The 72,089-nt window shown below is 43.6% G+C and overlaps 1 long non-coding RNA gene across 6 annotated transcripts; it reads left to right on the top strand.

The window, feature by feature from the left end:
- The first annotated feature begins 11,714 nt into the window (after positions 1 to 11,714).
- On the top strand, positions 11,715 to 56,029 carry LOC119247316 (uncharacterized). 6 transcript variants are annotated; one of them, XR_008552136.1, is made up of 7 exons: positions 11,715 to 11,818; positions 13,597 to 13,702; positions 15,447 to 15,573; positions 32,316 to 32,468; positions 35,443 to 35,535; positions 54,915 to 55,196; positions 55,591 to 56,029. It is a non-coding gene; the product is annotated as an uncharacterized LOC119247316 (long non-coding RNA). The 6 variants fall into 6 exon arrangements; XR_008552134.1 differs by having other exon boundaries at positions 55,578 to 56,029; XR_005125708.2 differs by adding an exon at positions 17,821 to 18,061 and having other exon boundaries at positions 54,915 to 56,029.
- The last annotated feature ends 16,060 nt before the right edge of the window (positions 56,030 to 72,089 follow it).

Below are 72,089 nucleotides of genomic sequence, written 5' to 3'. Positions count from 1 at the left end.
TGGATTGACTGAAATCCACTGCTGAGGGGAGCAGCAGGCAAGACAGGAGAGGTCTGCCGCACCATGTGGGTAGCTCCCTGGCCGGGGATCGAACTCATGCTGCAGACAGAGGCTGTGGATTGCTTCAGAGTGCGGTGCTTAACCCCTTGTGCCACCAGAGAGGCCCGAACATCTTATTTTATGAGAACTTTGGTAGGCGATGACTATTCTGTGTGGTATTGATTTTGACATAAAAACTTGCTTTATCATGCATATCTGGAAATTTTACAAAAATCTTCTCACCTATATTAATCAATGAAATCATTTCATTATTCAACAAATATTTACTAAGCACCAAGTACATGACCCTCTTTGTTTGAGGTACAGGAGACACCGCACTAAGATACCAGACCTCAAGCCCTGGCTGCGTGGAGGGCATATTTCTTGCAAGGAGAAGGCGAGAGATCAGCAATACATATGAGTCAACAGTGGAATATGCAAAAAGAAGATAAGAACTGTGATGGAAAATAAAGCAGGAATGGGGGTTGGCGAGTGCTGGGATTTATGGCACATGGAGGTGCACTCTTGAACAGTGACCGATGGCATGCAATGAGTGAGAGGAGTGGTGTCACCGACGGGAAACCAGCGTATGTTCAGAAACCGATGACCCTGCCTGGAGAGACACCTAAGAAGCAGGTTGCATGCGAGATCTTGGCCGTGCAAGCACTTTCGCGATGGCTCATCACAGTAGCTACAGATGTAAGCTAAGGATGCTCATCGCTTCTCTAAGGATGCAAGTGCCCCTAAACTTTTCCACTAGTGATGTAGGAGGGCCAAGAGGTGCCCGCAGTGAGGAGGGGTGTGACACTCACGCGAGACTGTGCCTGGTGTGGAGAATAGCCCATGTGATGTGCATGGAAGGGGAGAGAAAAGGCTCTTCACTCTCATTTTTTGATTCAGCTGGCCTTTGACCTCTCTGAGCACTGCTGCAGGAAGACATCAGCTTGATGGGCCGTGGAAGACAGGAGGTGGGCGTGGTGCCTGGACAGGGAGGCTGGTGCCGGTAGCCAGACAGGAGCACAGTGTAGATCATCAGATTGTTTGAAGTCTGGGACACTCACTAGGCTGTGCTTTTCTAAAAAAGCAAGAACACTGATGAGAAAGTCATGAGCCCCAGAATCCTCACCCACTAATCCAGGTGTTTGTGTGGACTCCAGGCACTATTGAGGATCTCTCTGTGTGTGTCTTTCTCTTTCTTTGTATCTCTGTGTCTGTCTGTCTGTCTCTCTTTCTGCATGCTGCATGATCATGTTCACCCCCAGTGTCAGAGGACAGTAGGTTACTCAGATCTCAAATCGGAGCCACACGCTTGCCATCTTATCTGAACTCCACAATGATGAGCTCAGCTCACGGGAAGCTCTGGCTGCAGCAATGCCTTGGCAACTCCTGTAATTGTCCCCTCTGCAAGCATGAGGGGTGGTGGCCTGGTCAGGGTCTGAGCCATCCTGACTGCTCACCCTTTCCTGCTAAGAAACATGGTGAAGAGGGAGACCTACCTTGAACAGGGAGACCTGTCTTACAAGAGGTCACTAGTGGCAGGCAGGATGCTTTGGAGTGAAGCAGAAGTGGGTTGAATCCCATCTAGTCTGTGAGTTACTCAACCTGAATCTCCTTTTCCGTATAATAGGAACAGTAGGACCGTCTTGTGGGAGGGTGATGTATATATATTATCACGTGTAGTCTAAAGTAGTGACACACAAGTATTGCAAAGCCTTTAAGAGTATTAATAACAATGGCACTATTGTTATTAAGTGTTGCAGTATTAACCAAGGGAGACACTCAGACACTCAGAGTGGACCAAAGGTCCACTCCTTGGACCCCTGTGGCACCCACAGACTTGGTTTGAAGGCACCACGTCATAGCTGTGGTGATACTTGCTATGCCACGGTGACACCAAGGGTGGTGGGCGCCGAACTAGATTTAGACTCACGAAGTCTGAATTGAAGAGCCAGCCAGCTCCACACAGACTAATTTTGTAACCCTGAGCAAGGAAGCTGTGTCTTCAAATTTTGATATTATAAATTCATACATGCAAATAAAAATGTAGAAGATAGTCATAAAGTAGAAAGAGCCATCATCAAATACCTTCTCCTTCTGCCCGGACCATCACCAACACCTCTGGAGACTTCCATGGAGCTTCCTCCAACCCATGTCCCTCTCTCTGTGCTCCGTGCCTTACCCCACCCCTATTACCACCTGGGTTTTAAGTTCCTCATTCCCTGCAAGCAAGCATTTTCATTTCTCAGTCTTCAATTCGGTTTGCTAGACCGAAGGAACCCTATAGGTGGGCATGCAGAGCTGATGCCCACTCTTACCACCGCCTTGTTTTAAAACTGCAACCATACGGAGTGGCAGCCTGGTGATTAGATGCTTACTTGCTGCATTTTTGTAGCAAGACGCCCCAATTTCAACAGTCAAGTGCATTTTATTTTCCTAGTCTGTGCTCACTGTCAGGGTGGCGGTTTCATCTAAATTTCATCTAATCTGTTCCGCACTGAGAAACCAGACAAGTCAGACTCCTTAAATTATGTCTAGAGTGAACTTGCTCTCAGTTCAGCTGAGAATGTCCCGGTCAGGGTGTCCCACTTTGGAGCTGAGAGCTTGAAATGTGTCTTTCTGCCTTTAAAGGTATTCGCTTGCCTGTTTCAGAGGGTTTATTTATTCCTCCAATTTGACTGTGTCCTGAGGAGCAGTGCTTCCCGATGCTGAATCACTCTTACATTTTTACTCATCTGCTGATGCAACAAACATTCATTGTATGCTAAATTTATTCTAGTTGGAAAAAGTTCTGAAGCACAATGTTTTTTTCTCCAAGGAGCTCAAAGGATGTTTTATTATCCAGCATGCTGGAAATCCTGGGGTCCTCTGGCCATTGCTACTTCCTTCCTGCTCCCATCAACCCATCTTGTCCAGCCACTCCAGCTTCCGGGGACCTCTCAAGCCATCCCCTTCATACTACATCTCTGGCAATCACTCCTGCCTACCTCGTCTGCTGCCTGGGCTTCTGGAATAGTTTCCTAAGTGATCTACTCGAGCCCCCTCTTGCCTCCATCTGAGCTGTTCTCCAACAGCCAGAGTGAACTTTCTTAATACAGGAATCAGCGCATGCTCCTGCTTAAACCTTCAAGGGCTTCCTAACGTCTTCGACACCAAATCCTAATATCTGCACCCTGGCCTTTGCGACCGTGCATGGACAACCTCTGCAGATCTCTCCACCTGTCCCTCCTGCCTCTCTCCCCTGATTGTTCACAGTGGCCATTTTCTTGGGCTTCTTTTCAGAATCTCTCTTTGCCTTTGGTTTTTATCATGCTAGTGGTTGTCAAGACCTCAAAACCTTCTGCTCATTCCTTTCTCAGGTCCTTAGCACATGCTGTCCACTCTACTCCCATATACTGTCTGCCCAATTCACCCATATCACTCAGAGCTCAGTTTCATTGTAATGTCTTCAGAGAAGTCTTCTCTGATCTTCCAGTATTAAAAATTTCTTCTCCTGTATTACTCTCTTCTTCCCTTCATAGAACTTGCCACAGTTTGTAGATCAAACATCTACAAAACATTTGTTTGTGTTTTTCGCCATACTCCAAGCTCCCAGAAGGCAGGGTGAGAGCTTCCCTGTCATATTTTGTCATGATGTGTGGCACATAGTAGGTCTGAATATGTGTAAGTAGAATGAATGGATAAAAGGGATGAGAACTGCCCTGGGGAACATATATCTAGGTTAGAAGAGACAAGGAATGCTAGTACATAAGTATTTGTACCAGCCTTGAATTTTGAACTCAAGACTGATAATTGTTGCTTCTGTTTCTTCTCATTGATGGTCTCTAGGTTTGTAGGTTGGTATCATCACTAGTTTTGGAGAATTCTCAGTCATCATTTCAATATTTTTTTGAATTTAATTCAAATGGAAATTGAATTTTTATTTTTTTTTTTTTTTTAGGCAAAGCATTTTATTATTCAGGTTTTTTTTTTTCTACCATTGTTCATTTTATTTATTTTTTTTTTATTTTTTTTTTTAAATATTAAATTTTATTTTTCTATTCCCCCATACAATTGCAAACGCCCCATTCTGACCCCAATCCTTCCCCTCCCGCCCCCCACCCCCCAAAAAGTGTCTCTGGTTCATAGTTTTTTGTTGATTTTGATTTTCACTTTCTTATATTCATTTTCCTGGTCCCTTATTTAAGTTTTCTAGATTCCTGCTATGAGTGAGACCATCCGGTATTTTTCTTTTTCTTTTTGGCTTATTTCGCTGAGCATGATCCCTTCCAGCGCCATCCATGTTGCTGCAAATTGCATGTGTTTATCTTTTTTGAATGCTGAGTAATATTCCATGGTATATATGTACCACATCTTCTTGATCCAGTCATCTATTTTGGGGCATTTGGGTTGTTTCCAAAGCTTAGCTATTGTAAACAGTGCTGCAATAAACATAGGGGTGCAGGTGCTCTTTGGAATTGATGTTTCTGTGTCCTTTGGGTAAATACCTAGGAGTGGAATTGCTGGATCATATGGAAGCTCTATGTTTAGTAGGTCCAGAAATCTCCACACAGCTCTCCATAGTGGTTGGACCAGTTTGCACTCCCACCAACAGTGCACAAGAGTTCCTTTTTCTCCACATCCTCGCCAACATTTGTTGTTGCTAGTTTTTTTAATATGTGCCATTCTCACTGGTGTGAGATGGTATCTCATGGTAGTTTTGATTTGCATTTCCCTGATGACAAGTGATGTTGAACATTTTTTCATATGTCTGTTGGCCATTTGCATTTCCTCTTCAGAGAAGTTTCTTTTTAGCTCTTCTGCCCATTTTTTGACTGGATTATTTTCTTTGTTGTTGCTGAGTCTCATCAGCTCTTTGCAGATTTTAGTGATCAGTCCTTTATCATTAGTGTTGGGTGCAAAATGTTCTCCCAGTTGGTGGGGTTTCTCTTTGTTTTTGTTATTGTCTCTTTTGCTGTGCAGAAGCTCTTTAATTTGATGTAGTCCCAGCTGTTTATCTTTCTCTTCACTATCACTGCTTTGGGTGATGTGTCTGTAAAGATGTCTTTGATGTGCAAATCCCGTAGTGTTTCGCCTATATTTCCTTCTATGTATTTTATGGTTTCAGGTCTTATGTCTAGTTCTTTAATCCATTTTGAGTTGATTTTTGTGTATGGTGTGAGGTAGTGGTCAAGCTTCATTCTTTTGCATGTAGCGACCCAGTTTTCCCAGCACCATTTATTGAACAAACTTTCTTTGCTCCAATGCATAGTCTTTGCTCCTTTGTCAAAGATTAGTTGACCATAAATCTGTGGGTTTATTTCTGGATTTTCTATTCGATTCCATTGGTCTGTATGTCTGTTCTTGTGCCAATACCATGCAGTTTTGATGATTATGGCTTTGTAGTATAGTTTGAAGTCTGGGAGTGTGATGCCTCCATTTCCTTCTTTTTTTTTCAGTAGAGCTTTGGCTATTCGGGGTTTTTGGTGATTCCATATGAATTTCATCAATAATTGTTCTATTTCTTTGAAGAATGCCATTGAGATTTTGATTGGAATAGCATTGAATCTGTATATTGCTTTTGGTAGGATGGCCATTTTAATAATGTTTATTCTTCCAATCCATGAGCAGGGGATGTCTTTCCATTTCTTTGTGTCTTCTTCTATTTCTTTTAACAGTGTTTTATAGTTTTCTTTGTATAGGTCCTTTACCTCTTTTGTTAGATTTATTCCCAAATATTTGATTTTTTTTGTTTCGATAATAAAAGGGGTGGTTTTTTTGATTTCTTCTTCTTCAGATTTATTGTTTGTGTATAGGAAGGCTACTGACTTTTGCGTGTTGATTTTGTATCCTGCCACTTTACTGAATTGATTGATGAGTTGAATTAGTTTTTCTGTGGAGATTTTGGGGTTCTCTATGTATATTATCATATCATCTGCAAATAGTGATAGTTTGACTTCTTCTTTTCCTATTTGGATTCCTTGGATGTCTTTCTCTTGTCTTATTGCTCTGGCTAGGACTTCCAGTATTATATTGAAAAGCAATGGTGAGAGTGGACATCCTTGTCTTGTTCCAGATCTTAATGGAATTGCTTTCAGCTTTTCACCATTGAGAATGATACTGGCTGTTGGCTTGTCATAGATGGCCTTTATGATGTTGAGGTATGTTCCTTGTATCCCAAGAATTTCAAGGGCTTTTATCATGAATGGGTGTTGCACTTTGTCGAAAGCTTTCTCAGCATCTATTGATATTATCATATGGTTTTTATATTTCTTTTTGTTGATGTGTTGGATAACGTTGATTGATTTTCGGATGTTAAACCATCCTTGTGCCCTGGAATGAATCCAACTTGGTCGTGGTGAATTATCTTATGGATACATTGTTGGATTCTGATAGCTAAAATTTTATTGAGGATTTTTGCATCAGTGTTCATTAGGGAGATTGGCCTATAGTTTTCCTTTTTTGTGTTGTCCTTATTCGGTTTTGGTATTAGTGTAATATTGGCTTCATAGAACGTGTTTGGTATTGTCCCTTCCTTCTCAATTTTTGGAAGAGTTTGTGAAGGATAGGCACTAATTCGTCTCTGAATGTTTGGTAGAATTCATTTGTAAATCCATCAGGTCCTGGGCTTTTGTTTTTGGGGAGGTTTTTAATTACCATTTCAATTTCGCTGCTTGTAATTGGTCTGTTTAGGTGTTCTATTTCTTCTTTATCTAGCTTTGGGTGATTGTAGAGTTGTAGGAATTTGTCCATCTCCTCTAGATTGTTGAACTTGTTTCCATATAACTGTTCATAGTAGTTACTGATTATTCTTTTGATTTCTGCTGTGTCCGTTGTGATTTCTCCTCTTTCATTTATGATTCTGTGTATTTGTGCTTTCTCCCTTTTTTCCTTTGTGAGCCTGGCTAGGGGTTTGTCTATTTTATTTATTTTTTCAAAGAACCAGCTCTTGGTTTCATTGATCTTTTGGATTGTTTTTTTAGTTTCAATTTCATTTATTTCTGCTTTGGTTTTTATTATTTCTTTTCTTCTACTGGTTCTGGGGTTTTTTTGTTGTTCTTTTTCTAGATCTTTGAGCTTCGAGATTAGGTTGTTTCTTTGAGTTCTTTCTTGTTTTTTGATGTGAGCTTCTATTGCTATATATTTTCCTCTTATTACTGCTTTTGCTGCATCCCATACATTTAGGATATTGGTGTCCTCCTTGTCATTCAATTCAAAGAATTTTTTAATTTCTTCTTTGATCTCCTCGTTAGTCCAGTGGTCTTCCAGTAGTGTGGCTTTTAATCTCCATGAGGTAGGATAGTTCCTTGCCTTCTTTTTATGATTTATTTCTAGTTTGATGCCTTCGTGGTCAGAAAAGATGGTTGGTATGATTTCAATCTTGGTGTATCTGTTGATGTTTGTCTTGTGCCCCAGGATGTGATCGATCCTGGAGAATGATCCGTGTGCGCTTGAGAAAAATGTGTACTCCGTTTTTTTTGGGTTTAGTGTTCTATAGATGTCTGTTAAGCCCAAATGCTCTAGGTCCTTATTTAGAGCTTTAGTTTCTTTACTTATTTTTTGTCTTGTTGATCTATCCATTGTTGATAGTGGTGTGTTGAAGTCTCCCACTACATATGTGTTTTCTCTGATGTCTGTTTTCAGAGAGGACAACAGTTGTCTGATATATTTTGGTGCTCTTTTGTTTGGTGAGTATATGTTAATGAGTGTTATTTCTTCTTGAAGTATTGTCCCCTTAATCATAATGTAGTGACCATTGGGGTCTCTTTTTATTTTTTTGAGTTTGAAGTCTGTTTTATCTGATATAAGTATAGCTGTTCCTGCTTTCTTTTTTGGCCCATTTGCTTGTAGGATTGTTTTCCATCCTTTGACTTTGAGCCTATTTTTATCTTTTGTAGCTAAATGTGTTTCCTGGAGACAGCAAAAGGTTGGGTTTTGTTTCTTAATCCAGGCTGCCACTCTGTGTCTTTTTATTGAAGAGTTTAGTCCATTTACATTTAGAGTTAATATTGATATGTTAGCATCTGTATTTGCCATTATGTTTGTCTTTCCTTTGATTTTATTTATTTATTCTTTTAATAACTTTTTTTTTTTTTTGGTCTTCTTTCGTTGTTATTCGTCCCTCTGAGGTTCTGGCTTTAGGATTCCTTGTAGTATTTTTTGGAGTGGGGGTTTAGTCGCAATGAAATTCCGGAGTTTCTCTTTGTCTGGGAAGGTCCATATTCTTTCTTCATGGAGGAAAGAGAGCTTTGCGGGATAGAGTATTCTTGGTTGGCATCTGTTTTCTTGGAGTCTGTTGACTATGTCCCTCCACTCTCTCCTTGCCCGTAGTGTTTCTTCAGAGAAGTCTGATGTCAGCCTGATTGGTTTTCCTTTGAATGTTATCTGTTTCTTCCCTCTTGTCAGCTTCATTATTTTTTCCTTGTCCTGGATTCTTGGGAGCTTTACTATTATGTGTCTTGCTGTGTTTTTCCTTTCGTCGTGGAAGTTTGGTGTTCTTCTTGCTTCTTGTATATCAATTTTCAGCTCCTTCTTCTCATTTGGGAAGTTCTCTTCAATTATATCCATGAATATTTTCTCTGTTCCTACATCTCTCTCCTCTCCTTCTGGAATTCCTATAACTCTTATATTTCCTTTCCTCATGGAGTCAGATAGTTCCCGAAGTCTTTCTTCATTCTTTTTCCTTCGTACTTCTCTTTCCTTTTCTGTTTTGGTTCTTTTTATTTCTGTGTCTTCAAGATTACTTATTCGTTCTTCCATTTCATCTATTCTGCTTTCATTGCTTTTCCCAGAGTTCTTTAGTTCCTCCATTAATTCTTTGATCTCCTGCATTTCTCTTACTTCCCTCTTTAGGGACTCAATTTCCTTCTTCTGATCTATCACTTTTTTAATCATGGCAATTTTAAATTCTCTTTCTGGAAGGCTCAGAAGTTCTTCCAAGTTGCTGTCGTTGCAATCTGGGGAGTGGTTTTCTTTTTGTGGTGTGCTTCTTTCCTGAGGAGTTGTTAGGTTGCGTGTGGTTCTTCTACTCCCTACTGTCTGTTTTCTAATTTGTCGTATGCGTTGGGACACTGTGTTGCTCGGACTGACTGACATCTTGGGTGAACTTCTCCGCTCCCCTCTGGCTCTTCCAGGAGCCATCTCTGTCTTCTGGGGGAGCTTTCTGCTGGTTTTAGGCAGTTTTTACTGAAGAAATGTCCCTGTTCTCAAATGGCGAAGCGGGATGCAGTCCCTGCGCCTCCGGTTTCAGGCACACTCTTCTGCGCACCCGGTCTGCCCCGGACGTGGGTGCCTGCTCCCTCTGTGGGCTCAGACTGCTGGTCGGAAGGGGCCTGGCGTGGAATAACTTCCCGGCTGGCCACTGGGTCCTACAGAAGCCTTCTGCCCTTTTCAAGCAGTCTTAAGAAATTTCCTGTTTTATGGGGTGTTAGTGACTTTTTTTCCTGGTCGCTAGGTGGCGCCAGAGATCTCTCCTATTGTCCTTGGGGGGCTGTTTTTCGCCTCCCCCCACCCCGTGGGACAGAGAACAGAGCGGGAATGGTAGGGTACACCTCAACAGCTTTGGGGTGCTGTGTCTGCCTTGTGCCCCACCGTCGTGGAGAACCCACGACCCGAATTTTCGTGCCCCGGGTCTCAGTTCAAAGCCCTCAGTTCCAGGACATGGGCTGTAGCCCAGTTCAGTGGCGCGGGAATGGCGCCTTTTGCACTGCTCCCGTGCCTGGGCGCCTGGTTCCTGCTCACTCAGGGAGGGACCTTCACCTCAGTGAGGACCTCCGTGCGTCTCCCCGCAAGCCTAGGTCGTCTCCCCGCAAGCCTAGGTCGCAGGCGCGGGGACCTGGGCAGCCGCGATCCAGGTCTGCATTTGCTTTTCAAGCTCCCCGAGCGCGCCGCGTTTCCGCGCCAGCTTACCGGCAGCCCGGGCTGTGTGCGGGTCTCCCGGGGTCTTTGTTCTTCTCTAATGGCGCCCGGAGCCGTTCGCTCACCGCCGCGGCGGATCCTGCAGGGTTCGCCTCAGCTCCCGTTCACGGGGTGTGGTGGCTGCAATAGTTCCTTTCCACTCACAGTCCCGCTTGCTGCGTCGTTTGTTCTTGTGGGCCGTTTTGGTTTGTTGTTTCCTCCTCTCTGCCGGTCGGAGAGTGCCGCCTCTGTGGGCGGGGGAGGGGAGCAGGGTTCTGAGCTTCCCTCCCTTCTAGTCCTCTTTTATGGCCACTTTCTTCTTCGGGCAGTTCGCTGGCGTCACCAGTTTATCTTCCGTGTCCCACTTCTCACTGGGACCTGCCGCTTTTCCTCCCTATTCACTTTTTTTAATGGGAGATCTTACTCGCAGCGTCTCCTAGCCGCCATGTTGCTCCGCCCCTGGAAATTGAATTTTTATTTGAAATATGTTAAGTATTTCTTTTGCCATACTCTCTTTCTTCTTATAGGTTTTCAATCAAGTGTATGCCATGCTTTGGATGATGCCCCACAGTCCTTAGAGGCTCTGTTCTGTTACTTTTTTTCCATTCTTATTTTCCCTTCTTCATACTTCATTTTGCATTGTTTCTACTGACTTATCTTCAAGTTCATTGATTCTTTTCTTAACAGTGTCAAATCTATGGATGCATCCAGAGTCTGGGTCACAACACTGGGGGCACAGTGTCAGAGAGGGCACCCCAGGGGGACCCCCAGTGTTCAGCAGCCTCTGATGCTCCTTCACCACCACCCACACTCAGTGGGAGGAGATGATGCTAGCAGTGAACACCAGAGGCAGGGATCTTGAACCATCTTATAATTCTGCTTACTGCAGGTAGCTACAGTGGATGACACTTGAACTTAATTCCAAAGGACAAATGGAAAGGGCTGACCTAGTGGTGGGGAAAGAATGCAAGACAGAATAACAGTCCCTGCAAGAAAGAGAGGGCATTGAAGAGAGGCAATAGAGATCCAGATGTTATATCCAAACTCATCAATTTGCATTTATTCAATATGTGCAGGTTTTCATCTATCAATTATTCTTCAGTAAAGCTTTAAAAAAACCCCACAAAACCCAGATGCTGACTTCCTTTACTTTAATGTGGCCTCCTGAGGTTTTGATTGAAGAAATGTCCTCAGGAGCTCACTATGAGGGGACAGAGGGTTAGCCAGCAAGAATTAAAAGTAAAGCACTCTCTCCATCAACCAAGAGGATCTTAGGTTATTAGTTTCGAATGTCAGGGTGTCCAGGTCACCTGAGGGGATGTTCCGGGTCAGCTCTTGCCTTGTGTTTGTGGTAGCTGGGCTTGTGGGCTGACGAAGATGGTTGTTTCTTCCAGAAATGTTGTCACCTGGGCTCCAATAAAGTAAGGATTTAATGAACATCATTTCACAGGAGTGCTCTGTCTCTTCAATGAAATCTTGTTAAGCAAACCTTTCCCTTATTTATTTTTCTCCAAACCAAAAAGTTCAAACCAAACCAAAATTCTTACACCTCCATTTTTTAATCTGGGGAAAGAAGTTGGGATAATTATAGATTGTTTCCCTTTGGCGATTATATAAATGTCATTCTCTGCTTGGACTGTCATTTTACTGGACATTTTTATCGAAGATGTTTACATTTCTGCAACACATTTGGAACAAACGAAGCAGCCGTTTCTGCAGGGATGTGGCATTGACGGTTGCCATGGGAACTGTGTGAAGTCACAGAAAGTAGATTATCTCATAATGCATTACCCAGTGTCAGAAACAGGCAGCCCGACGAGAGAACAAACTACCAATTAAAGAGCGACAATTCAGGGCCAGAGAATAGGAACAGAATAGAAGCCGGTGCCGAAAGGTCATGTTTAAGGTAATTTATTGGTTACTTTGCTCTACGCAAACCAATTATTCTGATTGCTTTCCACCTGTATAAATGTATTTTAACCAGTTCAGACTTCAATAGAGGGGAATGTGGAATGTGACATTTTGGAGAAATGTTCAAGATTCGTTTTTGAAAAAAATCCTTTTGCTCAGCCAGTGAGGTTTTTATATTGAGTTATTATCTTTTTATTCCTGAAAGTCTTCAGGAGGCAGCTGAACGACTTAAGGGCACAGGTTGCTGCTGTAGGTGCCAGTTCCAGCTTTGCTACTCCACGCCTCTGTTTCCTCCTCTGTAATGTGGGAATCATAACAGCCTCTACCTCTGCATAATCGTTTCCATTCCATGGGCTGGTTTTGTGGATTTAATGAGATATTTAGTAATGCCTGTCAATGAAAGCACCCCAACTTTCTTGCAAAGAAGGAAGGACTTCAAAACTCATCTTGTGGGGGGACAGAGAAGACAATCTGTGTTTGTTGCAAAGCCTCACTTGGACTAATATTAAAAGTCACCTAGAAAACTATATCAAACTGTAGATTTTGGGACCTGTGACAGACCCTGGAGACCTGCGTTTTAAATGACCTTTCTAAGTGAATGATTTGTTTTAGCAAACCTAATAACCACTTGTGCTCATAAGAGGCATTTAGTTGTGCTTATCGAAATGCATTTTTCTAAATCCCATTTTCCTAGTTTGATTACCCTGTGTGCGGTGGCGCCTCGAGAACAAAAGTTTTAACAAGTGTCTTGGGCAATTCTGAGGCCGGTTGTGTAAAAATCACACTTGGGCAAACACTGCACGTCAGAGTCCCTCCAAGTCCCTTCCCCCACTCAAACCTCACTTCTCCAGCTGGAAGGAGGGACTCCTGACTTGCTTCTGGGGGTGGTGGGGTGGAGGAGGGGAGTCTTTGGAGGAAGAGACAGGAGGTGTGTAGGGGCAGGAAGGCCCAGAGCAGGATCTCTATGATCCGAGCATTCGGGTAAAGGGGTGTCCTAGAGCCCTCGGTGGCTTTTTCAGGATTTTATTGGCCTTTTTACCAGGTACAGGGCAAGCAAGGTCGGGGGAGGCCGGGAGGCTGGCAGGCCTTCCAGCCCCCACCGGTGAATCTTCACTCTTTCTGGGCTCTCTGGTGTTCTCATGGTCCCTGCTTCTCCCTTGCTGCTCTGCTGGTTCTGCTGCTCTTCTCTCTTCTCTGTTCTCTCTCTTCTGCTCGTTTCTTCCACCACTGGTACTCTTGCTCTCTCTGGTCTTGTTCTGTTTCTGTTTCTTTTCCCTGATGCCTTCCCCATGACACCACCCTTATTGCCCAGTCTCAGCCCAGGTGTGTCCACCTATGTATGCCCACACCCCACTCCAGGTGCCCAGCATCAGGCATGCGTCCAGGACCGCAGGGATACATCATTAATTCTAATGGCAGGAGGGCAAAAAAGCCTGATAATCACTTACCCTACAAGGTGAGAGCGTCTTTCCTCCCTGTGGCCAGCTGCTGCTCTCACAGAGACCCAGACCGGCTCCCTGTTCCTCTGACCACCGTATAAGGCCAAACAGAAACCAGCCTAGTCCCTTTGTCCGCTCCCACCTCCCACCTTTCCAGGGAAGGAAAGTGAAAGTGGCACCCCCCCCCCACCCCTTGGACTTGTTTCACACATTTGCCCCAGTTTTGCAAACTTAAACAGTAAGGAAGAGGATTAACCGCTGGCTCTCAAACAAAAAGAAAAACAAACTGTGATTTTAGCCCTGCTGATCTCTGTAGTCTAAATGTTCCCACCAGGGCTGATTCCAAGCTGGTGAATGGAGCTGCTGAAGGCAGCTTTGAGAAGAGAAACCACAATTTGCTCTCATGAGCCTGCAGGAACCAGCTCCAGATCACCTCAGAGGTAAGTGAGAGGATCTGGCTGTGGTCCCATTGGGTATAAAGACACAAAAGAATTGGCCACTTGCCTGGGGTCTAGTCTCAGCCTTAGGCTAGATGGGACAAAGGAGGGTTTTCTGCCTGAGGGGAGGCCCAGGCCATTTCGCCAGGGTAGAAGAACCACATTATCCCCAAAAGGCACAGATACCTCCTTGCCTGTGCTGACTTCCATAGGTTGGTTGTTGCTGCCTGGAGTTCTGTATAAGAAGGATTCTGAGATTTTTTTTAGTTTTGCAGGAAAAGTTAACTGCTTGGTTAGTGAGCTCTGAACTGGACACAGGAGAGGGGAGTGGAGGTACATTGTAGGGACAGCAGGAAGGCCCAGTACAGGATCTCTGTGATCTGGGCAGACTGGTAAAGGAGAGTCCTGGAGCCCTCAGTGGCTTTTTTCAGGCTTTTATAGAGGTTTTAACAGGTACATGGTAGGCAGGGGTGCTGGGGCGGGGAGGGGCCGGGAGGCTGGTAGGCCTCCCAACCCCCAGCGAATCTTGACTCTTTCTGGGGTCTCTGGCGTTCTGTCTGCTCTCTCGTTCTGCTACTCTTTCTCTTTTGGTTCTGTTACTCTTTCTCTTTTGGTTCTGTTCTCCTTCTGTTGGTTCCCCATGACACCACCCTTATAAGCCCAGTCTTACTCGAGGTGTGCCCACCTATGCATGCCCACACCCTACTCCAGGTGTCCGCCATCAGGCAGGCATATAGGATCACAGGGATCCATCATTAATGCTAATGGTGGGAGGATGGAAAAGCCCGATACTTTTTCACTTACCCTCCATGCATGCATTTGACATTCATGACTTGAGTTTTCATTCATTGATTCAGAAAATATTGAGTTCCCACTAATTCTAGGTGCTGTTATAGGCACTGAAGTTAGAACTGTGAGCAAAGAACTTAGATTCTAGTGGGAGAAAGATAATAAAGAAATCCATCTGCAATATGTCAGGTGGATTGTGAAAGAAACAATTGCATTAAGGGTGCAATAATGATGGGGTAGAGGAGGGCTATTTGAGATAGTAAGGTCAGGAACAACTTCTTGATCAGATGACCATTAAACAATGACCCAAGCGAAGAAAGGGAGAGAGAAATGTGGTTTCTCCAGGAAGAAAGATCCAGGCAAGGGAGCATCAGGTGCAAAGGCCTGTGCTAGGAGAGGTGTGTATTTGTCCAAGGAACAGCAAGGGCATCATTGTGATGGGAGCTAGAGAATAAGGAAGAGAGGGGTGAAAACATGGGATGAGTACTCCTCACGTTGAGGTCTATAAGGCTGGGTCCAAAGCCTTAACTTGAGGAGAATCTCCCATCTGTACCAAGTTTTCAAACTTAAATGGATAGTTTACCAAGAATTCAAGGGCCTTACTCAAATGTCTTTTCCATTAGAGACATGAATAGATTTCCTCTAGCTCAGGTACATCTCTGGAAGGAAGAAAGGCAATAAAAACACAAGAATAATAGTAGGAAAAATCCCTTGTACTGCCAAAGGAGATGGATCCCAGTGATTGCTCATTTTCAGGAAGGAAGACAGGAGCAAATAGCTTACTAGATTTTCATTTGGACACGTGTGATCATAATACACAAAGGGGTTGTCTGTGGAGGAATGTGACATGTGTTAGAGTCTGGCTGGAATGGATTTTAACTCTACCTCTGCTATTTTTGAAAGTTTTCCTTCAGTAAGAATGTATTGAATGCCGATTTCCTGCCTGTTTCTGTGCTAGATACTGAGAGATATAAAGATGAATAAGATACTTCCCTCTCCTCAAGGAGTTTACAGTTGATTGAAGAGTGGTGTGGATGACTTAGAGCAAGACATTTACCCTCATTGTCTTCATAAATAAAATGCAGGTAATCATGTTGTCCTGTGAAGGGGCTGGGGGTTAAATGAGATAATGCAGAACAAAAAACCCAACCATGGTTTTTTTGTCCATCTTCCACCCCTCTTTTGGAGGGTAGGACTGCCTATGTGATGTGCTCTTTCCCATTCTCATCTGGTCAAATTAAAGATCAAGAACATCCTTGAAGGCAAAATCATCCATCACAATGCACCATGATTTAGGGCAGCAAAAATTTTAATACCACATAATACTATAACAGTCAATATACATCATTAGAAACTTTCCAGAGCCACAGAATGTACAATTCCAAGAGTGAACCAAAATATGAACTATGGGCCTTGGGTAATATGGGTGATAATTTATCAATGAAGGTTTGGAAAGTGTAACAAATGCACCATTTTGTTGAGTGATGCTGATAGTGAGAGAGGCTACATACGTGCCAGGTCAGATCTCTGTCCTTTCTTCTTAATTTTTCTGTAAACCTAAAGCTGCTTTACAAAATGAGTCTCTTAAAGCACCAGGAAGGGCCTCCCTTGTGGCCTCCTCTGCGGCACGAGTTCAATCCCCGGACAGGGAGCGACCCACATGGCGCAGCAGACCTCTCCTGGCTCGCCCGCTGCTGCCCTCAGTAGTGTACTTTGGTCAATCTGCCTGTCTGTTCCCCGCTTTGTCTCTGGTGAATCCTCTCACCACCTGCATCTCTGGCCTGTACCCCAGCTGTTGTGTGCATAAATATATCAGTTCTTTAGGGTTCTTTAGGACCTGAAATGAATTTTCCAAATAGAAAATATTTTAAATGTCTTCGGGGCAACTTACAAAGCTATATTACATCCACATGTGATTTCAGCTCAATTATGAGTTCCCTGAACCCCAGGTTTCCATGAACACTGAGTTCTCAGGGGGTATTTAGCTGAGATTCGAGAAGCTGAGAGTGGGGAGTGTGGGCAGAGGTCCACTTGCAGAGGCCAGAGAGGGTTAGGCCAATAAACTGGCTCTCAGTATTAAGACTTGCACAAACTATAGATGGTCTGTACATGAGCTTCAGTCTTGTCTTTCTCCCTGGCCGTCTGTGTTAAAGCAGCATCTCCTCCCCTCGTTGCTCAGTCACCCACCAATGGGTGGAGCTTGAGGGGGAGGGTTGAGCAGGGAACAGGTGATGGAAAGAATGGAATGGATGGGCGTTGGTGTGTGTGTGTGCGCATGCACACGTGTACGCGTATGCGCACGTGCATATTTATGTGCACATGCACCTAGGTTATCAAACAATCAGGAAGATACTTTTATTGATTTTCATCTCCACATAGACAGCAAAGGTGGCAGGTGATAGGATGCTGGCTTGCATGTCTTACTTCTGATACCACATGTGAAAGAGCAAATTCAGGGTTGCCTGGTCCCTGTCTAGTGGAATCAGATTTTTAGCTGGTTATGTTCATGCGTGCATTTAGACACCCTGAGCATGTCATTCAGAGAAGACCAATGTCTCTATACTCCAAAGCCTTTGTTTATTTATTTGCATCAACATATTTAATTCCTCGGTGCTGAGGGCATTTTGCAAACATTAAATTACCTGCTAATCCTCTCTGTGTCTTTATAAAGCAATAGAGACAAGTCTTTTATTATAAAACATTGTGAACTAAATCTGAAAAATAGACTTAAGAAGACAAGGGATAATCAAGAGGGATGAGAGAGAAAGAAGATGCGATAGGAAATTGAGTCCTACGTGAAAAGAAGCCCCCCTGCAGCTTCCAGTCAAGTCGGGAAGCCTCTGGCAATGTTCCCCTGCAGCTGGGGCCCAATCCAGCTGTCCCGTATTCCATGTAGTGACCCTGTAAGTGCGTTTCTAGTTTTGCTACTATATCGTAGTAGCTGGATAGCCTTGAATAGATATCTTCCTACTTGAAGTTTAAATTTTCATATCTGTAAAATGGGGACCAAAACAGCATCTAGAGCATAGATGTATTGAATGAATACTTGTGATAAGTTCATTTCTATCACCACCAGCAGCAGCATACATTACTATCACTGCTGGTAAGCAGATTATTTGTTCCCTGGCCAAACTTGTGTCTGAGAACTTTCCTTGGTAGACTGATGGCAAAATGCTCCTGGTTCCCCACCATTCCCCTTTCTGATGCACTTAGTGGTGCAACGTCTCAGCTCCTGCTATCTCTATGTATTTATGTGTGGAATTTGCATTCGTTTTGGGACTCACTTTGACCAGTAGACTATAGAAGTGATGTTGTTTCATTTCTGAGTTTAGACCTCAAGAGAACGTCCATGTTTTTGTTTGCTGTCTTGGAAACCTGTCTTGTTACCTTGAGTACAAGGTCAAGTTAACATACTGGATGATGAGAGACAGTCCAGGAGTCCTCATGATCCCAGATGACAACCATTCCCACTCAATCAGTCCTCAGTCACCTTAAGGATGACCACAGACATGAGTGAGGCCAAATGACCCAGGCTCTTCCTGGCCCAGATCTGCAGAACCACCCATCACACTGGTAAATTTGTGAGCATTAAAAATGGATGCTGTATTGTTAGTAAATCTGGGGTGTGGGTTGTTAGGCAGTAATAGCTAATTGTCCTCTTTTTGGGTTTATCTTTCCATGATCTTACTAGCACCTTTCTTTCCTAACTTACAAAGGTTAATTCATCCTATGGGTTTATCTATTTATGGCTAACTCTGATCAGGGTCAGTGTGGAGGAAAAAAGATGAATCCAAATCCCAGTCACCGAGAAGCAACAATCTGGTTGGGTAGGTAGATGTGGCAGATGGATGACTATAATGAGGGGTGAAAATGATAAAGACCGTAAGAGAGTTTTGAATAAAAGAAAATGGCATTCTGAGAATAAAGAGACTATTTCTAGCCTGGAGTAGGGCAGAATGGGAGAGTTGGTGGAAATGACATAAAGAAATTCCTTTTTTCCTAACTTACAAGATTAATCTATTCTATGAATTTATGTACTTATGACTAACTCTGACCAAGATCTGTGTGGAGAAATAAAGATGAATCAAAGTCACAGGAAACAAGAATGTGGTATATCCACACTATGGAATACTATTCAGTCATCAGGAGAGATGAAATGCAGCCATTTTCAACAAAATAGAAGGAGTTCTAGTAAAGCAAGTCAGAGATTGAGCGGGAGACAGTGTAATTAAAAGAAGGAAGCTTCCAAAGAATATTTTTTCTAGAACCATGGACAGGGGGCTCCTCAACTTTAGATGTTCTTAAACCTTGGATTTGGCCTGAACTGGGGATCACCCTAAGAAGGACGGGGAAGTGGAGCGAGGTCACTAATGGAAGAGAAGCTCATATGAGATGCTGACAAGTGTTGGCAGCTGGAATCTGCATGCTGGTGCCGTGGTGTCTATTCCAGAGTGTTGCCTCAATGCTGATGGGTGTCTCCACTCTCCTGACTAAGCTGAGGCGGGTCTTCAGCTGCAGAATTTGGCAGGGAAGAAGAGAAGAGGACATTGACTTGATTTCCCCATTAAGTTTGCTTAATGGGACTAGGATATAATTGACTTTTGCTCCCTCAGCAAAACACTAATGGGACACAGAGGCAAAAGTGGCCAGTAGCTACTGGATAGGAAATAAGAGACGTTTGCAGGTGGATTAGCAAAGGACAAATCATATCCAGTTAATGCAGAGTAGGGAATAACCAGAGTTCAAATGCAAAAGGATTTTAAATCCACTGAACAGTGACTTGTACCTTGCTAATGGAATTTGTGCAGTACTCAAAACTGAGGGTCAGAGGAAAAAATGGAACCAACCAAGATAATCTTTTCAACAGTTTTCTTTTTCTTTTCAATCTCTAGCCATCTGAATACTAAACTGATTTTTCAACTGGTCTGATTTTGCTAATATGATACTTCTGGTAGAATATGTTTAAAGGTTAAAAGAACATATTTAGATGTCGACTATACTTGGATTTAAGTCGTTGATTTACTCTGCTTTCCTTATAACCTTGGGCAAGTTATTTAATTTCCCTAAAGTCTTGGCCTCATCTAGTCCTTATAGATGACAGCTACAGGTTTGGGTGATACATAGACCTCCTGGACATACATGGTGGCCTGGATTCCTATTCTTTCATTTGTAAATGGGGACAGTATCCTTATGGTGATGTCAGGAGAGTTAAGTACTTTAATGTATACAAATTGCTTAGCTTGGGAGCTGACACAGAGTAGGCATGCAGTAACTATTGTTTATTAATATGGGTATGTGCTAGGGATCTTACAGGATTATAGAGTTTAATCCTCACAACCATCCTATGAGGAAAACCTTGCCCAAGTTCCCAGAGCTAGTAATTGAATATCTTGGATTTAATTTAGGCAGTCTAACTCCAGAGCCTATATCCTTAACTTGTATGCTTTGAATAGTATGTACATGTTTCTTCTTTGCACTCTCGCTTCTGTCTGCCTATCTATCTATCTATCTATCTATCTGTCTATCTATCTATCTATTTATCTATCTTTCTTCTTCATCATCATCTGCCCCATCTTTACCAATCGCTATATTTTTATTGTCTGTCTACACTATACACATATTTATGGACATATAGTTGGGCCAAAATACAGAGAACACAACAGAGACCCAGGGGACCTAATAGACCCCCCAATAACAGAGCTTATTTTCTAGTCTAGGACTGTCTGAAACCTGTGCTGGGATTTTTTTCTGCATCAAGATTATGATTAAAAGTAGTCAGCAATTCTCTTTTTTTCAGTACAGTTATTTTAAATTTTACTGTTAAGAAAGAAAAATATAAAAGTGTCAACTATTTCCTTCAACCATTTGTGCTCCCAGCAAATAAGAAAGTTAATTATAATGAGAAGCATTGGAGCTGACATTTGGGGGATGGAGAGTATATATTTTCAGGAATTAGGATGGTACACATATCACTCACACACGCTGGGGCCTTGGGAGCCTTCATAGCTGGCTTTGCTGTCTTTCTTCCAGGCACAGCTACAAGCATCACTCTTTTAAAGGCAACAAGCTGGCCTGGAGACAAGTGGCACCCAGGAAAAGTGTGACGCGCCCTGCACATTTATATATAGACACTCTATGGAACTGACAATTATCTGCAGTAATAGAGGAGAGTTGGCAGCATGCAAGATCCAAAACAGCAGGCAATCCTCAAATCATAACTCTTTAGCTTTGGAATGCATGGAATTCATTGGGATAATTTTGCATCTGATTAACTTTTCTAATTAGGCCTCCTATAAACCAGCACGACCTCTACAGCGTCTTTCCCATAATATAAAAATCCCTCTGCAGTAGTTCCCAATAATTTGGGAGATGACTCTTGGTTGGCACTCTTTCCCATCTTTGTTGTTAGTCATTGTCTGCCTCCCTCCTTCAAGTCCTGTGCTTCATGCCACCTAGCTGCCCTAAGTAGGTGATCTGATTCTAACCCCACCAAGAAAATGGAGACCTGCAACCATTGCTGTCAACTCCCTGCACATCCATCTCCAAATAAGATATCTGAGCAAACTATTCATAGATTTCCTGGAAACTCCCAATTTCAATCATTCTGTCTTGTTTTCCCCGAGAAATATCTGGATATGCCAATATTTTTGAACCCTCAGTAAATTTCCCTAGATTGCCTCTTTTTGACCCCAAGAGACACAAACTGCTCTGTGTTCAGATATTTGGTTAAAAAACTCATCCAGATTTCCTGCTTCCTTCTGTGCTCAGAGGAAGAAGGGCTCCATACTCCAAAATAAATCCTTTCTTGTGCTTGGTCCAGTTTCCTTTTAGCAAACGATGCTATTGTCAGACCCTCTCCCAGTTCAAGCTCCTTTTTTCCACTGGCTTCTGTTGTCAACCTTCCTACATCCTTTAGTGGTCTCCATGCAAAAAAAAAAAAAAATAGACAAAACAATCCAAAAATTGTGCAGAATCGAACCTTTCTCTCAAGCTGTTTCTTGATTTTTTTTTCTCTTCGATTACTGTTATTAGTCTTTAACTTTCACTCATTGTCCAACCTGCAGCTATCTTGCTGGTGCTGTCTCTTTCCACTGAAAGCATACATTAGAAGGAGACCAATAATCTCCATCAAAACATTTTTTTTGCACACTGCACCGTTATTTTTTGAGGTCTATTTTTTCCCACGGGTCTGTTCTTTGAGATCAAGGAGCCTTATTAATTCTGTGTTCTGGCATTCAACAGAGGGTTCAGCATATTGCAACTTCTCAACTAACTTTTTTTTAATTTAAATTTTATTTTTATATTCCCCATACAATTATAACCCCCTTATTTTGACCCCAATCCCTCTTTTCCCCGCCCCCCACCCCCCATAGAGTGTCTCTGGTTCATAGTTGTTTGTTGATTTTGATATTTTCTTATTTATAGTTATTCGTTTTCCTGGTCCCTTATTTAAGTTTTCTAGATTCCTGCTATGAGTGAGACCATCCGGTATTTTTCTTTTTCTTTCTGACTTGTTTCACTGAGCATGATCCCTTCCAGCGCCATCCATGTTGCTGCAAATTGCATGTGTTTATCTTTTCTGAATGCTGAGTAATGTTCCATGGTGTATATGTACCACATCTTCTTGATCCAGTCATCTATTTTGGGTCATTTGGGTTGTTTAAAGAATGAATGAGCTCTGCCAAAATCATGTGCCCTTTTCATTGTAACTCTCATGGTCTCTTCAAATGCCTTTGTTGCTGCTGACAGTCCATCCTTCCTTGAAATCCTCTCATGCTTTGGATTCTAGGATGTTGATTCTCTCTTTATAGTCTCATCTCAACCTTATCTTAGAGGAAATGGATAATGTCTTAGGCATTCTTGTATCCCTTGTGTCTTATGCAGGGCTACAATAAATTGAATGGATTAGGATAGGTGAATCACACTGGATATGCAAGAATTTTCTGCATTCTAATTTTATTCCAAGGAAGATATTACATAAACAGGGCTTTCATTCTCTTAAATCTCCGATCTCTCCAATATGTAGTAGTTCAAACTCTGCTTTATTTATCCCTTGGATCATAAGATATTTGCTGCTATTAAGTATGGCACACTTTTTGTAGTTAGCCTTGGCATTTTTTTTAAAACAAGTACCTTAAAGTTTTAAATCTAATTTCAACTAAGAAATCTGATTGAAGGTCAAGTATGCTTTATCTCTTTTGTAAGAAGAAGCAATAAATATGCCCAAAGCTACCTGCAAATGAGTGGTTAAAATGAAAGAAGAGGCTGGATTTACTGCCCCAAACACAATTGAATAGATTGATTATTAAAATGGCCTCAATTCTTTACTGCTTCTTGTGCCCTTAACTTTGTAATGTGATTTTTTTCAGTGATGTTTCCCATGCATGTTGACTGACTTTATGACCTTCCTTGGCTGACTGAATATGGTGGAAGTAACTCTGTGCCGATTTCCAATTTCAGCTCAGGGATAAAGAGGTCTGGGGTGGGTGCTTGTATTGATGCTCCTAGAGCCCCATATATCCATGTGATCAGGCCAGGCTACCCCATTGAGATGGAGAAATCATGTTAGTAGATATGAATCGTTCCAGCTCATGGCAACATAGGTTTCTGAGCCACTATAAAATAATGCCTTTGGGAGTGGTTAGTATATCCAGACGAAGGCAAAGACTGGGTCAGAATGTCTGAACTGGTGTGTTTGCTCATCTCTATGGTGAAATTACAATTGTCTGACTGAATTTGATTGTCTCCACTGATTGTTTTTGAAAAGCAGTTTTATTGAGTTTTAATTTACATGCCATACAGTCATTTATTTAAAGTATATAATTCCGGGCCTCCCCGGTGGCGCAGCGGTTGAGCGCTGGGTTGCGAAGCTGCCCGCAGCCTCTGCGGTGCCGGTTCGATGCCCGGCTGCTTCCCGGCCACCGGAGGAGGGTCCCACATGGCGCGCAGACCTCTCCTGCCGCCCGCTGCTCCCCTCAGCAGTGTGCTTCGGTCCTTCTGCCTGCTCTGCTCCCCGCTCTGGCTCTGGTGAATTCTCTCACCCTCCCGCGCTTCTGACTGTACCCAGTGCGTGTATAAACAAAACAAACAAACAAATAAAATAAATAAATAAATAAAAGCATGCCTCTATTTAAAAAAAAAAAAAAAAAAGTATATAATTCCATGAATTTTTAGTGTCTTCAGATCAAATGACCATCACCAAATTAATTTTAGAATGTTTTATAGGGTATCACAGAAACGCTGGACCCATTAGCAACCGTTCCCAACTTCCCATCACTCCCTCCCAGCAGTCCTGGACAACCTCCAATCTACATTTTATCTGTATAAATTTGCCTATTTGGAAATATCATATCAATGGAATCACATGATACATGGTCTTTTGTGACTGGTCTCTTCCACTTAGCAGGTTTTTAAATGTTCCTCCATAATATAGCATCTATTAGTACTTTATTTCTTTTTATTCCTGAATAATATTTCATTGTATGGATATATCATGTTTTATTTATTCATTCCCCTGTTCATGGGTATCTGTATTGTTTCCACTCTTTGGCTGTTATGATGAATGCTGCTGTGGGGACATAAGCTTTTGTTTCTGTGTTTGCACCTAGGAGTAGAACTACTCAGTCACATCATATCTTTATGATTGATCTGTTGACGTTCTGCCAGATTGTTTTCTGCAGTGGCTCCACCATTCATTTCCACTAGAATTCTAGGAAGGCTCTAATTTCTCCACATTCTTGTCAACACTTGTTATTATCTGTCTTGATATAGACATCCTAATGGGTCTGATGGGGTATCATGCTATAGTTTGAGCTTATAATTCCCTTATCTCTAATGATGTTGAGATCTTTTCATGTACTGATATGTCCATTTGCATATCTTCTTTGGACAAGGATTTTGTTAAAATCTTTGACTATTTTTAATTGGATTATTTGCCTTTTTTAATTACTGAGTTATATTAATTGATATCCACTGTGTGCACAGCGAACATTTTCCATTAAGATACAACCCTCCAGTATAACTTGCATTTGGCTAGTGGTTCCCAACATGACTGACCGTCAGCTGTATTCTGGGGAGCCTTTAACAATGAAACATCTTAGGTCCTACCCTTGGAAATTCCATCCTCATTGAGATACGGAAATTTTGGGGATTTGTATTTGAACCAGTGTACCAAGGCATACTACCAATCAGTCAAATTTGGAATCAGATATTTGGCCTATATGTTTCTAGGTGGAATAGTGTGAAGAAATAAGGGAACTTACTTGATATTATAAGTCAATATCAGGGGAAAATAAAGGCTTCCAGCTCTCACAGCATGGTATATTCTTTTCGACATGTAGGAAATCTTAATAAGTGCTGTATTTGGAGAGCAGCAATGGGCAGAGGATGTACAAGGTTCAGCTGTAATACTTTATTAACTGCTCTTGAAAGGCACAGACTCTGCTTTCTGTAGATTGTAACTCACAGGCCACAGGGGAATAAACTAACAAGAACTCAAAGGAAAAAGCAAATACTTACTATCCCCTGCTATGTTCAATAGCAGTTGTCCAAATAGATCCCTACCTGGGAGATGGGGAGAGGGTCAGGGTGAAGAAGGTACTGAGCAAATTGTGAAGGAAAAAGTCATGTTAGGGATTGGGAGCAGTGGAATATCCTTGAGCTCATGAAATCAGGAAATAAGCATCAATTAATCCTCTATCATCATCTTCTAGATTCTGGATTAATTTCTGGGAGAAAAACCTCATCAGATCCCCTCTGACCAAAAGCTGGGAATGATTCCAACTTTTGGATTGGGCACTATGACTAGAAAGTCACAGATCAGTTTTTTTATCTTTCCTTTGCAAAAATTCTTTTCAAAGAGATTTGTAGCAGCCTTAATTAGGCAGTCAGTCCTTTCAAAAGCAGTTTATAAGTTTGTATGTAAACTGGGGTCATAACTCTGCTGAAATAAAGATAGAAAAATACCTAGAAGGAAGTAAACCAAAAGATTAACGTACTGTACATTCCCAAAATAAGCATGAATGGATATTTTTAAAATGAGTAAATTTCTATTTTTGAGGTAGGTAATACATTTAGATTTAAGTGCATGGAAGCAAAGAACAGACTGCCTGGGCTTAAATTCCCACTCAGCTACTTATTAGCTGTGTGGCATTGGGAAAATTAGTACCCTCTTGTTCGTCTAAAATTCATCTTCTCTAAGATTAGCATATTGTAGAATGGTTCTCATAAAGCTGATGTGATGATTCAATGAGTTAATCTTTTTAAAGTGTTTGCTGTATGAACCTAGCTTTTAATAAGCACTATATGAAGCATTTGCCCTAATTATTATGGTTTTAATATTGTTGATTTTTGATGCATTTTATTCAGCCACATACTCATTGAGCTGCTCGGCATTAATAGTTCAGAGATGCACAGCCCGGGGATCCTGGTTGGTGAGCTCATGGACATTCCAGTGAAAATCACTCTCACTTTCCCCCTGATTTTGGATGAGGTTTTCCCAGCAGCAGGCTCGTGACGGGTCTATGCACAGGGCTGGTGTGTCAGTTTTTGAAGTACCATGTTCTTCTGTTTCTATCCCTCAGTGTTCATTTAGGATAGTGCATTCAATGCACTGTGCTCTTACCCCATGCCAGCATCCTGCTCGGCTTTCCCCAGACATCACAGACTTTGAGACTTAAATTTACTCTGAATTCTACTCGACAGAGGAAAACATATTTCTAAGAGTGTCAGGAAAGTGAAGACTTTTTTTTTAAACTTGCTTCAGTGATGTAGCCAAAATCACTCCAGCTCTCACAGTGAGAAAGATTATTGTCTCTCCTGCACTGGATCCATTGGCATCAAGGTTCATCCTCTTGTCTAATTTGGTCAAGGTCATATTGCTACTAACTGTGATCCCAAAGCAGGTGCTATTAATGACTTTTTTTAAAAAAAAAAGATTTTATTTATTTATTTATACAAGAACCAGGGTACAGGCCAGATGCGGGGGAGGGTGAGAGGATTCACCAGAGACAGAGCGGGGAACAGAACAGGCAGACTGATGAAATACACCGCTGAGGAGAGCAGCGGGCGAGACAGGAGAGGTCTGCTGTGCCATGTGGGACCCTCACTGGCCAGCCAGGATCGAACTTGGCGCTGCAGAGGCTGTGGACAGCTTCAGAGCGTGGCGCTCAACCGCCTGTGACACCAGGGGAGGCCCATGCTATTAAAGACTTGGTGATTTTTCTTCCTCAATTTCTGTTTGTGCCTGTTGTAATGAGCATTTTCATCAGCCTCTCCTGCAGAAGTTTCTGGTAGGCTAGCTTTCGGCTTTCACACTGAACCAGGCTTGGAGGAGCGTGTGAAGGTTGAGGAAATGTCTGAGCAGAAGGAGACATTCATCAAATGACTCACCATTTGCAGGCACAAGAATGCAGTCAAATTCCCTGCGAACAGAAGCAGATCTTGATAACGAAGAATCCCATGCCTTTCAAACTTTCCCCTACCCAAGATCTGAAGGAATAAATATTCAGATACCACTCAGTTTTTTTTCAAGATATGAGACAACATTCTTTTTTGTGGGGAGTTCAGGCTGGGGCTTTCTAAAGAGATGGTTTTCCAGTGACATCTCAAATTTAATTTCCCCACATGGAGAGAGAAATATCATTTCTTATTTGAAGACTAACTCCAGCCAAGCTGGTGTTCCTTGCCACCTACACTTCCTGGGATTTGGAAGACTGCTGTGTGCTTTTCTGGCTCCCAGAACATGAAGGGTTAACATCAAAGTCTAAGCAGGAATTTAAATAGGAAACTGATCTTTCTTTTGTGGTCTGTTGAATTTAAGCTTGGGGAAAGTGATGAAGAAGAGCATCTATTTGCTGCTCTGTCTCGGTGCACTGATATTTATGTAAAGGCGGGTATTTAGCCTCTGACACTATATGTGCTAAATTTTGGTTAGCATTATTGCCATGGAAATTGTTTGGAAACTGTAAGGTAACAAACAAACAAAAAAATTGATTCTCATGATTGATTCTGCATTCTTTTTTTAAAAAAAAGATTTATTTTATTTGTGCATATAAGAGCTGGGTGTAGACCAGAGGTACGGGGTGGGGGCGGTGGTGAGAGGATTCACCAGAGAAAGAGTGGGGAGCAGAACAGGTGGAACCCATGAAATACACTGCTGAGGGGAGCAGTGGGTGAGACAGGAGAGGTCTGCTGTGCCATGTGGATCATCTTCCTGGCTGGGGATCGAACTTGTGCTGCAGTGGCTGCGGATACCCTATTAGTGCTGCGTCTTAGCCCCTTGTGCCACCAGGGAGGCTCTGCATTCTTTTTTATTTGGACCTTCCTAAAGATTAATCATTGAGTTCACTTGGCATTGTCTTTTTGAATTGATATGAACTCTCAAGGGCAGAACCCCTAATTCTCTGTACTTCTTAACCTGATCTCAGCCCCAGGGAAAATTATGCCATAATAGAAATTTTTATTGTCTCTCTTTCCTGTACAGGATTCATTATAACCAAGGTTTTGTTCTCTTGTCTATCATTCTTGTGGATTTGGAAAATGGTCTGGCATTAACCAGTAAAAACTTTAGATTTTAGTTTTACAGTAGGATTTAAAATGACGTTTATGGTGAGCTTTCAGGTGATGGACCTGGAAGAAGATATTTTAATGACTGGAAGAAGAATCAGAGTTAGAAAAAAGGGAAGACTGGACTCTCCCATCAACAATAACTAAAATTTATTTTAGTGAATCATATTAGAAAATGTAACTATGATGATTGCGACATCAGTTCTGATCATGGCTTTGGATTACAACTGGTTCAACTTCCAAGGTTGCTGGGGTACAACTGCGGGTGGAGTTTGATGGGAAGGGAGGGAGCCTGCTGGGAGTGGAGTATCTACCGAACCAACCTCCATTTTCCAGGTGGGATGTCAGTGTTAGGAAAGCGAAGACATGAAGACATGAAAGAAAATGAAGACATTCCTTTAATCGTGTGCAGTAATGTAACCGAAGACCGTCATCACTCTAGTTCTTGGAACAGAAAGAAGGTTAAAAAGAGCATTAAAAAGAACTGAAGTTTAGCCAAATAAGAATTTCCTGCTTTATTGCTTTTTGTGGAGACACAATTATTTATTCCCTCAAATATCTTCTGCAAAGGCATAGATTTGTGAAGTGAGACTAGGCTCCTGGCCCTAGGTTCCACAGTTAGTTGTTGGCAAGATTGGGTGTGAAGTCAGAACATTGAATAACTGAAGTAAAGTACTGTGATTAGGAAGGATGTTACCCTAATTAGATGGAAGACACCTTGATAAATGGTGGGCATTTCATTTTGATAAATGCATTTAATAAAACGTATTTTCTGATGTTCCGGATAATATCATGGAGACATTTAAATCCAGGCAGAATATGTTAGAGTTGGACAGATATTCCCAGAACACCTAACTCCATAGATTTAAAAAAAGACAAAACATGGAGGCAGAGAAAAGTGATCCACCAAAACTCTACTTAATTAATAAGACACAGACCTGGAGGATTCCTGTCTCCCTGTGCAGTGGATCTTCCTCTACTCAGGGATTTCAGAGGTCAACAGAGATATAATTTAAATCTAATTCTGAAGCTCAAAGTTTTTAGAATACTTGTACTACACCCCTCTGTGGATATGGTTTGGGTCACTTACTTGGGATAATATTGAGGAACTGACATTACACTTGTTATAGAATATGAGTTATATTTAGTATAAAATGCATCCAAACCTTCCTTCCATCCAGTCATCCATGCATGTATCCATGTATCCATCCAACTATCTGTCTATCCATCCATCCATCCCTCCATCCATGTATCCATCCATCCATCCATCCGTCCGTCCGTCCATCCATCCATCCATGCATTCATCCAAATTCTTTTTCTCTCATCCTCAACATACAACCAACTACAAAGGTCTATATTGTAGTTTTCACCTCTTTGACATTTGCATCTACTGTCTTACTTCCATCCCCACTGCCTTCACCCATTACCCCTAGCCCTGCCCCAAATCAGGGCAGCATCTCCTTCCCTTGAACGCCTACCACATCTAACTCTCCCAGCTATAGCTCTGACTATCCTACAAGTGTGATCATATAATTTTCTGCTTAAAATCCTTCTCAACTTAACCATAGTTTTTTTTTTAGATTATGTGATTCTCCTTTGTTTAGCATAGTAGGTTCTCCGTGATATCACCCACTGACTTCTTCATTTCTCTCACCGTCCTGCCTCTCGCCCTACCTCAGAATATGATGATACACATGTGCTCTCACTAAATGTTTGCTGAGGACAGACACATCAACCCACTTGCCTTTCCCTGAACTTGTCATTTTCTCATTATGTTCATCCCTTAAACATGCTCTTCTTTGTACCGCAAATCCCCAACTCCCTTTACATCTGCTACAAAAAAATCTTGCTTATCTTGTAAGTATTAGGTCAGACATTATCTTCTGTTGCTCCTCTTTCTTCCCTCTGCTTTGGTCTACACTTGGTTCCTCTCCTGCTTTTCTAAACTCTGCCATCCATGGGCAGCAAGCCCAACCTCCTAGATGCCCCCCTCCAACAAGAGGACTTCTATTGTCTAGCTTGCTTATCTTACAGATAAGGAAACTAAGTTTCAGAGCAGGGACTAGCCAAGGAACATACATTTGGTGAGAAGTAGAATCAGGACTAAAATCGAAGTCCCCTAAAACCCCATTCAATTCAACATTGCCTAGCACGTCCCCATATGTATACTGTTTTCTTCACAATTGGCAAAATTATTCTCACATGTAGTAGCTGTGTGATTTTGCGAAAAATACTTAATCTCTCTGCAACCCTGAATTAATGAAAGAAATACAGTGTCAGACAACTCTCAAATGTAAAGGGCAAATGTCATTTTATTTTTTTATTTATTTATTTTTTTTATCTTCATGTACTTTGGTATTATTTCTTTTTTTTCTTTTATTTTTTTTTAATATTAAATTTTATTTTTATATTCCCCCATACAATTGCAAACGCCCCATTCTGACCCCAATCCTTCCCCTCCCACCCCCCACCCCCAAAAAGTGTCTCTGGTTCATAGTTTTTTGTTGATTTTGATTTTCACTTTCTTATATTCATTTTCCTGGTCCCTTATTTAAGTTTTCTAGATTCCTGCTATGAGTGAGACCATCCGGTATTTTTCTTTTTCTTTTTGGCTTATTTCGCTGAGCATGATCCCTTCCAGTGCCATCCATGTTGCTGCAAATTGCATGTGTTTATCTTTTTTGAATGCTGAGTAATATTCCATGGTATATATGTACCACATCTTCTTGATCCAGTCATCTATTTTTGGGCATTTGGGTTGTTTCCAAAGCTTAGCTATTGTAAACAGTGCTGCTATAAACACAGGGGTGCAGGTGCTCTTTGGAATTGATGTTTCTGTGTCCTTTGGGTAAATACCTAGGAGTGGAATTGCTGGATCATATGGAAGCTCTATGTTTAGTAGGTCCAGAAATCTCCACACAGCTCTCCATAGTGGTTGGACCAGTTTGCACTCCCACCAACAGTGCACAAGAGTTCCTTTTTCTCCACATCCTCGCCAACATACAGACACATCACCCAAAGCAGTGATAGTGAAGAGAAAGATAAACAGCTGGGATTACATCAAATTAAAGAGCTTCTGCACAGCAAAAGAGACAATAACAAAAACAAAGAGAAACCCCACCAACTGGGAGAACATTTTTGCACCCAACACTAATGATAAAGGACTGATCACAAAAATCTGCAAAGAGCTGATGAGACTCAGCAACAACAAAGAAAATAATCCAGTCAAAAAATGGGCAGAAGAGCTAAAAAGAAACTTCTCTGAAGAGGAAATGCAAATGGCCAACAGACATATGAAAAAATGTTCAACATCACTTGTAATCAGGGAAATGCAAATCAAAACTACCATGAGATACCATCTCACACCAGTGAGAATGGCACATATTAAAAAAACTAGCAAATGTCATTTTAGACAAAAGTCTGTGAGTTTGTTCTTTCATTCAGAACAGCATGCAGAGCCAATCACCTGGAAAGTCAATAGGGGACCATTGGTCTGAGCATGAGTGTCCTTGGATTTGGGGCTTATTAAGCTCTTGTGCTTTAGTACTAGGCAATAGGATGATCTAATCCATTGTATGATTTTAAATCATAACACCTAATAGTACAATGATTCTTGGTTTAGAATGAGGGACTGTGATAATTAGCTGCTGTGCCTGGAAAACACATGATTTCAGACTCGCCATGAGTTCAATCCAGATCCCCCACTTTCTGCTTAACCATTTTGAACGAATTATTTCCTCTAAGACTTAGCATCCATCTCTGGAATATCTGTGTCACAGGATTGTTTATTCATTTCTAGGAAACTTTATCAAACACCCACTAAGTGCCTATTGTAGACATTCGGGCATCATTGAACAAGGCAACGTGAAGAATCATATGAGATAAGCGTCGGCAAACCCTACACTCAGCACCTGGCATGAGTGAAATGCTCAACAAATGACAGCTGTATGCATCGCATGTTCTTGGTCACGGAGCAGAACCATGTCGTGCACTCTGTTTATTTTAAAGACTTCCCCTTGCCCACAAGGGATGTGTGCAACCTTTGTTGACTTCCATGCTCACCCGATCTGTTGAATTGGGGTGATGAGTCCAGGCACCATGTCGCTGAGTGGAGTTAGTGTCATATAATATCAAAAGCTTTCAAGGGGGTGGCAGAAGAATGTCTCTGGAGACACTTTTATTTGAAATAGGGATAAAGGTCTCCATGGCAGGCTAACTTCTTCCATCTCTCAATATTGTGTGTTCTACCTCCTTTTCACAGGCTGTGTTGGAAAGCGATGAAATGGGACTAGGATCAGACCGTGTGCAGAAAAGGATTTTTCTCATCTTTGAATCAACATAACTCAGAGTCTGTTTCCAAGAAATTGGTTTGGAAGTGCAAATTCTACAATTTTTCTACTTCCCTGTTACCCTGGTGAGCACCAGTCTCTCCAGGTCCTTAAGAGCTGTACACCATTGAAGGAAATATTGGTGCTGGAAATAGGATAAAACATAGCAAACATCCTTGGAATTACCCTGCAAGGTGACGGAGAGAAGAATTCACAGTGAGGACGTTCCATGCACCAGACAGCGTGGGGGGCGCTGGGGACTGGAAGGTGATGAGACAAACGAGTTCTCTCCTCAGGGAGCTCACACAGAGCCTCGTATAAGCAGGCATGGAGAGTTAGGGAAGACTCTCTGAGTTTGGGCTTTTTAATCTCAGACCTGAGGACCAAAAAGGACCAACAAGAAGACCGGAAAAATTTACCAGAGGGAAAGAGGACATATGCAAAGACCCTGGGGTGAAGATGCATTTTGAAACTTGGTGTTTTCTAGTAACTGAGAGGAAACCATAGGGAACGGAGCAGTGGGGATCTAGAGCAGCTAACAAGAGCGAGAGTGTGGGAGGTTGGCAGGCTGTTGGAAGGAGTCTGGATCTTAATCCAAGTCACATGAACTCTCCAGAGGATTAAAAGGAACATTTTTTAAAAAGTTTGTAATCCTCAGATCTTCAGAAGAGTTGCAAAGATAGTACAGAGTTCCCTTGCACTCTTGACCCAGTTCTCGCTGATGCAGACATCTTCATAGCCACGGTACATTGATTATAACCTAGAGATTAGCACAGCACAGTACTATTAACTCCACATCACTGTGGGTTTAAGCAGGGAGATGACTTCATTTACTTCATGTTTGGAGAAGTTGGCCAAACTATATGTGGGAATGACTCAGAGGAGGGTAGACTGGAAATGGAGGACCAGTTAGAAAGTCTTGGCAGAGAGCTAAGTGAGAAAAGGTGGGTATGATGCTGGCAATGGGGATGGCGGATCTGATAGGGATTGGGATTTAGCGTTGGATGGGAAACGCAGAAGGAATGAAGGAAAGGGAAACAAACGCCGCCTAAATGTGAACAGTAAGATGGAAGTTAGACTGATGGACTTGAGGGAGAGTGGGACAACTTTGCAGAAAAATCAAGACTTTGGTTTTGAACAGGTTAACGTGAGATGCCTGGAATTTTGTATAAATATGATCTGTCACTTACACACTAGAAGAGAGCCCAAATTCGAGGCCTATCTGGACTAAACACTTGCTTCCTACTCTTAGCTCTCTCCTTTGAATGAGCAGGAGGCAATAGTAGTAAACATTATTGAAAAGTCCGGTCCTGCACTGGATTCCCAAATTCAATGAATAGGTAGATTTGGGGCAATGGAAAGACACATTAGTATCGCAAATATTTGAAGATTGCACCTTAAAAAGGGAAATCAAACATGCAAATCACAGCCCGGGGGCCAGGCACACTCTGAACTTGGGCCTGGCGTCCTGTAAAGGGCAGGAACAGGCACCAGTGCAGGTTTTCTAGGATCCAGCAGACCGGGTAAAGGAGGAGTCAGAGTCCTCAGTGGTTTTGCAGGCCTTTTATTGGGATTCACCAGGCATACGGCAGGCAGGGGTGCTGGGGGGCCGGGAGGATAGCAGTCCTCCCAGCCCCCAGCAAGTCTTCACTCTATCTGGGCTCTCCGGCCTTCTCTGCTTCTCTTTTGGCTTCTGCTTCGGCTTCATCTGGTGTCCCCGTGGCGCCGCCCTTAAAAGCACAGTCTTAGCCCAGGTGTACCCACTCCAGGTACCCGCCATCAGGCATGCATTCAGGATCACAGGGTTCCCTCATCTATCCTGATGGCGGGAGGGCAGAAAAGCCTGATATTTTTCCTTACCCTACACGTCCTTACTGGTAAAGTGAGACCACGTGACGCCAGGGAAGGCCAGCGAGCTGACCACACGAGGTGAGGTTTAGAGAGCGCCTGGCATGTAAATGTGGGCGCGTTTCCTCTCCTTCTCGGCAGATTTCCTTGGTGAACAAAGCAATTTCTTGCACTTATAAAACACTCCACAATTTTCAAAGTGCTTTACATGCACAGCCTTAGAGCCTCGTCTAATTTTCTCTGAAATCAGAATAAAATGGCAGTAGCTCTTTTTCTTTTCAAAGTAAGAAAAACTTCAGAATTCAGTTAATTCAATGATTGGGCTTGACTTAATTTAGTGTGGAATTAAGGGCTTTCAGTGAGGGCTGGGCTCACTGACCATCACATTAACCTGAATCAGCCTCTGCATGGAACGACCCCAGCACTTCACCGCCCAGGGTTCCGAAATCCTCGCTGACTGTTTGCAGTGAACTCTCCTTGTTTATTTCACCACCAATTAGTGGATTTGCACACTTGGGCAGAGCTTGGTGCAGGTATGTAGCTGCTCCACATGCAGCCCCCATATTCCCTAGCTGGTGTCAGGCTACCATCCCTGCCCCAGGGCTCTGTGCTTCTGCCTACTTCTGCTGGGTCTCTCTGCCCCTCCAGCCTTCTCTGCACTTCTCCCTGGACCATCAGATGTCAGAGTGTGCAGGTCTGTCTTGCACACATCATCCCTTGTCTTACCGTTTGCTTAGTGGATGCTTGCTAACCTCTTCTTGTCTCTGGAGCTTGGTAGCCCTCTTCATTTGATTGAAGAATTGGAGACCATTTTATCAGTTTCTTCCACCAGCTGGATCCCGGTTGTTCATTCACTGACATCACCCATTCAATGGTTCACTCAGTCACTGAATTATTTGCTAACCTGCTTTCCTCTTTTCATCCATTGCTCTTCTTCATTCTTTCCTGTAGTAGGGAATTGAGTCTTTAGAGCAACAGTTATTGAAAAGAGGGTGACTTGTGATGGGTATGGTCTGGGTATCCTTATGGGCCATATGTTAGTGACCCCTCCACTCACATGCTGAAACCCTCCTCCGGATTAGGAGGTGGAGATTTGGGGACAAAATGAGGGTAAGATGAGACCTGAGAGTAGAACTCTCCTGAATGGGATTAGTGCCTTTTGGAGAATCATGAAAGAGCTTATTTCTTCTCTCTTCTCTCTACCATGTGCAGATACAAGAAGTTGGCAGTCTGGACCCCAGAAGAGGAATCTCACTGGAACCTGACCATGTTGACACCCTGATCTTGGGCTTCCAAGCTTAAACTGTGAGAGAGAAATTTTTGTTATTTATAAGCTATTAGTTTATGATATTTTGTGATAGCAGTCCAAGCTGATCAAAGATTGCAAAGCAGCAAGTCCCCAAGGGCTGAGGTTCACCCAACCAGTACAATCATTATCTAGAGTTGATGAGGTTCCAAGAGTAGCACCTCAGAAATCATCTTGTTCATCCCATCCTGTCTCATGGAAAAGAAAATGGAGGTCCCGAGGGTGAGCTGTCTCCTTGACAGTGGGGATGACACAATGAAAGTTACCCACCTCACAAAGTTGGGGAGGCAGGTATTAATCCCCACTCTGCCAACTCCTAGCTCTGTGCCCTTGGTTAAGTGCCATTTCTCTTACCCTGTGTTCTCATTTCAAATTGGGGTCATCATACTTACATTGCAGAGTTGTTGCAAAGAGTCAAAAAGACTACAAGTAAAGAGCCTAGCACACTCTCTTACAAGTAGTAGTTGCTCAAAAAGTGGTGGCTATTATTAATTGGGACCGAAAACCTGGAACCTGAATCCTTGGTCTAGAATTTCTCCTTCACCCTGGGCTGACCAATCCTCCACAGGGTCTGGTTCTAAAGCCTCCTTTTCTGCTAAGTTTTCTTGCTCCTCTCCCTCAGAGTTTTTTTTTTTTTTCCCTTTCTTTGTGGCTCATAAGATTTTCCTTTCGCTGAAGCCATTTCCTTCTGCCTTGTATTTACAGTGCCGTGTGCCCTCTGTGTGGCTGTGCACCTACATAGCTCTCCTGGGTTCCACAGCCTGAGGGCAGAACACTGTCTATAGGTCTTTGTGTCTCTTTAGTTTAATTATCTTCCATCTCTAATGAGGCAGTTTGAACTTTGTTAAAAATGCAAATTACTTGGTCCTACTTTCGAAAGATTCTTATTCAATGGGACTTGTCCATGTATGTGGATTTTTAGAAAATGATCTACCTGATTCTAATGTAGGTGGATCTTAGCACTTTGGGGCTTATAACCCATCTACCTATTTTGGTGGCTGTCAGAAATCCTCATTAGTTGAATTTGAATAAGATGTATTCAATTGTTATTGTTCCCCAACAAACCACACCTAATCAACAAATTGCTTTTTCTCACAATTCTGTGCGTTGGCAATCTGACCGTTTCTGCTGGCCTCACCCGGGTCCCACATGAGGCTGCTTTCAGATGGAGGGTCAGCCTAGGCTAGGTCAGTTGCATCAACTGGGCTTCTCTCTCCATGGTGTCATTCATTCTCAAAGAAGTTAAACCAAGCTCCCTCACTTGGTGGCAGCAGCATTCCAAGGGGATAAGCCTCATGGCATAGGCATTTACGAAGTCTCTGTGTGTTAAATTTGCTGACATCAGGCCTCCCTGGTGGCGCAGCGGTTGAGTGCTGGGTTGCGAAGCTGACCACAGCCTCTGCAGCACCGGTTCGATCCCCGGCCACCGAGTGAGGGTCCCACATGGCGTGCAGACCTCTCCTGCCGCCCGCTGCTCCCCTCAGCAGTGTACTTTGTCAGTCTGCCTGTTCTGCTCCCCGCTCTGACTCTGGTAAATTCTCTCACCCTCCTGCGCTTCTGACTGTACCCAGTGCTTGTATAAATAAATATATAAATATTAAAAGAAAATGCTCACATCTCATTGGCCACCACAAGTCACATGACCAGAGCTGGTATGGGGGAGGGGCATGCCTGACTTCTGGGAGGTGTGACTTATCAGTAAGATTGCCAGGCAAAGTATAGGACAAGATGTATTTGGATTTCAGATAAGTAGAGGATGTATTTTTTCTTTTGGTATAAGTATGTCCTGTGCAATATTTGGGAAATACTTATGTTAAAAATTATTATTTGCTAATTTTTTAGTCAAACTATGTCTTTTACAATATTTGGGACATATATACATTAAAAAATTATTCTTTGTTCATCAGAAATTCAAACTTAACTGGTCATCCAATGTTTTTATTTGCTAAATCTGCATCCCTATATTAGAAAGAATTAATGCAATATTCGTTCACCTGCATTCTAATCTCTATTACCCTTCATTATGAACTTACTGCTTTGGGCTTTTTTTGTCTCAGATTAGTCTGAAACTGGATTCTTGCTTCTTTTGCTTTTTAGTACTAAGAATTGCAATATTTTGAATTCTCTTAGCTGATATTTTCTTGATTATCTGAGGAGCAATTTGCCTCTTTGTTTCTTTCTCTCTTTTTTCTCTTGTCTTTTTTCTTGAGTATTTTCTCCTCTGGATGAGATTTGCTTCTGGAATCTTCCATCTTTTCCATTTTTCCTGAAGAAATTCTCTTCCCCAAGAGCCAGACTTCCCTGTAGACACCATTGTTTCATCTGCTTTGTATCATAAATTCCTTTTGCAGCCTGGGGATGCCTAAGGACTCCTCCTGGGAGTAGTTCTTTTAAATGCATAAAATAAAATACAAAGAACATCAAAGAATTATATTTAAATTTGGTTATCAAAATTTTGATAAAACAAACAAAAATTGTGATATCATAATATACCTACTTCTTTATCAAAACATTAAAGAATAAGATCTAGAGGCAGGTCTCCTTCAAAGTAATACATGACTGTCAACTGTATTTCAAGATGTCTGCAATATCTACAATATGATATAAAAATGTCTTGATTCTCTTGGTCACAGAATCAAAGGTGCTGAAAGAAATGCTAAACATCTGAGTTTAATGAAAATAAAGAGGAAATTTTTTTGGCCATCCAACTTCACAGACCCCTGAAGACTACAGTTCTTAGAGGTTCAGGTCAAGAATGTCTGCATCTAAAGAAATCTGAATCAATCCGTTCTTTTTTCTGGGACTATTCTGCCTCCTTAGCAAAAACACCTTATTTCGCTTTGAAACTACAGCTGATTAGCTGCAGTTAAAAACATTGCAAGACAACTACAAATGAAGCAAGTTAAACTTCAAAATCTTTTCTTTTTATTGGTAGATGCCACCCAAAGAATAGAATGGAGTCCCTTACAATATTTCTGTCCTGTTATCTCTACTTTTCTTAGGACTAGTGTTTTGCAGATAAAGCTCTCAAAATTAATTCCAGTCATGATCTGTGACTTTTGCTTGTAATTACTATTTGAACCAAATCATTCTTCCGCCTGATGTGATTATTGATCATCATAGAGTTACTTACCCAATATCATTTCCTCCGTAAGTGCTTCTCTTTCTCTCTGGTGATGATGTCACTGATCGAATGTCCTTCCAGAGGCAGTGATTGATTTATATTTTACTTTCCTTATCTGTCCATAGGCTGGGCTTCTATTAGCTTCAGGACACCCTTGGGTCCCCCTTTTGTTGCTGCCTCACATGCTTTGTCATTCTCCTCTGCTGACTCGCTATCTTTTGTCTGATCTCAAACTACCAGCATGTTCCTGGGTCCTATCCAGAGTTCTTTGTTCTTTTCTTGTGTGTGCTCTTTTCTTGAGTGATCGCATCCATACCAAGACTTTATAAACCAAGTATTTATATATAATGCTGAAATTATGATCTCCAGACCTGACATTTCTCATTCTACCAAGACATAGGATGTTATTTGGGCCATTTCTGTTGAATCTGAAGTCTTGGTCTTGTAATATTGCACTCGTTTATACTGGCGTCTACTACTAAGGTCCTCAGTAAGACTTCATAGACCATTCCAGTGGCCACTGATTATTCAATTCTTGGTTTATTTCTTTTCCTTTAAAAATGTAACCTATGGTCTGTGCCTCTTCTGTGCCAGACACAGAAGGCATCGACGAATAAGGCATCGACGAATAAGGCAACATCTTGCCCGATGTGCTCCTGATGGGGGGAGAGGATGAGGAAGCCCAGTTGTTGGTTTGGAGCCTATTCCCCTGGGGTAAAAAATGGCTCTTTGGAAGCAGGAGTGCTTGGATAAAGTTCCAAGACAGAGCTGGAGGATGCTGTATACGTGACTGGGATGGTGGGTGGAGAACTACTTTAAAGAGGGGAGAGGTTTGTGCAAAAGAATTGAAGACACTGAGGATTTGCTCTTTCTAAGAAAATCATGAGGACTAGAGGTCAGATCATGAAAGGTCTCATGTGTAACATAAAGGAGTACAATGGGGCAGTCATCAAAATGTGAAAAATAGAAAAAAAAATCATGGTTAGTATTTCAAGGTCTTTTCTAATTGGACGTTGGCTTAGTGGGGAATGATTAATGGAAACAGGGAGACAATATTTTCAGGACTAAGATTTGGGCCAGGAGATGGGAAAGATGTCCCCTATGACAGTGCCTGGTGTAAGAAGCAGCTTGAGACCGCTAATAAGGACACAAAAACATTGAAATGCCAACTTTTATGCTACGTGCAGTGTGTGTGAGCTCCAACAATATAGATGGGTTTTATTTTCCTTCAATTTTGTGTCTAGAGCACTACTGTGGCTGATTTTTTCTCACATTTTGATTTGATAAAGAGATGGAAATACTGAATTTCTAGATTTCCTTCTTCCATTTAGCAAACTCTCAGTTGATCCTTCAGTTCTATTAAATAACCCCACAGGGCAAAGTTCTGTGGTCCTCAAACATTTTTACCAATCATCTAGCTGGTCTCTGAGTAAGCACTGAGTCTGTAATAGATGGATTTAGAGGTTTACTGAGATCCCAGCTATTAAACTCCCTTTACATGATGACTGGATTATATCCTGCAGTTGGCCCCTGATGGAGACCCAGTCCTCACGCTGGGCGGGGGCTGGTGGGTAGAGGAGGAAGGGGCGAAATGGGAAAGAGAAATGAGGGAGCTCATTCCTGGGGGCACAGCTGCTGCTCAGCAGGAGTGGGGGACAGAGCAGCCTGGCAGGCATCCAGAGTCCCTTCCTTGCTGTAATTGCCAAGTGTCAAGAGAATAAACCTTTCTACCTGCTGGGGAGTGTACATTCAACAAAGAGACTCTGGAGGAGAGGATGAATCAGACCTGTGCAAGGGAGCAAGGAACTCTTATAGATTCTGCTACTGAAAGAGACTTTTGAGATTCACCCATGTAGACAAAGCCTACTCCTCTTGCTGCATTGGGAAAAACAACAAGACAATTGGAGGAAGGGAATGGCCCAATTCACAGGGCTACAGAGGAACCAGGTTAGTCTCTGGTCTCCTCTGTGTGATTTAAGACTGTTTCTATCATTCTCTTGAAACAGGAATCACGGAGACAGTGGGAATAGGATGTTAATTGTATCCCTCAGATGGTTAGGATCTATCGTCTTGGCAGACAGCATGAATTCCTGGACTACACTCAGATCTTTCTTCACATCTCCAATCAGCTCAGCCCCCTACCTGAGTCACAGTTGCATCCATCTAGTTCCTTCCTTATCATTTCTCCTTGGCTTTTTCACAATCACCTTCAGATATCTGTGTTATATTGGCACCTAGAATTCATTCCAAACTCCTTTCTGAGTACCTCCCTGTACTACAGAGGCAGAGAAGCTAGCAGTTTTATTCCCAGAATCCCTTGCAGGTTCCACCAGTTATATGCTCTTGCATGAGATTTGGAAGGTGGATGCACTGTCCTGCTTCAGTTGCTGGAATGTCAGATTCTCCCTCAGCAGCGTGCTGGGCTGCAGTCATTGCCTTTCTAGATGTAGAAAGAAGAGAAGGCAGCTGCTGTTAGGGTGACAGAAGAGTGCCTTCTTGATGGCTGGATCACAGTGCTAGTGGTCTGTTGTTCTTGAGATCAGTGGTCCAATATGGCCTTCCTGGTTGTTGCAGAGGTATCAGCTCCCCCGGTGAGCAAATCCTCAGACTCATTCTTAGAGGATGAGCATGAAGCAGGTACTGCTAAACCTTTTAATGACCTTGTAAGTATCTGTGGTAGATTGTTCACAAAATGGCAGCATGTCTTGCCTCTCCAGATGCCCTTGCCTCTCTGCAATGAAACTTTGCAGCTCATGCCATTAAGAGGTGGACTATTTTTCCCACTCCTAGAATTTGGGCTGGCCATGTACTTTGCTTTAACCAACAGAATGAGGCAAAGTGACATTATGTTCTTTATTTCTCTACCTTAAGAGGTCTTGGATATACTTTCTGTTTTGCAACTCTCCCAGCAGAGAGTGAGAAGCTCAAGCTAGCCTGATAAATAATGATAAATATATGGCCCAGTGGCCCCCTTCATGCTCAAACAGCAGCCAGTCAGTACCCAGATACAGAGATGCTTAGATATTTACATCAGATATCAGACCAGAGAGATACCAGCCAAGACCAGAAGAACCACCAAGCTCGGTCCATTCCACATTGACAACACAAAGAAACATGAACTAAGTAAATGGCTCTTGTTACAAGCCAGTTTGGAGTTGTTTGATGGATGAAAAGAGATAACAGAGGGAACATCTAATTCCAGGAATTAAATCCAATCCTGTTTAAAACAGTAAGAGTGGCTTTTGCTGCATGCAATTAAGCTTTGGTGATGTACACTGAAATGCAACATTTCCAAAATCAACCTTATCATATTCCCTGACACACCTCTGGTTCTTTCTCTCCTGGAATTTCTATCAATCCATTAGCAATTTTTCCTTTTTGATGGCCATTGTATCTGATCAACCACGGGGATTCATCATTTCTGTGTGTTTTATATATCATTCTGTGTGTGTGTGTGTGTGTGTATAAAATCTCCACTGTCCACAACCTAATCCACAAAAGTAGGCATAATTGTAAGTAACTAATAACTTTTGCAATTATTAGCATATTTTTTTCTCTGCCAGGTCCGTCAAGGGCAGGGATCTTGGTTACTATTGATTCTCAATGGTTAGCATGCTACATTTTGTATAGGACATACCCAGGAAATGAAGTATGAAGGAAATGAAAGAATGAAGAATAGGCTAAAGACAACTGTTAACTGGGAACTTGTTATATGCACAAGTCTATGCTTTACCCACAGATATTCTTTTTAAAAAGTTTTATTTTTATTTTACTATAGTAAGAACACTTAAAAAGAGACCTACCCTCTTAACAGATTTTTAAGTGTGCCGTACATTGGTGTTAAATATGGACACCACTTTGAGCAGCAATTTGAGAATGTATTCACGAAGAATTACTGAGACCTCACAGCCTTTGACTGTGAACTTATCTCCCTGCCCCTGGCAACTCTGTTCTGCAATCCCCTTCTTGCAGGTTGGACTATTTTAGATAGAGGTTCAAGCCTGTTGTTGCATATGGCAGGATTCCCTTCTTTTTTAAGGCTGACTAATATTCCATTATTCTCCATTATACATATCTCATTTCTTGAGCTATGTAAATAATGTGAATATGTAAATAATACTTAATATATGAAATATATCAATATATTTATATATGAAGATAAAGAAAATGTAGTATACTGGAATATTATACACATACATATTCACACACTGTTTGGATCAATAGACCAGGGTTTAACCTGAGTATGCACATTTTTAGTGGGATTCCCAGGGAAATCTCCATGAATCATGCTCAGGAGGAAAGTCTAGATGAAGGATTTAAATTTTTTGAAGCCATGTAAGATTTTAATGTCTCTTCACTTTTTTCTTTGGTATTTATGATGCACCTGCCATGCCGCCGGGTGTGCTGATGCTTAAGTCATGGGCTCAGCCTCCAAGTATCTTATTTTAACTGAGAAGTCAAACTTTTTCTGCATGAAGTATATAAGTGGATGTCATATGACAAACTTTCTTGAGGGGAGCTTTCTTTTATGGACCAGGGAAACCTGGGATTGGTGGAAAGGACAGAGACAAAGCAAAGGCACCCGATTTAAGGGCTGTCCATCATCTCTGGGAAGCAAAGATGAAAGAAGGAAAAAAGCTGAGCTCCTAGGATATTAATTTCTCACTTGAGACTTGGGGATAAATTTGGCTACTGGAAAGGTCACTGGCTTAGAGTTTTCCTGGTTTTTGTAGTCTATCTCTTCTTGAACTAACTGTAGAACCTTAGAGAAACTATTTTACATTTTCTGAGCCTCAGTATCTTCATTTATAAAATAATCTCTGTCTTATAGCATTGTGTGAGTATGAGACATATTGTAAGCAATGTACATCTTAGCCCAGGGTTTGGGCTTCTGGTAGTACTGAAATGGTGAATAGTTTGTGAATCCCAAAGGGTTAAGCAGTACACTACTCTTCCTAAATTATAACTTTAAGCTTCAGTGGGAGAAGAATTTATAGGACCAAGGAAAGATGTGTAAAATTTGAATGCTCACTCATCATTATGAGCTTTATTATCCTTTTAGCACTTGTTTTACTTTCTGAATCCCAGTTTGTACATCTTTAAATTGGCAGCAAGACTATCACCTCTTCTTATAGCCCAAGTTAAATGAAAATCAACCAAGGTGAAGAATTGAGCGTAGTGCCTTGAACATATTAGGTGCTCAGTAAATATTCCTTTAGCTTCCAGCATTGGGATTAAAGGAGTGCTCTTAGAGATGAGGATCTACCCACCCATTGCTTAAGAAAAGAGCTTAGGAATTATAGGGAATGAAGGAAACTAGTATCGACTAAAGACCATGTCACCGAGAAATTTGTGGGTGTCTCAATACTTTGCCAGTTAAAATGCAAGATTCTGTTGTCATGAGAGATAGAAAACCCAAATGAAACATGTTTGAGAAAAAAATGCAAAGGAACGTTTTGTATGCTGTGTATCTTATGTGACTGGTAAGTTCAGAGTAGAGACAGTTTCAGGTGTGGCTGCATCAAATGGTCCTCAAGAAGTAGTCATGCCATCCCATCTCATGGGGCTGCTTTTCACTGCTGGTTCCCCCAGCAGGCTCCCCACAGTGGTGACAAAATGACTCACAGCAGTTCCTCATCTTCCTCTGGCCCTCTCCTCAATCCATGCAGGAGGAACACTTCCCTAAACTCTTCAGGATAGCTCCTCAGATGCACGGTGATTGGATTGACTTGGGTCCCTTGTCCATCTAGAAATCCATTGTAAGAACAGAAGGATGGAATACCAAGACTGGTGAAGGACAAAGCCATGTGCCTAAACTTGACTCTGGCCTGGCTGGGGCTCGCCATAATGCAAATCCCAAGGACCATGAATGAGGGGATGTTGGAGCCCTCTAAAATGTGTCTAGTCAGAAGGGGATGTGGATTTTAAATAAGAACCACAGATTCCACTACAATAATTTTCCTTCTTGTGCTATTTTCATTCACCCACGTCTATTTCCCAGTCCTGATGCCCTGGGAAGAAAACACTCTGTGCTTGTTTTCCACAATGAAAATTGGGAGGCAGAGCTGCATTCTAATTTGAAACCATCTTTGGTGCGAGATGGAGAGTGAGAAATAGACCAAGTCTTGCCAGCAGTGAGAAGGAATGGGAAGCAGGATGAGTCCCTAGAGGCTGTCAGAAGGGGAGAGGACCCACGGGAAGTCAGGCTGGGAGAAATGAACTTCAACAAGTTTCTGTTGAAGTTAATAACCAGTGCCCGAGGTTCCTGGGCGCTGATGGTGCTGTTCAAGGCCCCCCTCCAAATCCTGCTTTCATCAGAAAATGAAGCTTCTGGGTCAGGAGAGGCTGCCCTGTCCTGAGTCCTGCTCTTTGCTGACTCCATGATGCCCCATGGGTCATCTGCTAGAGGACAGCTATCTTCCCGGGGAGGAAGGGCTGTATCCGCTGGGTGGCACATTAAATCATGCCCCATGGGGGCCAGAGCTATTAAAATAGACTCCATCCCCAGGAACTGAGCAAAACACATTGACCAGCCTTTCCATCAAAGGCGGCAGCAGCAGCAGCCAGATTGCAGCAATAGCAGGCTCCCTGCACTCAGCATTTTCCTTGTAGAAAACAAGATCACAAAATGACTTTCCACATCCTCCCTTCATCTGCGCACCCCAGAGATCACCGGCAGCCCTTGCCAGTTGGTGCATTTGCTCCATCTCTGTTCACATCCATTTTTCTTCTTGTCATGGAAAAAAGACTTAACAAAACACTTACATTAATAATTCTGATGCCCTGTAAATGGTCAAACCCCCCAGGGATCCCCTTGGCCTTTCTGCCCCACACGGCCTGCCCCCCACCCATCCACCCTCACTGTAGCACAGCGACATCTCTTACGTTGATGTTGGACCTGAACATGGTAATAACTTGTAGCTTTCTGCATTCTGGCTCCTCAGTTATTAATCACTCCTTGCTGAGAACATTAAAGAGGCTCCTAACTTAGGGCTTTTGTTTCTAAAACAATGCTGACGCTTCCTCAAGGGGACAATTTCATCAACTTATCAAGGAGCTGGCCCTCACACAGAGGTCACCCGAAAGTACAGCAGTAATTAGTTAATTAAGAATCTGGAATGACCATGGTCTTGCATAGAAGCCTGCTGTTGTATTTTAAGTTACAAGGGCAACTTTAGTCCAGGTAGCCCAGTGGTTTTCAAAGAGGTCATCTGGCAATGTCAGAGGCTTTTGGTAGTTACAATTTGGTGGTATTTGCTCTCAGCATCTGGTGAGAAGAGGTCAGGGAAACAGCTCAACATTCTAGAATGCACAGAACAGCCTCCCACAATAAGGAATTATCTAGTCCTGAATGTCAGTAGTGCTGAGAATGAGAAACCCTGATGTAGCCTAAGACATTGTGATTATTTAGTAATGTTTCAATTCATTCATTCATTTACACTAGACAATGAAGCATGTACTCTGTGTCATACTATTCTATATATCAGGAATTTAATTAGGATCAAGACAGTCGGGAAACATGTTCCTTGGAGCTATTTTTCCAGTGGGAGACCCTGACATAGAAAAATTAGGAAACTTAGAAGGTGATCATGCCACCAGAGGAGTGAATTTGAGATGGGGCTGGAGGCCTATTGATAGGGAGATTGTGGAAGGTTTCCCTAAAGAATCAGCATTTGATCTGAGACTTGAAAGATAAATGGAAGCCAGTACGTAAAAATTATGGGAGGAGGAAGATCAATGTGCTGGATAACAGGGAAGAGAAGGGAGAGCAGAAGGGTTAACAAGAGGTAGCTCTGGACTGATTAAAAAAAGCAGTCAACAAATTTGATCTGTAAAGGGTCAGATGGTAAATAATTTCAGTTTTGCAAGCCAGTCTCTAGAGCAACTATTTGACTTCTCCGTTGCATCAGCAGCCCTAGACAATATGCAAATGAGTGAGCGTGACTATGTTCCCATAAAACTTTATTGACAAAATCAAGCAGTAGGATGCCATTAGCTGATGGCCAGTGTAAGTCATTGTACGACCTTGTGGGAAGGGGGTTATATATTATTTTAAGTAGGAACGGATGATTTCAGGCAGGGAACTAATGATGACTTTAAATGTGGTGCACAAGAATCACCTATTCCTGTCCTTGTGACCTCAGGCACTGCACTTTACCTCTCCAGCCAGAGTGAAGCTGGCCAACCCCTCCAAGGTAGCCTTGAGGGTGGGGTGACATGGATCGAGCTTGTTTGCAAACGTGAATTGTGGCGACTGTTAGAAGCGTTTCCATCTGCAGAGTCTCCCAAGCCCTGACAGGTATCTTCTCAGCCTTCTAGAATGAGGGATGGCTCCTTTTCAGAGTGAGAGGAGCTTCCTGAAACTCCAGGAGGCAAAATTACTCATTTGCGATCACATAAGGCATAAGCAGTTGTGTTTGGGCTCCCGCCCGCCTGTCTGCATGTTTTTCAGCTCAAATATAGACTTAGTGCTCACGGCCTCGTGGGGGCTGCTTCGCCCCTGGTAGGCTTTGCACTTTATTTTCTTTGCAGAGGAGTCAACCTCCATGAAAAAGAGCCACTTCCTCTGCTTTGCTGATCCTGGGCAAAGGCCATCCCCCACCCCCTCAGTCTGGCTGCTCAGTGCCTGGGGGCTCAGATCAAGGTGCCAAGGTGGCACAGAGGCAGGGGCTGGGGCAGGTCTGCGAGGAAGGCGTAGGCTCTTGGGGAGCAGAGGGCAATGCCTGGCTGAGAGGACAGGAGGATCAGTGACTGCTCGTTTCTTAGAATAGAAATGACCCTTGTGATCTGACTCTGATTGTCTTTCTACCTCACCTCTGTCAACCCCTACCCCCAGCTTTGCCTGCTTTGCTCTGACCACACTGGCTCTTGCCACTCTCAAAAAATGCCAAGTATCTTCTCTTCTCTGCTTTTTCCTGAGCTGCTCCCTCTGTCCAGGCTACCTTCACTCCAGTTCTTCTCTTACTTGCTTGGTCCCATCATAAAAGACTCAGCATCAATGTTGCAGTCACACAGGGGCTTTCTGGACCAACCTACTTAAAACAGAACCCCACCCATCACTTTCTACCTTTGTTCTCCTTTGTTTCTTAACAGCACATGACATATTCTTGCCTGATACTATCGGTCAATGTTTACCTGTTTTGTTTCTGCTTACCTTATTAGAAGATAAGCTACCTGAAGACAGGGATCCAGCACAGGTTAGGGTCTGCTACCTGTCTTCAGCCCAGTGACCTCTGCATAGTAGGAGATTAATATGTTGGTGTTGAATGAATGAAAGACCTTCAGCCTGAGTGGGACTGATGCCAGGTGCTGCCAGGCAGGTAGCTCCACCTGGCAGGTGGAGTTGAGTTTTCAGGCAGATGGCAGGAACTTTGCTATATCATATCTGGCCACATGTAAAATGCAGACTGGATTAGAGGAACACTAGCTGCTAAAACAAATAAACTCCCAGATTTCATTGACTTAACAGGATCTTAATTTTTTGTTCATAGGACTGTCCTGGTGGATTTTCCTATTAATGGGAGGTTCTCCTCCATGTAGTGATCAGGAACCCAGGCTCCTGTAGTTCTGTGGTGCTGCCATCTCTAAGGTTTGGAGGAAGAGGGTGCAGAAGTTATACCCGCTTCTCATCCACTTGGTCTTTCTTTGACTGTCACCACTTTTGCTGTATTCCATGGAGATAACTGGTTACATGTCCTCCCTAGCTCCAAGAGAGCCTCAAAAATGTTGCCTATCACTAGGTGCCTTCTTCCCTACAACAGCTGTGAACTAAGAAACACTTTGTACACTGTATTCCAAGCACTGATGGCATTCGACTGTCTTTGTCGATGGTATTTCATTGTCTTTGCTCTATGTTCCACAGACAACCTTACCCTAGTTCCTGCAAACAGCCATAGACATAGTCACATTCCTCATCCCACCAGCTCTTTCTCTTGACTTTATTAAACCTTATCAAGCTTGACAAGGTCATTTTCTTCCCTTCACTGTTATCAGACTGCTGAAAAAGAATTTTCCACTGATCTCACATTTCTTACATAGTGCTTATTGCTATTTTACTAAAACTGCTCCAACTCAAAGTCATCAGTGCCCTCATTGCTGGTATTCTTTTGTCAACCTGAGTTCTATATGTCTTCTCTAGAAAATTTGCAGCTATGGAGCACATCTTCCTGCCTGGAGCTTGTGTTTTTCTGAGCCTCCACTCTCCCAGATCTCATCGTACCTCCCTTGTTGCCTTTTCTCAGTCCCTGTTCAGTTGTCTGTTCAGTGTCGGTGTCCCCTGACATCTGTTCTTGGTCCCCGCTCTCTTCCCTCACCATAGTTTGTGGTTGAAATGTTTTGCATGACTGAAGCCTTCTGCATTAGTTTCCTGGGGATGTTGGAACAAATTATCACAAACTGGGTGGATCAGAATAACAGAAATTTGTTCTCAGTTCTGGGGACCAGAAGTCCACAATAAAGGTACCAGTAGGGTGGATGCCCTTAGGAGGATCTCAGAAAGCATCTGTTTCATGCCTGTCTTCTAGTTTCTGGTGGTTCTGGCAATCCTTTATAATCTTTGGTTTGCAGAAATACCACTCTGATCTCTACCTCCATCTTCACATGGTTTTCTGTGTTTTCTCCATGTCTCAAACATCCTGTTCTTTGGTCTTGTACAGATTTAGGACTCACTCAAGGGCCAGGATGATGTCATTTCAAGATCCCTAAATTAATTAACTGTGCAAAGATCCTATTTACAAATAAGTTCATATTTGCAGTGCCTGGGAATTAGGACTTGGCCATATATTTTTGTGGGGGGACAGTGTTCCAATGATTACACCTCCCAAATTTATCCCTCTGTCATCAGCTCTCTCCTGGGCTTTGGATTCACATCACCACATGTCTCTGACCACAGGATGTAGAAGAATCTCACATGCACTTGTCCAAACTGATATTTATAATGTTTTTCCTAAATTCTAATTGTTCTCAATTTTCTCTCCTAGTGGATGGCTCACCATCTGTCCACAATCACCAGCTAGGAGCAGGAGATATCCTGGATCCCTTCCGCTTTTACCTCCTACCTCCAATCAGGCAGCAAGTTGTATTGATCTGACTGGGAACTATCCCCAGCCCCCTACACATCCAGCATTTCTGCCTTGCTGCAGCTCTCAATATTTTTTACCACTCATTTGCCCACAGCTCATTAAAGAGCTTCCTTGTATCTTTCTCCAGTTTATTATTAACATCGCTACCAGAATTTTCTATCTAAAGATTATGAACCTGATCATGTGAGGATCCATAATCCTTCATCCAAAATTTTGAGTGTCACCCCAATTCAAAATATTTTGAATTTAAGAAAAATGAGAGACAGTATATTATGTAGGTCTAGCCATGTCTTTGGGTATAGCACCCCATCATCAAACACCCAAGAGGAAAATATGTGGATATTCACGTGAAGAGGGACAGATAGAGATTATAAATAACTTCATGTAAGCTCAGCCACTGTTTGCTGCCAAATGAGCGTGAGCCAAACTCATGACAAAGTCTTCCGTTGTCAGTTTTTAAAATTTCAAGATCATGGATAATGAACTGTGGACTGTTGTTTTTTTCTGGAATCTTCTGTTGGATCCTGACTATCTCTTTTAGCAGGATTTGAAAAATTGGTGCCTTCCAAACCGGCCTGGGATCCACAGACGTGCTGAGTTTGGCCATCACAACACTTGTAAATAGCCCAAATGGAAACCTGCAAGAAGAAGGTGCACCCTCCGGCCATCCAGCTGCCAGGTTGCCACCTGCACATACTGTATTAACCACCTATTGCTCCACCAATTTACATTTTCAAATTGATCCCTCCTGGTGTGTAGCCTTGATTAGCCTGGCTCCAAGCTAATCACCACACCCAGTGTAGCAGGCAGGGCTCTGCAGAGCAGGATCTTGGGTTGATTCTGCAGCATCATACTCCAACTTCATCAGCCTCCTTCCTACCCTGGGCATAGCATATGTCCAGGTCAGTGGACCCTCGGATTATAAAACTCCAACCTTGACACATGCTCTAGTCTGAAATACTCACCACTTTAGTTCTGGAATTCAAAATTCATTCAACAAAAGTCTATGGAGCACCTACTCACCAGCCCCTACTAGGACTCTAGAGAGAGAGCAGAGAATCATATAGACACTCCATGCCTTCCTAGAGTCTACATTCTCTTCCACCTTAGCCTGGCCAGCTCATGTCACTCTTCCTGTACAGTTCAATCTGCTCTTAAGAGTCCTTCACTTTCTCTGATTCCTAGGACTTTGCTCATCACTTTAGTGTAGCATTTGTTACACAACGTGTTATATTTGCTTGTTTGCTGGTCTGTACTCTCCCCAGCTTTCGCATTTATCGAGGTCAGAATTAACTTTCAGGAGTTTCTGTGGGTCAAGAAGTCATAGCCTCAGCTTTTGTGTCATCAGGCCATCATCCCTAGGTTTGTTGTGTTCCTTTGTTCCTCGACTTGCTCTTTTTCAACTTTGCTGTGGATACTGAGTCACCTACTGTTCAAGTGCGAAGTGACTGTAATGTATTTGCTATGGTTGTCCTGATCTTTTGTATAATTTCTGCATAATTCAGAATGTCAGGGTTATGCTGCTCTCACACCCACAAAAGCCTAGTGCCTCAACCCAACACAAGCTTAAGTCTGTTCCACAACATGTCCAACATGGGTGTGAGGGAGGGTGCCTCTTGACAGATGCTTTCACATTCGTGGTGGGGAGGAGAGATGTGGGGTTGTGCATTGGTTGTGCATTGGTGGGGTTAAAGCTTTTGTCTGGAAGTGACACAGGTCACCTGTGTCTACAGGTCTTCTGCTAAAGCAAATCACTGATTACAGAAAACACCCAAGGGATGAGTAGAAGACCTGGAAAGAGCAGAACTAGAATATCTGTGCCACCACAAGTCTCCGTTTGTCAGCATTTGGCACATAGTAGGGCTCTTTCTTCTCAGGGATCAGCAGCAAGAATTCCTTAGCTTTTAGTCAATGAGGGCCTGGTTTGGGAGGTCTCAAGATCCACTAGGGAGGCTGAGTTTGGGCACCATTAAGTCCCTTAATAGGAAACAAGGTAGAAATATAATACATGGAATTGAGACTCTAGGTGAGGTTCATAAAGCTAGAATTGGTGCTTGTAGAGCTCAACAAAACTTATGAAATTCATCTTAGTTCTTTGGGTAGTAACTGAGAGCTCCTTAAATCTCCTTTGATAGTGCCACAGTTAGTTGTATACCTACTATGTGCCAGTCCTTGTCAGGGAACTTGAAGCCCTTTATACCTGATCCCTGTTACTTCTGGACCTGAAGTGCAACATTCTCTCTCTCCACTCATTTTTGCCCATCACATGGGTGGACATTTTTTCCCCTAAAATAGACACAAATCAGGGCTTTGCATATGAGGTTCCCTTGTGAGAATGTCTTCTCTTTTTTCCTTAGGTGTCTTGTTCCATCTCACCATTAAGACCTCAGCTTAAATCTCACCATCGTTTTCCATCCACCCTATTAAGAACCCCCCACATTCCTTCAGAATGGGGTTGGCAAACTACAGTCCATAGTTTTGCCACCTGTTTCTGTTGGAATAAAGATTCCTTCCTCATTCCTTTACATATTTGTACAGAGCTGCTTTCATCCTCCAACAGGTGAACTAAACAGTTGTGACAGAGACCACTTCAGTCCACAAAACCAAGAGAAAATGTTTGCCAGACCTTACCTAGAGTCATTCTATGGCAACTGGCTATGCTTTATTTATTCCACTGCTCTATGGAATCATCTCACTGGCTATGCCCATCTCGCCTTCCCCACCACAACATGAGTTCCATGGGGCTTTCTCTTTCTCACAGCTGTATCCCCCAAGTAGAGGCATTCAAATAAATATATTTTACTTGAATGAGTAAACAGATGCTGGGTCTACACTGTGAGCAAAACTGGTCTGAAAACCTGGGGAGGGGCTCAGCCTGCCAAACATGTACCAACGGGGGAAGGAGAGAAAGAATGGTCAAGAGATGGGGTGCACTTTTCCACCATTGGCCCTGTCTTGTTATTTAAACTGTGAAAATAAAGTGCAGAAAATCAATTTCATAGCCCAGCTTAGGATGTAATGGGGTGTGTTCTACAGGAAGCTCTTGTGGTAATGAGGCTCTCGACCTCCTCAAAGGGTGCCTGCAACCGCGAGACAGAAAAGGCACGCCATTGGCCCAGCCCACTTCCCTCCACGACATGGGATTCCCTCCCAAATCAGCATGCATTCAAGTGTCACCTCCAGGTCTCGCGGCCCCCTCTCCTCCTATAGTGCCTTGCTGTGAGGTGGGACTGCTGTCCATGGAGTCCTCATCCCCATGGAATGCTTTCCTGTGTACAGATGATGCTTCTAGAAAAGTAAACCAGCTTTCCCCAAATCACATTTTGCTGGAGAAATCAATAGCAGTGGCTTGTAGACCTAGGCAGTGCTGTTTTTCTTTTTTAAAGATTTATTTATTTACGCATACAAGAGCTGGGGTGCAGGCCAGAGGTGTGTGGGGGGGGAAAGGATCCACCAGAGACAGAGTGGGGAACAGAACAGGCAGATTGACTGAAATACACTGCTGAGGGGGGCGAGCCAGGAGAGGTCTGCTGCGCCATGTGGGTTGCTCCCTGGCTGGCTGGGGATTGAACTCATGCTGCAGAGGCTGCAGATTGCTTCAAAGAGAAAGCCCCATTGCTTAACCCCTTGCATCATCAGGGAGGCCCCCAGGCAGTGCTTTTGAAGAGGAAAAGATGCTGGAGGCCGGGGAATAGAAAGGGGATTGGATTGTGCTGGTCAGATGTCACACAGGAGCCCCTTCTGCTGCACGTGGAGGAGAAACAAAGAGGGTTCTCTCTGCAAGCTGAGGAATAACGGAAATGCTCTAGTTGAGAACCCTGGGCACACAGCCATGGTTGTGATGGGTGACTTTCTCTCATCCTCTGCACCTCCTGACTCCCCTCCCTTCTCTTCCACCCCCTGCACATCCTGGGCCAAACACTGTCCACACTGGGGTTAATGCAGCAGCCTCCAAACTAGCTATCCCGGGTCTACTCCTGTTATAGCATCAAAATCCCATTGTTCTTGGCTCAGCCAGAGTGATCTCCCCTGAAAAAGACAGAGCAAGTGGCCACCTGGTATAAAGCCCTCTGGTCCCATGAGGTATGAATACCCCAACCTTTGCACAGTCCCTAAGTTCATCAACTCCACCTTCTCTTCACTGCCACCAGCTAGAAACCCTGTCCTCTCGCTCTACCTCTATCTTTTTTCTTAGATTTATTTATTTATTTGTAGAAGAACTGGGGTGTAGGCCAGTGGTGGGGGTGTGTGAGAAGATTCACCAGAGACAAAGTGGGGAGCAGAACAGGTGGATCTACTGAAATATGCGACTGAGGGGAGCAGCAGGCGAGACAGAGGAGGTCTGCTGTGCCATGTGGGTAACCCCCTGTCCAGGGATGGAACTGAGGCCCACGCATTGATAGTGCTGAGATTTAACCCCTGTGCCACCTGGGAGGTCCATGCTCCTTGATAAGCCTGTTCTTCTGAGGCTTCCCACCCAGCGCCTGTCACGGTTCTGTCCAGGATTTTTCTCATCGCTCCTTCTGGTCATTCAAGCTTCAGCTCTTCAAAGAGGTCACCCTGATGCCTTGTCTGTGAGGGCCCCTGCTGATTCTCCTGTCCTCCTTGTCTAAAATATCTTGTTTCTTTATTTCTGTACTTGCTTCTTATCTCTTGGTTTTGTTCAATGCTTAGCCCCGGGGCTTGAACTGTACCCAGTGCAGAGCAGACAGCTAAGAAATAGCTGTTGAATGCAAAAGGATAACTCTTCTCTTAAAGAACTAGGCACATTCTGGTCGTTCCTTCATTTATTTCTAAGTGCCTGCTGCTTGCCTGTCTCTGTGCTCCATGCTGTGCTGTAGGTAAGGTAAGAAGACTAAATCCTTGTCCTTGCACAATGGGGAGGATTCACAGACCACTGGCAGCCAGGAATCAGCAATTATAAGGGCAGAGTGGTGAGCAACAAAAGTCCCATGGAACAGGAAAACTTACCTTTCCTGATGGAGAAGACTTCACAGAGAAGGGGGATTTCCGTTGGGTTTTGCAGGTAGATTAGGAGCTCCTTAGCTGCAGACAGGGTCTGGAGAATTAGGACAGCTAGTCAAAAAGCAATTAGCCAGAAGTAGAAACCATGTAGGAAGATTCAGGAGGAGAGATGGATTCCACAAGGCATTGGTTCTGTGATTTTTTCCAGCCATGAAAAGGAGGGCGAGAGAGACAAGACAGTGGGAAGAAAGAGGAGAAGCAGATGTGAAAGGCTATCCCTCACTTCATGCTCTTCATTCCATGTCATCTGTGATCTGTTCATCTTTCACTTACTCAGCAATGCTGAGTATGATGAACAGAGTAGTTAAGAAACTCCCCAAGGTCACACAGCTCGGTGTGGGTCCCTCCAGAGCACTCTGCCCTCCTGACAGTCACAAAGATCCTGCTACTCCACTGGCCAGGCCTAGGCTGCTTCTTAATGCACAGCTAGGTGAGCTCAGACCAAACAATGCCTGACACAAGCCCCCCAACCTCTCTTGACTCTTATGCCTGCTGGCTGTTACCTTAGACCCCCGCTTCACCCTCTTCTGAGTCTCAGTTTCCCTATCTGAAAATGAAGTGGCCGGACTGCAGCATCCTGGGATTTGAGCCCCTGCAGTGCAGGGCAGGCTGTTTGAATGAAAGGAGCAGCAGTGAGAAGCCTCTCCAGGCTCCCCCCAACCCCCAGAGCCGGAGGCTTTGCAGCTGTCCCAGGCCACACCAGCCCCTCTGGGACTCCCTGCCCATCTCAGGGAGAGCAAACTCACTGGCTCTCCCCTCCAGCCTCAGCATTCTTATTAAGAGTCACTGACGACAGGGTTTTCTGGCAAAGTGTGGGTCCACAGGCTTCAAGAGGTCCTTGAGAACAAGCTCCGGGCAGAACAAGAACAAACCGCGATCCAGAGAACAGTGAAGATTCCTTCCAGCCAGCACCGAAGGCAGAGACGGTGTTCTCCAGAGGCTCCTTCCTAAGCGGGTGTTGAGGGAGAAGAAATATTCTCTGCTCCCTTCTCGAATTAATCGCAGTCATCTGGGGTCAGCCCTCCTTCACCCCAAGAATCCAGCCAGGATGAAAGCTGTTCTCTCCTGTGTCCAGACGGGCCCCCCCCGGAGCAGTGAGTCTGAGCTCAGGTGCGTTCCATTTTTGGCTCTTTCGTTGCCAACTAAGTGGCCACTCACATTGTCTCTCTAGGCTCAGCTCCGCATCTGTAAGGCGGGAATAAATCACATTTTCCTTGCAGAGTAATTTTGAGCAATATGAAATGATGAATAAAAGAAAATTTCAAGCTAAGTGTCCTGGAGCTGTGTGAGGGGAATAAGTGGATTAAATGGATATTTAGGGTCAAGGGAAGGAAGCTTTGTCCCAGGAAGGGCTGTTCTGGCCTCAGAGGTCACAAGATCTCAAACCAATGCACGACGACACTGGGCGTTGGAGGGATGCTCCACTGAGGGCAGGCCTCTGTCTGCTTGCTTTGTTCTCTGTTCTCGGTCCCTGACACATAGTAGGTGCTCTCGAAATGTTTGCTGAATGAGTGAATGATTTGGCAGGGTGGATTGCAACTTGCGCTGGGTGGAGGGTTGAACTGGATGGTACTGAAATTCCCTTTCAGTTCTGAAATTCTGTGTCTGGACTTCGCGTGAGGCCTTCAGAAGCGCGTTCTCCCTGCCTTAATTCATTCACTGGCGCCCAGCTTCAGCCATATCAGGTGAATCCTGATCTGAGAGAGACGAAACACATCTCCTCCTCTGGCTTCATTGTGAAAGGGCCTTTGGAGAAGGAAATGGAGTTCTTTTTGGAAGAAATTTTCTTTCCTCCCCTTTGTGCCTCCTCCTCCTGAGCAGACGGGCTTGGAAATAGAGGGGGAAGAGATTCACTCCTGTCGGACGCAACTGACCCCGGTCTTTCAATTTACTCGACTTCCTGAGTCTATTAAAATCAGCTTCAACCTTTCCCCACAGCTGGCGCGAGTGTCTACGGAGAAAAAGTGTGCTGAGGGAGATTAGAGGGAGGAAGTGCAGACAGAGGGCGGAGAAACGAACAACGTCCTGCTCCCCACTGTAAGGTAGAGTGATTTCTAGCCGGTGTTTTTCCTCCCAGACACCCCAGGCTCCTAAGTTCTCTCCTGAGTCATCTACTCTGCTTATCTCCTTGTTCTCAGGCCTAGGGAGTATCTGAGAAGGAAGAACTGTAAATTACACTGTCAAATTGGACAGGACAAGAGAGGGGTAGGGAGATGAGAGCCAGGGCCTTCCCAGATAGCAGCCAGATGAAATGGGTTATAAATAAGGCCTGGGGCCACCGTTTGAACACTCTGTCCTTGACGTTTATACCCAGGCTCCTTGTTCCTGACAGCAAGCCAAAGGCCTGTCTGCAGATTTATTTCTTCACCCCGACTGGCATGAAATTGTCATCTAGATTGTACCTGCAAGCAACCCATGCACACCGCCTGCCCTCAAAGCCTGTTCTCTTTTTCCTTTGGGTCCACGAGGATGAGCTGTAATACCAAGTGGATTGTGAGCCCCATGAGGGTCACATGTGAGTGAAATCAACAGTTTCATCTTTCTCCATCTGACTTACTTCACGAAGTGTCATACCCTCGAGGTCTGTGCATGTTGTGGCAAATGGCAGGATTTATCTTTTATCTTTATAGCTGAGTCATCTTCCATTGTGTCGATCTACACGACAACTTAGTCCAGTCATTCCTCCATGGGCACTTAGGTTGTTTCCAACTCTTGGCCACTGTGAATGAAGCTGCAGTGAACATGAGGGTGCACCCACCTCTTTGAATTTACTATTTTTTTTTTTTTTAAAGAAAACAAAGACTAGGTAGCGCCAGGATTGTTTGACTCTCTCAGTGATGCCATTAAAGATCCAGTCCCTTCTGCATCTTCTATTTTGCCATCCACTGGGCATCTCTTGTGCCTCTGTCAGCTTTTAAATGAATTTCCTTTACAGAGTTTAGGTCTTGGATGAGCCTTAGTACACTGATTGTAAACTGATAGTGTCGTGATGTTTGTTTAGCTTTCAATATATTTTAAAATTAAAATGAACTCCGACATCTGATTTTTGGAATATTTTACATAAAATGCAGATTCTTGAGTTCTTTTAAAAAATCATGGAAATGTGGAACTACACATGTCCACAACAAGCGAGAGCTGGTGATGGCTGCTCTTTTTATTTTTTAAAAAAGATTTATTTTTATTTATCTATGCATACAAGAACTGGAGTACAGGCCAGAGGTACAGGGAGGTGAGAAGATTCACCCAGAGATAGAGTGGGGAGCAGAGCAGGCAGACTGACTGAAATACACTGCTTAGGGGGGCAGCGGGTGGGACAGGAGAGGTCTGCTGCGCCATGTGTGTCAACTCCCTGGCTGGGGATCGAACTTGTGCTCCAGTGGCTGTGCATAGCTTCCTAGTGCTGCAACTCAACCCCAGGGAGGCTCTGGCTGCTCTTTTTAGATGAGGGGTGTGTTGTCCAGTTTTCTGGGGTCCCCACCACATCTTATGGATGACACCCTCTCTGCTTCATTCATTTGTGTCATTCAAAGAAATCGCTATATTTGAGCTTAGACCCTACTTCAAGGAGTTTTTTTTTTTTTACCCCCTCAGCCTGCTATTTCAGAGCATCTTTTCAAAAACTTTAGCAGCTACTTTTCCCCAAGAAATTTTTCTAGATTACATCTTTCGATCTTCAGCTGTTAGTTCCTCCTAGATTCCACCCATTGGTGCTAATAAGTCCCCAGCTCTCTCCCACCTCTTTGAATTGAGGGCTGCTCATTTAAGAAAATCTCTTCAAAATGAAAGAGTATTAAGGTTTTGTATGTGTGTGAGAGAGCATAAATTAATACACTAACACTGGAAGAGATTTGGGAAATACAGAATATATAAAGCAGCAAGTATCAGACATTATCCCGTCACCCAGACAACCCTATTAATCCTTGGATGTATATGATTTCCCAGGCACTTAGATAGGGCAGGCACAGTGCTAAGTGCTTTACCGGCATTATTTCATTCAATCCTCCAAATAACCATAAGAGGTAGGTTTTAGTCTTATCTCCTTGTACAAATGACAAAGTCTTGGCATAAAGAAGTTAGATGCATTTCCTAAGGATACATGTTCAAATACATGTTAAAGTCTTGGTTTTAATTTAAGCAGCCTCTAGGTTGCACACCCAGAAAGCTACAGCCTGCAGCAGACTGTGTGCACGCACATTTCACATGTGATTGCTGGTGATACCCTACCCCTGGTGTAATGCAAATCCCCTTCCTTGAGTTTCCAAAGAACTCAAATACTGGCCCCCTGAGTGCCCAGTATTTGGTGGCAGTTCCTCTGGTTACTCTATTTTAATTGTTATTTCCTCTTAGTTTTCTGCATCAGCAGACTCCAGGTTGACTCAAGCAGCCAAAAGTGTCAAGGGATCCAGAGGTCAGAGCATCAGCAAGACATACCTACACATCTTTTAATAGCGTAGGTGTTTCTTATTAGCATTATGGAGCTGACAATTTTTTATGAATGTAGAAAGTGCTGGAAAAGAAGGAAATAATTTTTGCTTCAGTGTTATTATGTGGTCTGGCAGCTGACATGCTGTTTCACAATGTCCCACCCAGGGACATTTTTTCTTATGTGAACAAAGAAAAGCGGAGTCACATGTTCCAGGACACACAGTAAGTGCGGACCGGTTTACGTGGGTCTAGCATTAAGGTTAATTTTCTTTCTACTCTTTTTTTCCCCCCCATCATACTCTAGTGGATATTGTCACTAATTATAATCAAAAGGGTATCCATGACCTAATTTGCTCAGAAGAATTCTGAGCTATCTGAGATGCCCTGTGTCCTTTCTGCAGCATTGCTGTGATGACAGATGTGCGTGGTATTGGTCGGTGAATGTGTGGGTGCGGTCACGTTGCATCAGAGTTACCCAGACTCTTCAGTGCTCATAGAACACCTGGGACTCAGTCCTCATTCATGGTCAGTTGGCAACATGGGGCTGAGCCTTTGGTCCACCCCACGCCCACACTCCCAAGTCTATAGAGACTGACAGTAAGAAAAGAATCCACTTGTGAGCAGTTAGAAAAGCCACTGCCCAGAGCGCTCCTTACCTGTCAGCTCTCCCTACTGTGCACCATGTAGTCATGTGCCCATACCAAGGAAACATACACAGAATTCTCCCTTCCAGAGAGGGAGCATGTGCACTTGAATTTGAGAGAGTTTTGAAATAAGCCTGAGGCAGAACTGGAGAGGGTGTGTGGGGGGGAGGTAGAGGGCAAAGGGTCATGTTCTGAAGCTGCTTCCATTCTTCTAAGGTAGGGGGAGGAGCAGAAGCTCACCTGGACCAAGTGGGGTAGAACTGACCTCAAAGATGCTGCTAAAGAGAGCATAAGAGTAACTTTCTTTTTTTTAAAATAAATTTTATTTTTATATTCCCCATACAATTGCAACCCCCTTATTTTGACCTCAATCCCTCCCCTCCCCGCCCCCCACCCCCCATAGAGTGTCTCTGGTTCATAGTTGTTTGTTGATTTTGATTTTTACTTTCTTATAGTTATTCATTTTCCTGGTCCCTTATTTAAGTTTTCTAGATTCCTGCTATGAGTGAGACCATCCGGTATTTTTCTTTTTCTTTCTGGCTTATTTCGCTGAGCATGATCCCTTCCAGTGCCATCCATGTTGCTGCAAATTGCATGTGTTTATCTTTTTTGAATGCGAGTAATATTCCATGGTATATATGTACCACATCTTCTTGATCCAGTCATCTATTTTTGGGCATTTGGGCTGTTTCCAAAGCTTAGCTATTGTAAATAGTGCTGCTATAAACATAGGGGTGCAGGTGCTCTTTGGAATGGATGTTTCTGTGTCCTTTGGGTAAATACCTAGGAGTGGAATTGCTCGATCATATGGAAGCTCTATGTTTAGTAGGTCAAGAAATCTCCACACAGCTCTCCATAGTCTTGGGGAATTGGAGGCTGCTCTGTCTCTGTTTACTTCAAAGGCCAAGAGGGGAGAAGATTCATTCTAGGCAGAGAGAACAGCATGGAAACAAAGGCACCCAAGACCTTGAAAAGCTTCGTTAATTATTGATGTTTTGACAGTATTTGAATGGAGTAGGCCGCCGGAGTTTCAAGAGAAGAGGATGTACAGGTAAGTGGGGACCAGTCAGTCACAAGGGAGCTGTGGGCCCCCAGGCATGCCCTGAGACCTTGACTCAATTGCAAAAGGATGGAAAATCCCCCATACCAAACCACTCCTGCTGAGTGCTCCCCCATACCAACCCCCTGCTGAATGCATTCTGAAATAAACTTCAAATAGAATAGTTTTGTTTTTCATGCTTTTGCAATAACCAGTCTGAAGAATCTGGCATTTAATGACACAAACGGTTCTGAAATATCCCACCACAGCAAAGAATCTGAAAATGTTTCTTAATTGTTAGAAAAGACTATTTCTGTACATGCTTGAAGGAGTGTTTTAAACACCACCCTTCAGACACACCATCTCTTCTGGCCCCAAGTGGCTGAGGAGGGGGGTGCTCAGTGGTTTAATGGAGATGCTATTGTCTCTCTCTTGCACACAATGCCCCCACTTCCACACTAATTTTTTTTAAAGATTTATTTTATTTATTTATGCATACAGGAGCTGGGGTACAGGCCAGAGGGGCAGGGGGTGAGGAGGTTCACCAGAGACAGAGTGGGGAACAGGACAGGCAGATTGACTGAAATACACTGCTGAGGGGAGCAGCGGGCGAGACAGGAGAGGTCTGCTGTGCCATTTGGGTAGCTCCCTGGCTGGCTGGGGATCAAACTCTTGCTGCAGTGACTGCAGATCGCTTCATAGTGTGGTGCTTAACCCCTTGCACCACCAGGGAGGCCCCCACAACTTATTCATTCTCTCTGAGGTTCAGGTTCTTCATCGGCACCATGGGTCTGCAGTGCCACTTGTAAAGGTTGGGACTAGGTCTTGTTACTTCTGCCAGCAAACCCCAGACACCACTTACTTCAACAGTCACAGAATGGGGTTGGGGAATGTTCTGTCTGCTTCTCCTCCCGGAGTAATCAGGGTTCTGTCACTGAAGAAGGAAAGTAGAACCTATATCAAGTGACAATAGTCAGTGTCTTCCTCTCCCCCCCTGGCAGAGTCTGTAAAGGCAAAAGACCTAAATATACCAAAAGCCCAGCCTTAGTAAATACTTAAATAGTCACTATGTTCAGTAATTTGTCAAGAGATGGGGCTTCCATATCAGCACAGGGAGAGATTGGATTAGACCAGAGTCTCCCTAAGAGAACTTTCTATAGGTAAGATAGAACAAGAATCATAGCTCTAATAGGAAGAGTATGATAAAAGGATAGAGGGAAATACGAAGCTGATGATAATTTCCATTCGCTGAGTTATGTGCCAGACACTATGATCAGTGCCTGACCTATGTTACTCATCTCATGAGATGCATGACTGTATTTTGCCCTTTTTTAGTAATGAAGAAAAAGAGAGCTTGAAAGGTAACTGACTTGCCTGTGGCTGGGTCCCTACTAAACGTTCAGTGTAAGACGTCAGACTTCAAAGCCTGTGACTCCAGCCACTGGTGACATTAGCAAACCGCTCGCGCACACACACGCGGGCACACATGCAGGCGAGCTGGCTGGACTTCTGCTCCACGCCTGGAGTGGGGTGTCCTGGACTCTGGGGCATCACGGCAATCAACACAGACAGGGTGTCTGCTTCACCAAACTCATATCCAAGTGGAAGAAGTAGAAAATAAGTCAGTGGAGCTGAAAGTGAATCAAATAATGGCAGACAGTGATGAATGCCGCGGAGGGAACAAACAGGGCATGACTTTGGGGCCAGCCAGGAGAGCTGCTCGGAGCTGAGAGATGATAAGAAGGAGCTTAGTAAAGGGTGACTTGATGGGGAGAAATTCAGGGAGGGCAAGCAGCATGTCTCAAGGGGGTGCACCTGGCCAGTTTGAGGAGCCCCCCCCACCCCCCTATCAGTGTCTCCGGTGCTCACAGAATTTTGGTCACCACCAAAAAGAGATTAAAGGTTTACTCCTTGGGGGTAAGAGTTCATCAAACAAACTAATTATTTTTGGGCTTTTACTCATGATTTCTCTTTATTTTGAAGAGTTGGGCCATTACAAGCCCACATGACAGGGAGGGGCAGGTGTTATTCCTCTAGGAGTCTATGTGGACGGCCTGTGTCCTACTGGGTTTGGCTCATTAGTGAGAGAGAAGCAAGTGGGATGGGGAGCAGCCTCTCCTTTTTCCCGGCTGAACGAGTGTCCACCATGGAACATGAGAGGACGGTGGAGAGCTCAGCAGTTACACCCAGCAACAACTGGCCATGTGATGAAGCTGTAGGTGGCAAGGGAGGGTGTAGGCCCACAGCTCCTGAGGAATCAGTGGCACTGAAATCCACCAACGACGCTGGTGGCACATGGCACGTGCTGGCACGTGGTCACTTGGGCATCTGGACTTGGGCTCAGGGCTGGGCCAGGAAGTTCAGGGTTTAGACAGCTGGGTACTCCGGGGTCAGGAGCCGGGACCAGGGTGTTCGAGGGAGTGGTGATGTCGCAGGAGAGAGCAGGGACTGTCCTCAGAAGACCTGCATCCAGCCTGCTCTGCTGTCTTGGGTCACAGTGATGGAAAATTTGCAAGAAACTAGTGGGTGCAAAGAAAAACAAGTAGACCGGCACTGACATCCACATCACCCAGGCACTTGTTAGAAATGCAGACCCCCAGGCCTGCTCCATCAGGATCTGCACTGTCACAAAACCCAAGGTGGGCCCACGAAAGCTTGAGATGCACTATTTGAAAGTCACGTGGAGGGGGAGCAGGTGATTTTACCGGGAGTCAGGAAGTCAGTTTCTGAGAAGAAAAAGTGGGCGACATTTATGGATGTGGACGTCAGAGCAGGCAATGGCATAGAAGGAGGCTGGTCAGGAAGAGGAACTGGCTTTGGAAATCTTGAGTTAGGGGCACCCCTTAAGCACGCATGTAGCATTATACATATTGGAAAGGAGGCAAGGGTTATAAATGCTCACAGTGGGAAATTCAGGCCAACAATGAAGACTTCTGCAGTCCAGTAAGAGAGGGGACAATTAAATTCAACCCACCAAGGTCATGACTTACTAACCCACCTCTCCCCTCAGCCCTGAAGCGCTGAATAGGGCCTGGCTTGGAAGTCGGGGTCCAGGCCACCCTGGGGTTGGTAATCCCAGGGCTGTGCAGGGACCCCGTTCTCTGTGCTCACAGAGCAAAGTCACATTCTCCTCTTGGTGTGGTGACCTGACCCCTCCACCCTCTCCTAGTCCATTTTTCTTGAACATTAAATGGTGAAAGATAATTAAGCCGGTGCCCAAGTGCTTCATCTGCTGTTAGTTTCCTTAATTGTATTTCCTACACATTCTTTATAAATAGATTAAAGCAAGACACTATGTTCTTAAAATTGTGCATTTTCAGTTGCTATGGAAACAGTTGCATTTAGCCCCCTACCCCACCAAGCTTAGCCATAAAGGAGAAGTAAGCACCTGTTTTTCCAGGTAGGTGAATTATCTACTAATCCTTGAATTCTAAGAAGGTCTTTATAAGCCAGTCACCTGGTGATAGCATGTCTCGAGAAGAAGCATCAGGTGGAGGCCAGTGATTTCCAGAAGACACGATCCATCCCTGCTAACCCTTCAACTGATGTGCAACTCATCCCACAGATTCATTGGGTATTAGAACTGAAAGGAATCTTTAAAGAGATAATCCTCATAATAATAATAAAAAAAAACACCCTACACTGTGCATTCAATGCATTAATTGGTTTCTAAAGGAATCCTTTAATTAAATCATTTTTTCGAAAACATTTACTGCCTGCTAGCTCTGAGCTGGGGCAGACACAGGTGATCATCCCAGGCCAGCTGCTATGCTTGGAAGGGACTCAGCAAATATTTCTCTGTGAGTGAGTAAAGCTTCCCTCCTCCATCAGTGTGGAACTTGGTGGGTTATCATCTATGCCACACACGGCCACATGGGTATGCAGAGTGCCATGGGGCATACAGCGGTTACAGGTTTATTTCCTTGAATTTTTGCAAGAGGTGAGAAAATGAAAAGCAGAGGAATAGTGCAGGAAACACTTGGAAACCTCATGTGACTCTTTAGGGCTAGAACCAAAGTTCCGACCCAGTTTCCTGACTCCCGATGTAATCACTGCTCCCACGTCACGATGCCTTTCCAACAGTGCGAGCCTGGCTTCTCAGAGTGACCATTCTATTTCCTGTCTTTTGTTGACAAAATTGGAATTGTGGAAGAGTTACAGTCAAAATAACAATACTTGACATGGTCCAGGACACAAAATGTAATATATTAAATATAAGGAGCTGATACTATCATTTGATAAATATAAGAACAGAACAAAATTTTAATTCTATCCAATAAGTATATATTGAGCACTCTGTATGTGCCAGTCACTCTTCTGGGACGAGCAGAATGGAAGCAAAAGATCAACAACATATTCTCAGGGCGATTACATTCAGGAAGAGCTGAGTAGATAATAAAATGAAAGTAGGCATGCGGCTAGAATATGCTAGAAGGTGAAAAGTTCTACAGGAAAGAATAAAATCAGGGAATATAGGTGGTGCCACTGATGAGGGGAGTTGCAATCATAAATAGGATTTTTTTGGAAAGAGCTCTCTATTGGAACAAAGAGTTGAAAAAAGTGTGGGAGGATATCAGGGAAGAGCGGTACAGGAAAAGGTTGCATTGAGTGCAAAGGCCCTGGGGCAGGAATTGACTAAGGGGGTGTGAGTCACAGCAAAGAGGTGTATGTGGCTGGGATGTGGGAGTGAAGAGAGATGCAAAGAAACTGTAGTTAAAGTAGGTCCTCATGAAACTTTAAGGATTTTGACTTTGAACAAGACAGAAATCTTTGGAATTCTATGAACAGCCACATGAGCCAAGATACATTTTAATAGGATTGTGTAGCCTGCTGTGTTGAGTAAACTCTAGGGGCCACAGAGGAAAGTGGGGGCTGTTTGAAAGCTCATCACGACACAAATGAAACACACGTTTATAGTCCCTCCCCGTCATGGGGCTCACCCTCCCAGTCACTCCCTGTAGGTGTGTCTCCAACTTCTAAAACCAGAGGAAACCAAGACTCCTGCTTACACCATCGAGGTGACTGGATCCTCAGAGCACTGTCAGCTGGAATCTCTCCTCTGTGGGTGTGCGGCCGGCAAAGGGGCTGGGTGATAAGAAAGAAAAAAAAGAAAGGGTGTTTAAATCAGTAGCCACCCCATAAATTGAAATTAGTTGAATTCAGTCAACTTCTGACTGATTTTGTTATGGGATTCAAACACTCCTGTGCTCAATTGAAACCCTGTTTCGGGAAAGAGTCCGTTGTGGATGGATCTGCTGTTCTATTATTAAAAGAAATGGATCTATTCAGAGAGTAGCATACGTAACTCTAAGAGTCCACTCGGTGGATAAGTGAATTTGTGTGTGTGTGTGTGTGTGTGTGTGTGTGTGTTTCTGGTATCACTAAAGACCTAGGACTAAATCCTGGAGAAAGTCACATACTTGCAGAGTTTTTAACACAAGGCATCTTACCTTATTATCATCCTATTTTTCAGTTCCAAAAACTGAGGCTCAGAGAAGTCAGTAAGTGCCCCAAGGTGGGCTAAGTAATGCAGTGAACACCCCTCGAATGTTAGTATCTTACTGCAGCAAAGTTGTAATTCTTGAGTGAAAAATCAAGGTATGTGCTCAGTTCCATAGAGCCCCATGGGAGCCCAGGTTCCTTCCATCTTGTAGCTCCTCCCTGTACTGTAAGTCCTCAGAAACACCTCTATTTAGCTGAAGAGTGTGAGGTTCATGCTAAGGAGGTTTTTAACAGGCTGACCTTAGCAGTGGAACACATCAATTCTCTGACATTTGGTTGGCCAGAACTCAGTTCAAGGTCACAGTGGGGAAATGCTGTCTAGCTCTGTGCCCCTGAGGAGTGGAGCATGGATAATGGTGAGCAACTGCATGTCCGCTAGAACCACAGAGGTTAAGGATGCGGGCCTGGGGAATAAAACAACAACAGACAATAGAGGAAAAGCCTCAACACCTTTACCTGTGTGTGATGAGTCCCTCCCTGCCTCCTTCCCTTCTTGTCTGCCTTCTGTCCCAATTCATCTCTTCCCTTCTTCCATCTCTACCTCTACTCTTTACGGGTCTCTTTCTTGAGAGGAACATATTAGTTGATACCAGTTATTTGGACTTCAATATAAAGGAGTTTTTGATTATTTTTGCTATTGAGAAAAATTGGATGTGGATTAAAAAAAGTGAGTAGAGGGACTTGTAGAGTGGAGTTATGTAGAAGGCATGGGAGCCATCGGCAATGTCACTGAGGTGGAGTTGAGTGGAGGTTGAACTAGAGAAAGGGAACTTGGAATGTGATGCTGGGAGGCTGAAAAGGAAATATCTTTTTCCAACATGCTCCACTCCCCAGCCTGGCTCTTGGACTCTACTGGGAGGATTGCTTGAGTGTTTTTCCGGATGTTAGCATACGCTTCATACATGAGTACCCAAAGTCTAATATTTTATGTATAAAGTGGCTCTTCTTAATGGCTATGCCCATCTCTTGAAAGCCCTCTAGTGGAGCAGGTCTAAACAACTCCAAATGCATCTTCATGGCTCTGGAACCACACTGAGTTGGAAGGGAAGGGTCCTTGGAGAGAGGGCCCTCCAGGTATCCCTTCCATAAGATCACCAACCTTCTCAGCACTCCTAGGGATCTTTATGTGTCTGCATCACTTTGTGATACTACCTCAGGGCTGTGCCTTCAGCTGGCTTTGCAGGGTTTCGACTGAGAAATTGGATAAAGGAGAGCTAATTCCGTCATCAGCACAACAGGGAGCCATGGGCCAGTATAGACTCTCTGCTTGTGTTGATTTAAGATGTTACTATCCATTGTGTGTTAAGCAAGGGATGCCTTTGTGTGACAGCAGAAAATGGCCTAAAGAAGAGAGGTGTCACTGTTTCAACTCCCATAAGGAAAATGTGAAGTATTAAGGACAGCATTAGTTAGCTCAGGCTGCCATAACAAAAATACTGTGCAGCTTAAGAAACAGAAATTTATCCTCTTACAGTTCCGGATCCTAGAAACCTAAGACTGAGGTATCAGGAGGGTTGGTTTCTCCCGAGTCTTCTCTTTTTTTTTCCCAAAGATTTATTTATTTGTTTATGTATACAAGAGCTGGGGTACAGGCCAGAGGAGTGGAGTGGGGGGGGGGGGGTGAGAGAATCTACCAGAGACAGAGTGGGGAGCAGAACAGGCAGATCTACTGAAATACACTACTGAGGGGAGCAGTGGGCAGGACAGGAGAGGTCTGCTGTGCCATGTGGGTATCTCCCTGGGTGGTCAGGGTTCGAACTAGTGCTGCAGAGGCTGCAGAGAGCTTCATAGTGCTGAGATTTAACCCCTTGCACCACCAGGGAGGCCCCGAGTCCTCTCTTTCCACTGCTACCTTCTCACTGTGTCCTCATGTGGCCAATTCTCTGTGCACACCCACTCCTGGTATCTCTCTTTTTATAAGAGCACAAATCCTATTGGATCAGAGCCCTACCCTTATGATCTGATCTAACCTAAATTACCTCCTTAAAGTCTCTATGTCTGGGGCCTCCCTGGTGGCGCAGCAGTTGAGCGCTGGGTTGCGAAGCTGCCCGCAGCCTCTGCAGCGCCGGTTCCATCCCCGGCTGCTCCCCGGCCACCGGAGGAGGGTCCCACATGGTGCACAGACCTCTCCTGCCGCCCACTGCTCCCCTCAGCAGTGTACTTTGGACCTTCTGCCTGCTCTGCTCCCTGCTCTGGCTCTGGTGGGTTCTCTCACCCTCCTGCGCTTCTGACTGTGCCCAGTGCTTGTATAAATAAATAAATAAATAAATAAATCTTTAAAAAAAAAAGTCTCTATGTCTGAATACAGTCACTAGGAGACTAGGACTTTAATATATGAATTTATGGGAGGATGTTGTTCCCAGTCTGTAATGGGGATTATGATTCTTGGGAGATATGCTCAAGGAGAAACATATAACTTTTTATTTGTTATTGGAAAAATAACTAGTGGAGACATAGTTCGTTTTGAAAAATATCCCATGGAAACACACACTCTTTAGCAAAAATACCCACCAGGAAGAATTCTCACTAAAAACACTCCCTAGGAAGACTATCCACTGGGAAAAATGTTTGTTATGAAAATGTTCATCATTAAAATATTCACTAGGAGAAGTATCTACTGGAAAAATCATTGCAAAAGAAGGAAGGGATAATCTCTAGAGAAGTATTCAATAGTTTTTCTAGGAAATATGCCTACCAGAAAAATTTTCACTAGGAGAAATAACCACCCCAAAAATATGCACAAGGAAAAATATGCACGGGGAAAAAAATTTACACCTAAGTTTAAAAAATGTCTATAGAAGCTAATTCTGAATGGGACAAAATTTCCCTTGGGAAATATGCATGAGAAAGTTTTATTAATCAGGAAAAAAATGGTCTTTGACCACACATCAGTTGTGAAAAAGGAAAACTATCATTTATTTTGTATATATCAAGTGTTACACATTCTTTTTATAGTACCATGTGTGTAACCTCACTCTTCATAACAGTGTGATAAGGTAAGGTAGGTAGTCTTCTAATTTACACATGGTAAATGGAAGCACAAAGTTAAGTTATTTGCCCAAGTTTGCACAGGAAGTGAATGACATCCCCAGGACTTTGACTTCAATCAAAGATTCATTCATTCCTTTATTGAGCACCTATTACTTGCCAAGCACTCTATTTGGGGTCCATCACTAAATGAAACATAAACCCCAGCTTTAAGAAACTAATGTGGGGCCTCCCCTGGTGGCACAGGCGGTTGAGCGCTGTGCTATGAAGCTGTCTGCAGCCTCTGCAGCGCCGGTTCAATCCCTGCTGGCCGCAGATATACCCACATGGCGGGGCAGACCTCTCCTGTCTCACTCACTGCTCCCCTCAGCAGTATATTTCATCAGTCTGCCTGTTCTGTTCCCCGCTCTGCCTCTGGTGAATCCCCTCATCCTCCCGAGCATCTGACCTATGCCCCCGTTCTCGTATAAATAAATGAATAAATCTTTAAAGAAAAAAAAAGAAACTAATGTGGATGACTGATCATAAGCAGACAATGAAACTATTGTGAAATGAGCCTTTATACATTCATTTCTACCTTTGAAACAGAAATAAAATGTTTCTACCAGCCTCAGTTCTTACTAAAGAGTTGCTCTCCCAGGCAGCAGTAACCACAGGCCCCCCACCCGCCCCAGGATAACAGCCATTGGGAAAACATGAACACCCAGGAGAACACCTGCCAGTGCACTGGGGAAAACCCTTTCCCTGGGGAAAGTTCATCACAACATGCACCTCTGGGGATACTTAATGGGAACTTCATCTGGTAGATTCACTGTCTAGTCCCTGTCTTCCATCTTAATCATGTGAGTCCAGCTGGGATGGCCAAGTTATGCCATGACTTGGCCAGTGACATGGGCTACAGGAACTTGTGGCAAGAGAATTAGATGGAATCTGGTGGGAATTCTGAGTTCCTTTCATTAATTTATCAGCCTTCGCTTGCTTATGGTCTAACCCCATCAATACATTACTTGTTCAAGTCTCTACCTATGCAGTTCATCTCAATGCTAAGAAAAGTCTGTGCTCAAGAAACAAATATTTCCAAAGAAGGAATGTTGGACATTATTTGGGAGCGATGTTGACTACATGGAAGCTGGAGTCAGATGACCTCGTTTTGAACCCAGCCCTGCCATTTTCTGGCTGTGTAGTCTTGCCCAAGTTACTTGCTAACTCCGAGTCTCAGTTTATTCACCTGTGCAGTGGGGAAGATCATTCTTTTCTCCTTTGGTTATTGGGGAGAGTTGATGAGCTACCATCTGTCGAGCACTCAGCATCGTGCCTGCCACGTGGTCAGTGGTCAGGAAGTAATGAGAACTGCCCCTCCCTTCGTAGAGCTTGCAGTGAGAGGGGCCACCACCATTTGCCTCCAAAAATCCCAAATTGGAGCCAGGGGCCCCAAAAGTCTGATTATTTAAGTCCAGAATCTGCAACTCAGGTTTCTTTCTCCTCTGTTGTCTCTGGAGAACATGAGTGCTGCTGTAGTAATAAAGCAATAAATTATTAAAACCATAAAATATTGATGAACTGTTTTATAAAACAGGGGGACTTTAATGTATTGATTATGAATTGAGAAAGCTTTAATGAGCTTCAGGAGGAGAACTAATTGGGAAATGATGGTGGGTTGATTTCCTCCTGGGCCCTAAATGACAAGAAGTTACAAGCATAAGACCCTCTTGTCCCATTTTGCATCTCTGCCATCTTGCATTTTTGCCACGATTCCTTTAAAACCAACACTGCCTTGGACATTAAATGCCACCGCAGGTACGAGAGAAGGAGGGCATGTTCCTTGTTAAAAATGCAACATATTATTTTGGTTGGATATTTACTTGCCTGTGGGGTGGGGTCCAAAGGCTTCGGAAAACTGGTTGTTAATGCGGCGGCTGTTTCCATTCTTAGGCAATTGATCCAGGAACTTTTTCTCGTGGAAGCTCATGAAAGGCTGTTCCCTCCCTTTCATTTTAGAACAAAGGATCTTAGAGTTAGACATGAATTTTGTGTAAGTCAGGCCAATGCTTTCATTTTACAGATAAGAAAACTGAGCCCCAGGGGCCTCCCTGGTGGCGCAAGGGGTTAAGCCCCACACTATGAAGCAATCCACAGCCTCTGCAGCAACAGTTCGATCCCCAGCAGGCCAGGTAGCAACCCATAAGGCACAGCAGACCTCTCCTGTCTCGCCCGCTGCTCCCCTCAGCAGTGTATTTCAGTCAATCTGCCTGTTCTGTTCCCCACTCTGCCTCTGGTGAATCCTTTTACCTCCCTGCATCTCTGGCCTGTACCCCAGCTCTTGTATGCATAAATTAATAAATCTTTAAAAAAACACTTAAAAAAAAAAAAACGAACCCCAAAGGAATGAAGTGCCTTGTCCAAGCTCTCATGGTTCACTGGGTTCAGGACTTGACTCAACACCCAGGCCCTCCAGTTCCTAAGCTGATGATACCTCTTGTCCTAAGGGGGGCACTGGAATGCTAAGAACTGCTTCAATGCGGAGAGAGGTCTTGGTACAGAGGAAGGCATCCACCCATCAGTGGCAGTGTGAGACAGAAACTGGGCAACCTTCGACCTCTTGGAGGAGGATTTGGAATGCCAGGGTGTGCTAGGTTGCTGCCGCGGTCATCCACACAGGCCTGCTGAACTCCAAGCTGCCCCAGGAAAGTCACAGGCGGGCAGCTTTAGACACAGCCCCGTCTTT

Source organism: Talpa occidentalis, unplaced genomic scaffold (genome assembly GCF_014898055.3).
Source record: "Talpa occidentalis isolate TD23 unplaced genomic scaffold, MPIMG_talOcc4v2.1 talOcc4.16, whole genome shotgun sequence".
Taxonomy (NCBI): domain Eukaryota; kingdom Metazoa; phylum Chordata; class Mammalia; order Eulipotyphla; family Talpidae; genus Talpa; species Talpa occidentalis.
The sequence above is the reverse complement of the archived record's forward strand: the minus strand, read 5'-3'. Positions and strand labels throughout refer to the sequence as shown.